This window comes from Lygodium microphyllum, chromosome 26, assembly GCF_053477565.2.
Source record: "Lygodium microphyllum isolate KBCC chromosome 26, Lygodium_microphyllum_v1.1.10, whole genome shotgun sequence".
Lineage (NCBI taxonomy): Eukaryota > Viridiplantae > Streptophyta > Polypodiopsida > Schizaeales > Lygodiaceae > Lygodium > Lygodium microphyllum.
In genome coordinates, this window is record NC_141160.1 from 8567322 (window position 1) to 8639410 (window position 72089).

Sequence of the window (72089 nt, forward strand, 5' to 3'; positions counted from 1 at the left end):
GGGATAGCCTAAGATCTAAATCATTAAGAGAGAAGGTATGGGAGTCTTTTGAGTCTTGGAAGAGCTTTAGTCAACAATAATAAAGGACAATTCAACTTGTAAGCTAAATGAGATCATTAGTAGTAGCCAATCTCATTGCCTTTTAGCAAGAATAGAAACAAAAGGGAGGTTTTAGCCAAAAAGAGTAATAAGTTTACTATGTAGAGGCTACAATGATCGGACAAAAAAGTATAAATGTTATTAAAGTGTTTGGGGACCCCCTTGTCTCTCTGAATATGGTTGAGAGTTTGAAGATGATGAAGAAGCCTTTTTGGCTATTAATGTTGATTTGACACCACTTTTCTTAAGGATTGTTCTTCAAGTTGGTTATTGTTATTTTAGGAAGAATTAGGATTTTTAACTCCATTCTAAAGCCACCCATTCAACTAATTTGAGTCTTGTGGATGTGGAGGATGATATAGATGTGGCTACTTTGATAGCATTCAATGTGGCCAAAGTTCTACAACAATAATGGGATTTTAAGACTCAGATGTAGGGAGCAACTCAAGTGCTAGATGTCCAAAAGTAGGAATGAGGGAAATATTAGAGGAAGTGGGACAACTTAACAACCATGAATTAGAACAGGGGCATTGGAGGATTCTATGAAGGAAGAGGAGCTAAAGCCAAAAGAGGAGGAGGAATGGGCCTGAAATTGAGGGTAGACCACAAGGTCAAGGTGAAAGTTAGATCATAATTCAAATGATGGTGTTGCATGACCACAACATTAATCCAAACCCAAGGTATAGATTGAGGAATATTATACAAGATCAGTTCTGAAGCTAGTGTCCCTATAAATTTGGTCACCTCTTGCATCACCCACACCTTGAAGCTTATTCTTATCAACATAATATCAATTTTTGGTAGAGTATCGTGAGCACCAATGTACTATAGGATATTAGCCTATTGAGTCTCTAACTACTAGATCCAATGAACACATCAATTACTCAAGAGTCATTCTTGTTATAATTGTTTGAATTCCAATTTGATGTTCAAATCCTAGGGAGTCCACCTTATAGAACATGTAAGATACCATGTGAACTCAAAAGAAATATTATATTTAGTAAAATTTACAGGGTTATATATACAAAAGGGATTTTTCAATTAAAATTTGAAAAAATTCTATAAGTTTAGCAAAGTAAAAGGGGTCATTTTAAGGCACTATAGTGTGTAAAGAAAGGGTATTTCTTAATATAATTTGAATGCATGTTATATAGGTAATTTCTTAGAGGCTCGTGGAAGTTACTATATATATATCCTCTACATCACGTGCATTCAAGGACTATTCATAAATATCCTTATCTATGAATTTTTTCTAAATAAAACATAACCCTTTTCTATTCAATCTGTGAGCAAATATTCCATGGCCATTGGAATTCTCCTAGAAGAAGTGGTAATGGCCTTCTTTGAACATGGACCAAATAGACCTTGAACTTGAACTCTTTTTCCTAACATCTATTTGGACTTTGACCACCCTGATTGTGATGGATGGCTTCTTTGTGAACCCTTAGAGCTTGAGTTGGGTTAGATAGAGAAGGAGGAGGAAGATCCAAAGAAGGAATCTAAATTGAGTGGAGCTTCTCATGCACTAACTTCAGAATATGCTTCAATAATAACTTGACATAAACTTCAAAATTAGCATGGTAATGAAGGGTATCCTACTACAATACTTTGATCTACTCCTTCAGCTTCACATTTTTCTATTTTATCATCCAAAGGAAAAACAATTTTAATGGGTGGTACAAGGGAAGGAATTACTGGCTACATGAAAATATTGGTCAAATGAAGGGGGGCAGAAGATGGACACACAATCGAACTGCAACCAAGTATTGGGAGATAGACTCACCTTCAAATTCAAAAATACATAAGAGCTACCAAAATCCCAAAAGGCCATGGTGAGGGAATAGATTTTTGTTAACCCTAGTAAAAGAAAGCAAAAGGAAAATTAAAAAGACGCATGCCAAGGTGAAAAAAGGTGGCCCTAATTGAAGAAATAGCAGGAAAAAAGGCCAAGCACAAGAGCAATCTTAAAAGTTTAGGGAAAGGAAAAAAGAGAAAATGCACATTTTAAATGTAAAAGTATACTCCAAATCTTTGTAAAAGAGCACCAAGCTCCCCCTTGTGCAATTTGTAAATGTAGATGGGCAGGGATGAAGGAACAATGTAAATAGAAAAGGAATAGGGAAAGAGGACCCATGCTAGTTGGTTGGTCAAGTAAAAAAGGGATGGGTTCCCAAAAGAGATTAGGGCTTGTATAAAATGAAAAAGGTGAATGAAGAAGCTCATTCTTATGGGTGCCCAAAACTAGCTCTCCTCCTCCTCCTCCTCTTCTTCCTCTTGCTTGCTTGAGCTTGTGCTTGAGAGAGGGAGTGTGAGGGAGTGAGAGTGTGAGGTTGAGAAACCGTGGTGGAGAAGCTCTCTATTCTCTCCTCATTTCTTCTTCTTCTTCTTCTTCTTCTCTTGTCTCATATGTGGTACTGGAGCATGGAGCTTGGAGCTTGAGATCAAGCTTGCTTAAGCTTACACCTTGGATTGAGGAGCTACCAGAGTGCTTAAGGGAGGAGGCAACTGGATTGAGCATGGAGGTAAGCAATCTACATGCATAGGTGTGAAATTTATATGACTATGTGAGAGATAGCCATTGCACTTGGCTTGAAACACTTGAAACAATAATGACATCTAGTGAGACACATAAAGCCACAATATCTCAACTTTTCGAAGGGTAAGACCTTGCCAATGGTACCACTTTGCATGATGGCTAGGAGCCCTACTAGCAAACAACCCCAACACCTGCCTTTCCACATTCTATCTAACAAACTCAAACTCCAGGGACCCTTGAATACTTTATGAGAGGGCTTGCAGGTAACCATGTTGCTAATCTCAAACCCTCATAGATCTCATGGATGAGCCAAAGTGGTAGTGGACTAAAGTGCACAACTTCAACTTGATGTATGATCGGACAACACTAATCATGAACGAGAAGAGGGTTGAGGCTAGAAGCCTAGGGGATGATGAAGAGTCAAAAAATAATGATTCGGATGATGAGTATAAAGACTGCTATTGTACAAATGAGGAAAGTGAGGAAAAAGCTGACTTAATAATAGAGTACGACATGATGGCCAAGTGATTGAACACATACAAGTAAACTCCAAGCCACGGAAAGCCAATATTTTTAGGTTCAAAAGAGGAGTCTTCAGAACAGAATGTGACTATACCTCGGGGAAGTTACTATATGTATGCGCTCTACATCATGTGTGTTAAAGGCCTATTTATAAATATCCTTATATATGAATTTTCATGGGTAGCTTGGAAAAGCCACCTAAGGATGATAGACTATGAGTAAAATGGATTAGTTCAACCAAGTGCCACACCACGTTTTAGAACAAAATCGGCCTCGAAGTTGCGACCACCAAGGGAAGCTCCTTTCTTCTAGCAAAGGTTACGAGTTTGACTTTGGGTCAGAAGTGAGATCTGAGAACTCGGAAATGCCTCAACCACCTAAGGCTAAATGCACCAAGGAGGGCCTCCCTATCCACCTAAGGCACACATGATTGAAGGAGGACAAGGGAAAAAAACCAAAGGGATTTGAAGCCAAAGAACAATGGAAACCCTAGGACCTACCTAAGTGCTTCATGAAGTTCAAAAAGGGTGACAAGATAGTAATCTTTCCCGCATACCCACAGGAGAAGTCGCTTATCCTTTTGAGGGCATACTCACTAGACATGGTGTAGCATGTCTAGTGGGAGAGACGTTTTGAGGGTTGATCTAATGCCTTATTGGGCTAATGACATAGTCCAAGTCCTAGAGCATGTATTGCTTGAGTAATCTATATAGAAGGCTAGGCTAAAGCACCTTATCCTTAAGATTCATCCCTATTAGTTAATTGTCGACTAGCTCTGTAGACTAGGACAAGACAGGTTATTACAAAGATACATGTGTGAGCACGAAATGCATGAGGTGCTTGTTGAAGCACATGGTGAAATTATTGGAGGACACTTCAATGGAGACACTATAGTGCACAAGGTACTACAATTACCCACCCTATTTTGTGATGGTGCTAAGTTCATGAAGCACTGCAACGAATGTCAAAGGACCAAGGTACACATTCGTAAAGACAAGATGAAGTTGACCCCAATAATAGCATGACAACCCTTTGAAAAGTGGGGGATCGACTTTATTGGGCCAATCAACCTTGAAGCGTAGTACTCATAAGAAAATTACATCATTGTAGCTACAAATTATCTCACAAGATGGGCCAAAGCTCATCCCACTAGGAAGAAAGATGCTAGGACCATAGCTAAGTTCCTTTGGGAGTAGGTGATCTTGTGATTTGGTTGTCCAATTGAGCTAGTTAGTAATCAAAGTATGCACTTCATTAATGAAGTGATTACCCATTTACTGTCTACATTCTTGATCATTCATAGAAAATCATCACCATACTACCCTTAAGCTAATGGTTATGTGGAATCCACGAACAAAATCCTAGTGAACATATTGACTAAGGTAGTCTTTGCCTCATGTAGTGACTAGGACAATAAACTCATAGTAGTAATATTGGCCTATAGAATAACCTATAAGATGGCCATATGGGAAATACCATTCAATCTCACCTACAAGACCGAAACAATCATACTTGTGGAGTTTTTTGTTCCAAGCTTAAGAGTGGTAATACAAGAAAGAGGATCGAAAGGAGGTATGGACAAAACACTTGGTAGAGCTAAAGTGCCTTTTTGAGACTTGACTCCCAGCTACCCATGTGCTAATCTATGAAAAGGAAAGATGCAAGAGCTGGTTTGACAAAGATGTCAAACAATGTGACTTTGAGCAAGGCAACCTAGTGCTACTATACTTTGTAAAGGGCCATAAGAAAAATATAAAGTTTAGAGGATTGAGACCTTTTAGGGTCTGCAATATCAGTTGAGAACTGGCAACATAGAGCTCGAGACCCTAGAAGGAGAGGGCATAGGCTTCTTTAGTGGAAATCGTCTCAGCAAGTACTACCCTCCAACACATCCACTGTACGAGCCTCCAATGCTAAAACCCCCCGTAAACATAAGAGTAGCCACCATTAGTGAGATAGAGGAGGAGGATGAGGAAATTGTAGAACCTACCTACCTATGCATATCAATGATGACTACTCAAAAAACACATGCATTTGATACCCTTATTGACAATGGAGTAGACTTTAATATTCTTACACATGATCATTGGACCCTCATTGGTTAAGCCCCAACTATAACCTACCAATGCTAAACTCAACCCATTTGGGAGACAGTCCTACTCACTGCTAGGAAAGTGTAAAATAGTGATTTCTATTGAGACTGAAATCCCACCTATAGTCTTCTATGTGATGCCAAATACTAAGGTCACCGATAAGGAATCACTGCTAGGACATGCATTTAAAAAACAAGCACACTGCAATGTCGACTATGACTCACAATGCATTCAACTTGTCATTGGCAATGTTTGGATAATGATAGCTTTCTGCAAGGGCAATGCGACTCTATCGTAGCCTGCTATGCTATCGGTAGAGGAACCAAGTGCAAAGCCTAAGGAGGGAAGTCGGGACTTGTCCTACCCTACCAAAACAAAATGGCAGTAACCCAAGGGAGCTGCACCCAACACCATTGAGCAATAACTCAAATGGGTGCCCAAATGGCCAATACAGCCACCTAGAAGCCAAACACCATGAGCCCGTAACCATGGAGCCTCACACCCTAGGCCTAGGAGGTAAAGTTAGCACTGTTGAAGTAGAGGAACGGTTAAGCCAAGATGGGTGCCCAAAGACCTTGCACACTCAAGGCTACTACAAAGGCAACAATTGGATTTGGTTACCCAAGATTATGAGTGACACACGTGCCCCTAAATCTAGGCCCTCGAGCCCATCTTCACAAAATGGTAAGCCTACTAGGAATGAGAAATCAATTCACTCCAAAGGCACCAAAACCATAGAACCTTAATGCATGTGTATGAGGAATATGAGCCGCTTGAGCTAGTCCCTCACCCCACGTTGTCAAGGTGAGTGTGTTGTGTGTTGATACCATCGCCCTCACCCATGAAACCTTGTCCCTTACACCTTTGGCACCCTTGTAAATGCTTCGATGCCATCATGCCATCATGTAATATAACTTTGGGTCCTCAAGAGAACCCCCCATTTTTTAGTCCCCCTTTCACTTTTTGTATCCTTGTGCCATTTTGAGTTATATTTTTGTGAGCTTTTGGCCATGCCGAATGGTGGGTAATACCCCATGAGGTGGGTTACATGAGGTGGGTTATCCCTCCCCCAAGACGGACCCATGGCAGGTTCATCGCATTTGGTATTAGACCCAAACCAAAACCATCTACCTCTAGACTGACTCAACTTGACACTCCTAGCATCCCAACTATTCCATGAGAAAAAGTAGTGTATCATCTGAGGAGCTGCAAGATCAATCCATCACATAAGTGGCTGACAAACACCCCACGAAATAAACTAGGAGGGAGGCATCAGTACTGGAGCTATCCAACTCAATCAAACCCCAACTTCCCACAAGCCTTAGACCCTCCTATGTGTGCAAATCTATCCTTACATTGGCCTTAGACCTAGCCACTAATAGGGGGGATGACTTAGTCACCTGCATAAGATGATTGGATGCTACCTTTACCATGCTAGCCAAGAGCTATGAATGGTTGGACTTAGGGCTTGTCAGTGAGCCATTAGTAGCAGATGTACACTCCTGGCTATGCACCCCCTAGGAAAAATCCAAATCCATGTTTGTCAAGATTCCCATGGTAGCCAAGGAATTGATCGACACCAAAATTTCTCAAGAGCGAGCTTGCACACAATGACTAATCACATCCTGTTAGCAAGAGCAAAGTCTCTCCAACAAGCCAAGAGCTAGAAGAGCTACAAGAACTAGCCAACTCTGACTCTTCTTTTCTATGCGAATGGTACACTCTCTTTGTCTCCAATGGGAAGAAAAGGGTTGCCAAATTAAGACTAGTGCAGAGTAGAGATGGTCAATCAAAACCTCCGAGCATGACCCAACCTATGTAGGCCCTACCTCTTTCAAATTACTGGCTATTGGTTGCAATCGAGTTTATGGCCCACCCCTATTTCGATTGAATCTTGACTGAGAAAGAATTGCATATCACTAGTAGGATGAAATCCCATGACTTCCTCATTGATGTCCTGATCTACATTACACATGTAGACATTAGACCTCATGAGATGGACCATCATGCCTACTTGGAGTATAACCCAAACTTCTATGATTGGCTCATGATTAAGTAAAGCATAACATGCATGCACTTCATGCCCTTAACCCTTTGTCCTCCAATCCTAGAAAGGATTTTCATCACTCCTGGGGGGGAGGGGGGTAAGGGAAAAAAAAAAGACACAACTTGAACCTTAAACCAAACTTTAAAAAGCAAAAAGGACTAATAAAATTCAATTTGTACTTTAAGGGTTCATGGAAATTTGGGTTGACTTATGTGGATTGCTTGAAGCAAAAATTTTCACTCTGTGTTTGAGCACTTCATCTTTCCATACCATATATTCATAACACTCTCATATTTTCACAAAAAGTTTTTTCATGTAAACTAATAGTGAGCTATTGCATCATGATAGGAACCAAGGCACGAAAAGGCAGCAAAGTCCCATCCACAGAAGAAGAGCATGTCAAATATAGCGTAGTAACAAAAAAAAGGGCCTTTAATCAACTTAAGTTCAGAAGCATCTAGAACTTAGAAAGCGCAGTGATGAAAGAGCAAGTTGTAAAATAGATTGTCGACCAAGGTAATCTTAGCAAATACATAGAGAAGGTTGGTCAAGCCATCGACTATAGCAAATGCATAGAGTTCCTACAAAGTTTCGATGTGAATACAAACCATGGCATTATGGCAATAAGATAAGGAGGAGAGACTCGCAAAGTAGAAGTGGAGTTGAGTCCCGAAATAGTGGAAGGAGCTCTAGGGTTGGTCAACAAGTCCAAGAGGTGGCCCATGAGAGATGTTTATAGTATGCTAGGGATGGGCGAGGCCCAAGTGTATAGGAATTATGGAATTAGCTTGGCCAACATCCCCAGCCTTGACATCACACTACAAAGCAAAGACAGCTCATGCTCTATTCTCTAGTCAGGTACAATGCCTTGATAAGCAAGATTGGAGTGCCACTATTGAAAAGCCTTGCAACCAAGTCACTAGACAAAATCAATTGGAATGCCTATGTGCACAAGACCGTGGAAACCTTAGCAAAAGTGCTAACCACATGAGCCAGAGCAATAGGAGGGGAGTCTCTAACTTCCACAGTGGAGAAAATAAGGAGAAAGGTGGTAGATAAGGCCTCCAACATAGGTTTTGGAGGTGTGCTCACCACCATTATCTAAGAGGCCATTGGGGACTTGGAAAGATAGGAAGTGGTAGAAGAAACACCCAAGTGCTCACTAGTCTATGGATTGCCTATGCAGTCTCCTGAAAGGAGGGAAGATCCACCCCAAGTCTAGTAGAAACAAGAGGCCTCGAGCAAGAGAACCATTAGTGAGGAAGGGAAGGAGGGATCAATCCCTTTGAGCGAAGGCACAAAAAGAAAAATCAAGCTAAGCATCGTAGGGAAGAGGAAGAAAACCATGGCAAAAGAAGACAAGGAAGTAGAAGCCGCACAAAAGGAATCAAGAGAATTAGAAAATGAGAAGAGAAAAAAGTATGAAGAGGAAGAGGAATGAGTAAGAAAGGTGGAAAAGGAGTCAAGAAGGGAGCAAGATGAATGAAGAAGGAAGCAAATAGAAAATGAGGAAAGACTAAAAAGACAAGAAGACAAGAAAATGGTCCTAGCCTTGTGGCTATTGGTAGAGCAAGCCTCTCGACATGAAGAACTCACAAGGAGAAGCTTAGGTGATGAGCCAAGGATCCATTGCTGCAGTAGAAGAAAGAGTTCAAGGGCCCATTGTGCCAGGCAAGGGAAAGACCCCCATGAATCCTCCACCACCGGCTTTGATTGGCATGCCAATCACCACCCAGGAGACCTCAGAAGGAGGAGTGGACCAAAGCAATGTGGATACAATACTTGCTAAACTCAATGAAGCAACTTGGCCCATCGCCCACCAGTGGTGGTGGAGCACCAATAATAGGGACCAGGATACCTATTGTTGTGGATGCAGAATCTAGAAAGGACCCGAAGAAGTCCAAGGTCAAAGCATCCTTAACATCTATGTCATTGGCCATGCCGGTAGTAGTGGCCAAATATAATGAGTATGTGCAAGAGCTCCTAGCCCAATTTGAAAAGATGAAGGAAGATAGGAAGGCTGCCAAGGTGGAGTTGGAGGTGGAAAAGGACATGTTTGTTGTCTACCAAACTAGAGAAGACAAAGCGGATAACCACATATATCAGAGGTAGGTGAATGACCTAAATAAGGAATTAGAAGCAAATAAGAAAATGGAGATAGAGAAGAAAGAAGAAAGTGAAAAATAGCTACTATTGGAAAAGATAAGAGGGAGAAATGGGACTATAAATAGACTTCTCAAGCCTCATTCATGGAAAAAGGATCTGGAGAAGCAATTCAAACAATTAGTAAACCTAGGAGAGGACCTCACCATGGAGTTGAAGAGGGTAAAGATGCAATTCCATGTAGAGTTCTAGAAGGAGAGGAGGAAAAAGGAACAAATACTAAAGGAACTACAAGAGAGTAGGGCCTAAAAGGACACAAAGTCAATAAAAAAGTTGTTGGAGGTGAAGAAAACTAACTCCTCGGGACCCTCCAAGATTAAGAATGGCTAAAAGAAGAGTTGAATTGCCACAAACATAACAAGGAAAATATGTTGTCAATATGGAAGGAACAAGAAGGGGTGGTGACAACACTGTAACAAGAGCTACAGGGTTGAGTCAAGGAAGTATGGAGGAGAAGGTTGAGGCCTAGGAAGAGAGGAACCTTGGAAAAGTCAGGGACCTAGCCGAACACCCTATAAGAAAGCAAGAGAATCATGGTAGAAGCAAGGGATGAAGTAGTGAAGGTAGGGCTAGAGGTCTAGCAATAGGCCCTGCTCAATATAGTGCTTCATGTAACTCAGGCCAAGGATGATGACCCTGTGGAAGGGCTAAAGAGAAATCTAGAGGTCTCAAGGAGAGCCATAAAATATGGGCCCTAAGAGCACACCCCAAGAAGAAGAACTAGTCCATGCCTGGCACAATGAGGCAACTTTTGTTGCAAGTGGGGCTCTTGATAGAGCAGCTTGGGATTAGAGAACAAGAGGACCAAGAGCAGCCAACTATAGCAGCCTAGGTAGAACCACCAAGGGACAAAGGGACCAATTTTAAGAACCCTACCCACACAGAGGCATAGCCTGGTGAAAAGAGCCCTCCCCCACCTTCGAAAATGGGAGCAGAAGGCCAAGAGAAGAAGATCCTACCAGGTCCACAGAAAGAATCATCCATGCCAAAAGGAAATGCAAGGAGTTGATTGACTTCACAAAGAGAAAGTTTAACACCAGACCACAAGGCATGCTCGATGTCCAAATACCGAATCAAGGAACGACTTCCTATCAATTGAGCACTAGAATTAAATGATTGGGAGCAATGGGAGAATAGATGCACACCATTTGAATTTGCATTATTTTACCATTTTTCCTTAAATCAAGTGCTATCCCCTCAAGTGGTTGAATGATCCATCCAAGTCATGAAGAGGCTAGGGAAGTGGTGGCTTGACGAGAGGGCTAGAAATCCCACGTTATGGAGAAGAGAGCATGCAAGGTACTAGGAGGATAAGGTCACAAAAGAGCTAAGAAAGGTTAAAGGCTATGAAGCCCATCCTAAATGGTGCCGAAGAATTTGGGACACCAATTTTGAGACATGGATGGGTTTTTGTAACACACTTCCATATGAAAGAGATGACCTCACCTACATCGCTTACCCAAGGCACCATGTTGTGGAATTTGACCAAGGGAAGCATGGAAAATATGACTTCCCTTTGATCTACAATGTCAATGCTGCCTCTCTTGAAGAATCCTTGACCTTTGGAGGACAAGACCTCCGACCTTCCATTACCCACTTTTTGGATGAGTTCACAGCATGCCCTGACCTGGGTTTCCTTATTACCACTTGTAACCTCTGCCTCATGAAAATTCTACTTTAAAAAAAAACTAGTAACCCAAGAAGAATGATTGCCACCCCTCTATTTTGATATCAATGTAGGGATAGATAGTTGTGCAATGACCTACCTAATGTTAAGGGCCACTCTCTTGCTAGATTTTTGCATGAGCCTTTTGGAAGATATGAGCAATAGTAGGTTCTCAAAATCTAATCATCCTTTCCTCTCTACTATTCCTCTTAATGTATGGATTAACCAAAAGTGCTACATCCAAAGAAATGCATTCATTTAGCAAATCTCTTAGGCCCCTTGAAATGTAGCTACCAAAGAGCATCAGTATGATGTCTAGTGTGCTCCCTCCCAATGTATCTTAGAAAAAAAGGAAAAAAAAGAAAAACAAGAAAAAAGAGAGAGAAAAGAAAGCAAAGAAAGAAATGCCCCACAAGAAGTAAAAAGAAAGAAACAAAGAGCTTCTCATATAACATCAGAGTGCCACAAACACTGCACCTAGGGGTTCTTAAGCTAGGTGCATCCAGTGCCCTTGGTTGACTAGCTCCATGCCTAATCCCCTAGCCCTCCCTATCTCCCTACTTCACCCTTAGGGCACATTAAGGGCAGGACACACCTAGGGAGTTTTGTGTTCACCTACTGTTAGACTTGTCTCCTTAAGTCACATCCAGAACACCTTCCCTTGTATACAAATTGGATCGTCAAGTGTGGGACAATACCATAGGCTTCCGTGAGGTTCAACCCAACTCCCAATTTCACTAGCATGAACACCCCAAAACTGCACAATGAGGGAGGCACATCCCACAAGTAGTGCACTTCCTTTTACTTTTCAAGTGCATTTGACAATCCGCGACCAACCACTAACTTCAAAGGCCCCCCACCCACCCACTTTTACCTTTTTACATCTTTTCACTATTGATCCTTTTATGTTTACTATTTTATAGTTCTATCTTAATCCTAAACTATTCATATGATTTGTACTTCTCAAATATTATTTTGATATAAACAAATCTATAATATCTACATCTAATCATACATACTTGCATAAAATTCATTTGTATTTATTTTATAAAAAATATTTAAAAATATAAAATAAATTACAAAATCTACAATGTCAAATCATTCTCTCTCTCTCTCTCTCTCTTTCTCTCTCTCTCTCTCTCTCTCTCTCTCTCATACCACTTTCATTGTAACATGATATAAAATGAGCTAAAAATATATCTGTACAACCTAAATTACCTCATTATCTTGATTTCTCCTCCTTAAGACTTTTGTCAGTTTCTCTATCCTCTAGGGTTTAACCTTATAGAACATGCACCATACCATGTGAGTTCAAAAGAAAGGGTATTTTTATTATATTGACTTATAGTTTCCCAAAAAGAGAAGGGGTTTATAAACACACCTCGTGTAATTTTTACATTAGGGACCTCCTTATTTGAAAATTTTCAAAAGCACTCTTCTTTTCTTTTTTGGGAGGGGGGCTACAGAGGGGGATATGGGATGAAATAGGGGATAGGTGGGGGAAGATGAGTCAATACTTAGACTTGGTTCACACACACACACACACACACACACACACACACACACACACACACACACACACACACACACACACACACACACACACACACACACACACACACACACACACACACACACACACACACACACACACACACACACACACACACACACACACACACACACACACACACACACACACACACACACACACACACACACACACACACACACACACACACACACACACACACACACACCCCTATATGTCATTGATTGACTAAAGCATCCGATGGTGAATTACATCCTTGTTAACATAATAAGGATTATAACATAATGTCTCCCTAAGAGAGGATAATAGAGTAGTGGTGGTAGATTACACAAACCAGTAGGGGAAATTTGAGGCCATTTTTTGGTGCTATGAGGGAGTTTGACCAAAACATTCCCTCAAAAAATGGGGGCATGGCAAATTTTTTACAAACTTCAAATTTATTTGAGATTGCATATGTAGAACCTACTCTATTGGTTCTTACAATAGGATCAACCTTCATGCTAATTCAAGTAGTTGTTTATCTCATGCAACCTCCTCAGAATCACATAAAATTTTAGATTGGTAACCATGAATTGTAGCCTCCTGATGTTCTAAAAGTTGGTAGAAAAAAGGAGTGGTGCTTCCCAAAAGCATCATCATAATGGCTAACGACCAGCCAACCCCTTAGAATGAGAGCCTCCTCCTTTACTATGCTACCTAGTCTCCATGCCAGATGACTATCTCCATGAAATTGATTAGTTTATCAACTCTATCCCTGTTCCTCTCCTCCAAAACCCCCCCTTTCCCTCCCCTCTCTATCACCCAAACAAGAAGCATCCAAAACATGTTTTTTTCTTTCCCTCTTTCTTTTCTCTCACATGCATGCATCCTCTTTACATTCCCAAAAATAGCCTCCTAAAGGCTACAATAGCCTTAGCTTACAAAGCTAAGGTTTTACTAAGTTTTTTTTGACTTGGATATAACTATCTATCTTCATCATTAACCTCCAAGAAGTTTTCTTTCATGCAAAACACGATTATTAACCCAAATAGTTGATAATGCATTATTGCTCTAAGCACTTAATAGTGCATCTACACCAAGAAGAAACAACTCACAAACTTAATAATCTTACATCTTCGTCCACAAACCTATACTACCTCAAAATGTGGCATGGTTGGAGAGTTTCCACACTAAACAATCTTTGTGATGGCCACCCCCTCCCAATCTACACATCCCCTAAATGTGCCATAGTAGTAGCCATTAGGATCAAACACCATTAGTAGCATCACCCAAAATCTCATGCTCATAACCTTCCTATCACCACCTAGATCAAAGACCTAGTTTCCAATCATCCTAATCACCACATGTGAATATAAACAAACCCTCCCAAATCATAGGGCACCACATACTTAAGAAATCCAACTCATAGAGACCCTGGTGCATCCACATCCATGAAATGTATAGATCCACCAAGATCATACACTTCAAACTTCACAGCCTCCATATACATGTATTCCAATGTTTCATGTATATACACATGAGCACATATTTGTTCTCTTTGGACCCAACTTTTCATAGCTTTCCTTGGACAATATGACACCTTATTACCTACATCCATCTCATCTACAACATCACTCCAAGCATCTAGTTTGCTAGCATCTTGAAACATTGTTTCATCTACTACATTCCCTACCAAAGCATGGGGAAAGACTAGTGCATCCTCACATATTGCATTATTTGAATTCCCAAGTTCATTAACATCACTCACCACATTATCATCAATATGCATTTCATGTGTCTCTAGTATATTAGCAAAGACAATAGGTGCATCAGAAACATCCATGGAGACTACAACAAACACTGCAAGTAGAGTTTCAATTCCCTTTCTCATAACAACATCATGCACAACATCCATGGAATTTACACCATGAAGCATGGTATCCTTAATATCTTTTGTAGTCACTAGCCATCCATGTAGATCTTGTGAACTGCAACTACTATTTCCTCTACAATCATAAGCAATACAACTTGCTTTGGCTCTATATCTTTGTTTTTTTCTACCAAAATATATATTTTCAACTCATCCACAACATCATAGCATACCCTGAAGCATCTGCATTAGTAAGTACATCAAGAAAATCCTCCATAGACAATACATCCTTTTGTACCAATGTTTCAACCATACTCTTCGAAACATCTGTACAATCTTCTATCATTGTAGTAGCATTTGCTATTACACTAGGCAAGTCATGTGCACATTTAGAATTCACAACCACATCACCACAATTCTCTAGCATGCACTTTGCCTCATGAAAGCATCTCTTCTCATCCATAAGTAGCAACTAGAGGCACCCACTTTTCTCTTTGTTTTTGTCACTCTTCAAGATTTAAAACTACATGTTTTACATCTTTCCACTTTTTTGTCAACTCTCTTTCTATATTAGCATTTTCCAAAAGATCCAAAAGACTATAATGTAGTGTGGAATCTATTGGGTGACAATTGAGCATACCTATGCTCAAAACTTGCACAATAACTTGAGACTATTAACCCTATATTGGTGTAGCAATCCAATTCAAGAAAGCTTCTTTGGTCATCTATTCATGTCAAAAAGCCATGGTGAATCCTCACCATGACCGACTTCATGTCAGCTTCACCAAAATTCTAGGAAGAGATATGTGTAGGCTCGAAAGACACTGGGTCTTGTGAAGAAGGTACCGCCAATCAAGAATGGAAGGGAGAGAAGCTAAGTTAATTATTGCCTTCAATCTCTATCCGCCAAACCTTCTCATTCAAGGAGTTTTTACTCATGAATATTTAACAAAAGTCTCATAGGCTCCACTCTCTTTACTCATGACCATAACATGGAATCATAAAGGATACACATAGAAATTAGAAGGACACTCAAGGGATACTCAAGGTAATTACAAGGACAGGATACACACTCATAGACAAGGTAAGAGAAAGTGAAATTGGCAAGTATGACATATGATTTAAAGCTATTTAGGAGAGAGACTTGGTTTGTTGCCACGTCAAAGAAAAAATGATAATGCATAAGCACAAGCACCTTTCTAGTTGTTGCATCACTTCCATCAACACTTGAGTCAAAGGAACTTGTTGATCTCCATTTCTAGCTCTAACCTCTTATACGCCTTCAAGAACAAACTTTGCTAACTTTGCACTAACTTCAAATTTAGTTTCTAACTTGAAGTCTGATGAATCAGCCTCGTTGGAAGAGGCAATAGTAGAAGAAGTCTTAGTACACTCATGTTCTTCTTTGCTTGAATGTGTGCATCAACTGTCTCCACATCAAACAACTATCTCCATGATCAGTTGATTAGTTTATCACCTCTATCTCTGTTCATCTCCTCCATAAGCTCCCCCTCCCCATTTTTCCTTTCCCTCTCTATCACTCAAACAAGAAGCACCCAAAACATGCTTTTTTCTCCCCTTTGTTTTCTCTCACATGCATACTCCTCCAAAAATAGCATTAGCTTACTCAAGTAAGGTTTTACACAGGATTTATTAACCTAGATATATCTATCTATGTTCATCATTAACCTCCAAGGAGTTTGCTTTCATGCACAACAACCATTATTAACCCTAGTTGCTAGTGCATTATTTCTCTAAGCACTTAATAGTGCATCTACACTGATAGGAAGTACCACTATAAGATATAGGCCTTATACCGATGTTAAAAGTGACAAAAATATTTTAAAAAATTTTGCTCCCGTTGTCGCAAAAATTGTTGTTATTGGTGACACCATACAATAGTTGGTATTAGCGTCGTTATCAGCGTCGCTATTTGCATCGGTATTTGCGATGCTGATACCGATGCAAATAGTGACGCTGATAATGACGCTCTGCGACGCAAGTACCAATGCAAATAACGATGCGTGCAGGTAAATTTGCGACGCTAATAGCGATGGTAACAGGGAATTTTTTTTAAATAGCGGGGCAGCCACATATAGCACGGTGTGCTTTATTTGGGCCATACAAAATAGTTTCTGCACTATGTATAATGCTCGTGTAAACAAAAAAACAAAGTGTACTGAAATCATAACACTGATACATGAAATAAATACATGATCGCATAATGAAAGTGATTGGTACAATCATGACAAGATTTCACTACTACATAGAAAATGTCTACAGAGATAGGGCGACCAAAAAAGAAGGGTGTGTGAGCTCCAGGGATCCAAGGGCAAGCTACATATTCTCTCCGTCCGAAAGCTCATCCCATTGCAAAGGAGCATCAAACGGACTTTGCAAAAAAAGAAACAACAACACATCATTCCACCATACAATAATGCATTCTAATTAAACATGGTAACTACGGACAAGAAAGATGAGTGACTTACAGGGCCGCCGCGTCTATACAATCGGTCGATCAATGCAGTGAGACCGTGCCTCTCTACATATCAAGTCTCAAGGCCAGTCGGATGGCGATTTGTAATGGAGTGCTGCAAAGAAAATAAAATACTAACTGTTAGAAACATGATTGTCAGTACAAAGGATATTGCAAAAAAAAAAGCAAGCAAAACAAAAGAAAACTTACAAAGTCCTCCAGATATGTCCTGTGGCCGCCACTCCCAAGATAATGGACCACTCCAACCTCTAGTCATGCCCTCGCCGCCTCGCGCTGCTGACTCCAACGTCCTGAAGAATCTGTAGCCTTCTCCCTTAGTCAGCGCTTGTCATCCACGTCTAGCCATTCGAAAATTACAGCCCCACTCTTGAGTGCCTTGCGTGCATCCGATCTGTGTGACATATAGGCACGCATGCAGTCCATCATCCAACTCGTAGAAAATCTATCTGCTGTGGCTAGAATCGGAAACTCCTCATGCAAGGATACTACTATGTAGTCCTTGCTCCCCTTCGGTATGTTTTTCCAATGATCTAAGACGTTGTGCCGAAAAACTTATTGGCACAACTCTCTCATGCGAGCCATCATTCATGATGATGGCTCTTGACCTATTATTGACAAGATAGGCATATCCCTCTGGCATATGCCTAAGATGGGCCCTCTCCCACTTGCGTCCACGTTCCTGGGCATATTCAGGAGACCCCGGTACATTTAGTGTATCGATCGGGGTAGTATCTATCGAAGTAGCAGCCACAGGGGTACCACCTCTTACAGACGGCTGAGAAAAAGCCGGAGTAATTGGAGTAGAAGTCCCCACAGGTGTGACAAATCCTGGAGGTGATGCAACTCCAACAGAACGACGAGATAAAGACACCGCGCCCGTGTCTCCACAACATCTACCTGAGCCACGCTCCCTGGAACCGCCACGAGAGCGAGTAGTTGCACCTGTATCCCATGCCAGCCGCGGGCTCACTGCCTTCGTATCTCTACAACATCCCCCTAACCCTGAAGCACTCCCTCCCTCTGGCCCAAGTCTAGAGTGTCGACCTCATCTGCTCAAAGCCGAAGCATCTAATCGCGCCGAAGTAGATCTAGTAGAGCGGCATGGCGGTGTCTCAGATAGCTCCTAGTCTGCCATGTCTTTGAATCTCACCATCTGATATGGATATATGCGTGCGAAGATATCCTACAACTCCTCATCGTTCATCCCTCGACTCATCCTGAAAAGGTCACCTACACAGACAAAAAATGATGTTAGCATAATCAATTTAAATCATACAAAGCACGATAATATAAATCCTAAAAAAATGATCTCACTTGAAATGCATATCTTATGTACCCTTATAAGCGATTAGTTAACGAATTGAGTAAGTGGATGCTCCAAGTATGAAGTATCCTATGGTCCCATGTCAATCTCCTGACACAACTCCGCATACACTGGAAGGTCGATAGACATGTCACCACAAAAGGATGAGTCTAGCTTGTTCTCAAAGAATTCTTGGACTCTTGTATTTCCATCATTGTTAGCTGGTGCTGGCTCCTCTATATGCTCCACATTTTTGGTGGCCTCCACCCCTTGCAATATCGACCCCTCTATTTGGATATTGTCCTCATCTATGCTCGAAACATCTCTTTGATCATATACTCTCGCACTTCGGGGAGCTAAAGGTATAACATACCACCATCAAGGTTGTCGGGGGTTTGGATAGAAGATTACCTATTCACAAACACGTACAAGAGAGATTAAACTATTGTGACATGTACCATGTCGTAATACAATTAATAAACAAATGAGTTCATGCACCTGTTCACAATGGGCCGGCAACACAAAGGTGTCGCGCAAATCCGTCCATTTTGTTTTGGAATCTATTTTGAGAAATCCAGATGGACCTCGTCAAACTGTTGCTCCAGCTCCTTCAAGTACCACTTTGAACCATTGCACATCGAATAGTATCATGGAGAAGCTACGGTAATCCACTGTAACAATACTTTGCAAGTTCCCAAAATACTCCATCTCATCTATAACCGTGTTTCGATCCGTTGCTCATCATCGGCTCTCTTGCTCGAACCTTGCCATGATACCACAATCCATTGTGGAACGCATTTTGTCAATACGCTCCATGCGAAAATGCCGTCCGCACGACCACGCTACGCTCTATATTTTGTACTGTACATTGAAACACTCAAATTAGTTGTCCCATATAAAATATAGATACGACAAATTCTAAATACGTCATCACCTTTGGAGTACATCCCCTTGAGAATTCCCACTCCTCCATTAAGACCTCCGTCCCTTTGCGAGACGCTGCGGTCAAAGCTCCATGCAACTATCGCGTTGACCTGAACCACGGCATCTCCTCCATGCCCTCGGGATATCTAATCGGTTGATGGCACGTACTATGTCAAAATTCAAATCACTCTTCCTCTTGATCTTACCTAGCTTGCTGGTATCTGGCGAGCCACGTTTCCATAGAGGCATTGTGCAATATACAAAAGCGATTCACCTTCTCCTCCATTGCAGCATCCATTCTTTTTTCTATCCCATTTCCAACCACCACATCTCCGGTCAGTCTATCATCGTCCTTCAGCGACCATAGCATATTGTTGTTTGGATCCACCGTTGGTAGCCATTGTGAAATATGCACTAGCGCCTCAGACACCAACCAACCTTCAGCCATGCTACCTTCTGGCCGGGCTCATTGTCGCACAAAGCCTTTCAGGGTTTTCATGAAGTGCTCCAAGAAGAACATCCATCGCGTATGGACATGTCCAACAATCTCCACTTCATCTACAAGATGCTCAAGAAGGTGGATTTGTATTGTGAGCATGCTGGTAGGCAGATATTTCTCAAAGAGACAGACCATCTCCACTGCTCCCCACCTCACGTATTCAATAGAGGACATCTTAATCTCCTTCTGTGAGATCCATTACACCAAAGTCGATAGCCTGTAAATGGCCCTGCGTATTTCTGGAGTAAGGCATCCTGCGATTGCGATCGGTAGTACAAACTGCCACAAATGAGAAAGCATTATGAACAATGGCTACACTCCAAATAGCAAAATGCGCATGCCAATTACAATCCATTCGTAGTACAAACCTGACATATCTTATGCCAGTCATGAAATTTTAGCACTGATAATTGATCGTCTTTAGAAAATGCAGACCTGAGAGAACTCATCATACTCGTCGGAGTGCGGATAGACTTAACTACTTGCTTCACAATGTGCTCTTCTTTAGTGGACAAAACCCAAGGAGCGCGAGGTAGGTATTGGCGACCATTAGTACTCGACTGCGACCAAAGCGCCTCCATCTTGCCTACCTCCTTCAAATCCATTCGTGCCCCTATAGTGTCTCTCTTTCCTGTGATGTGGTCCCATAGCAAGCTGCCCACGTTCTTGAAAACATGCATGGGATCCAACAAGCGGTTGATCTGTAAGTGGGTCCAATATGGCAACTCGTAGAAAATTGAGAACCGCCACATTCCGTCTGGATGTGACTCTGCGTGGACCATTTTTAGCTCGTACCAGCTTGTGGCATTCATACGTGTTGGAGGTTGTCCAAGAAAACCTTCCCTGAGTTCATGACCCTCTGGCAAGAAAGCGGTGTGTCCTTGATATACCATCTTCTTCATGGTTCCCGACCTTCGGGAGTCTAACTGTGGCCCGCACAATGGACATGCATGATAACCTGAGGTAACCAGACCTGTTCCAACACCTCTATCTAGTGAATACAAACTTGAACGAGATAAAATATAGATATTACCAATGAGAACAGAAGCCTTTTTACGTGAGCACTCTCCGAATCCCGGAAAGTCATGCATTGTCCACATGAGAATGGCTCGAATATTAGCGGACCGTCAACCATTGTGCTTGCTCATATCTTGCATCGTGACCCCCTCCTCCCACAAAATCTTAAGCTCATCGACTAATGGATGAAGGTACATGTACATATTTTTGACTTTGTAGCGGCGGGGGACGAGTAAGCTAAGGATGAGATGTCCTTTCTTTGTAGAGAGCCATGGAGGGATATTGTAGTTGACAAGGACTATAGGCCACACACTGTAAGAAGTTGAGCGCAGACCGAATGGGTTCACACCATCCATTGCAAGACCGAGCCGAAGATTCCTTGGCTCTCGGGAAAAGCCTGGGAAGGTAGAGTCAATGTGGCTCCATGCACGTGAATCCGCTAATATTCGTTGAACTCCATCTGTGGACCTATTTTGCGCATGCCACATTGTCAAGCTCGCCATGCCGAACATATGAAACATGTGGTTTATATAGGGGATAAGCGAAAATTATTTGAGAACTTTTTGAGGGACGGTTTGCCCTTGCAAGTCTTGTTGATGCCTGTGAGTACCACACTTTGGACATATCTCCGTAGTCTCGTATTCTCCTCGAAATAGTATGCAATCATTGATACATGCATGGATGCTGTTATAGTCCATGCCAAGCTTTCGTAAAACATGTCATGCATCATCACGAGACTCAGGCATGGTATTTGCAGGTGGTAATATATGATATTTCAATAACTTGAAAAAAATCATAAAACACTTTGAAAAAGCACAAATTTTTTTAATAATAGTGCCGAAAAGAAATCAACAAAGCGTACGTACAAGGTACTGAACAACTCGGTCATACTCGCATTGCTCCACTCGTATTTTGCTTGCACACTTAGGAGTGCAAGCAGTGTCTTCAGGCGAGATACTCGGCACCCATCATATAATGGTATGGATGATTCTTCTCTAAGCGGATCAGAAGTCTCGACATCTATGGGAATCAATGCATCGATCATTGCCTCCATCTCAAGCTCTAAGATTGTAGGTAGGTTTGGAAGGTTGGCTGTCTCCTCTGGTATTGACGGTATAGATTGGGTAGTGCCTTCCAAGTGGTGGATTGGCTCATGCACTTCATCCATCGCATGCCCACTAACTTTTCTAATTGGCCGCAAAGGGTGCACTCCTCCTTGGGACGAGACGTCACCTTCCTTGATAGAAAATTTGCCAGCCACACCCAATCTTTTTGTATATGGTATTCAATTAGCTTGCGAGTACAATGCATGATTGATATTAACTTTTCTTACCGTTTGCTGAAAATCCGCAATCGCCTGATCAATGATCTCAGATTGAAACTCGCCGAAGTGTCGTACGTGCTCTATAGACAATCGACGTTTTCGTCTAATTGCCAGTTTACATTGAGAGCAAGGACATGGGACATGCTGATTAACATATGCCTCGCGATCTTGAACAACAAGACCTTCATCCTTTTCCATTTTGTCTACATTACGACAAACAATTTGTTTTTGTTATCATTCTTTTTTCCTTAAATTATTCTCCTCTCCTTTCATCTCTCTCTTTTTCTCTTTCTTTATTATGATGTATGTATTTCCTCTCCCTCTCTCTTGTTCCTTCTTCTTTTTTCTCTTCCTCCCCCTCTCTCATTTTCTTTAACGATCACGACTACGACTATGATGAAGACCATGACCACAACTACGACTACGACCACGACTATGACCACGACCACGATCACGACTACGACTACAACTACGACTATGACTATGACTACGACTACGACCACGATCACGACCACGACTATGATGACCACGACCACGACTACGACTACGACTACGACTACGACTACAACTATGACTACGACTACGACTACAACTACAACTACAACCATGACCACGACTATGACCATGACCATGACCACGCCCATGACTAGGAATACGACGACCACGACCACGACCACGACCACGACTATGACTATGTCTATGACCATGACCATGACCACGACCACGACCACGACCACGATCACGACCACGACCACGACTACAACTATGACTACGACTACAACTACTTATATAGAGATAAAGAGAGAGACAAGAGTTAGGGAGAGAGTAAAGTTAGAGAAGAAGAGGAGAGAAATGAGAGAGGTAGAAATAGAAAGAGAGATAGAGAGAGAGAAGAGATAGGGGAGAGAGAAGGACTTAGGGAGAGTATAGGAAGAGAGAAAGAGGGAAGATTGAGGGAGAGAGAATGGTTGAGAGAAGATCAGAGAGGAAAATGGTTGAGAGAAGAGAGAGGAGAAAGAGAGAGAGATCCGACTAGAGCATGGTTGAAAGAAGGGAGAGAGAATGGTTGAAAGAAGGGAGAGAGAATGATTGAGAGAAGAGAGAGGAGAAAGAGAGAGAGATCCGACTAGATCATTTCACACCCATAGCCAATACACCGTGGAGAACACAAGCAAAAATTGACTACAACTACGATTATGACTACGACTATGACTATGACTACGACTACGACTATGACTACGACCACTACTACGACTACGACTACCACGACCACGACTACGACTACGACTACGATGACCACGACCACGACTATGACTACGACCATGACTACGACCACAACCACGACCACGACCATGACCACGACTACGACTACGACTAAAACGACCATGGCCACGACTACGACCATGACCACGACCACGACCACGACCACGACTACGACTACTTATATAGAGATGAAGACAGAGACAAGAGTTAGGAAGAGAGTAAAGTTAGAGAAGAAGAGGAGAGAAGTGAGAGAGGTAGAAATAGAAAGAGAGATAGAGAGAGAAAAGAGATAGGGGGAGAGAGAAGGATTTAGGGAGAGTATAGGAAGAGAGAAAGAGGGAAGATTGAGGGAGAGAGAATGGTTGAGAGAAGAGAGAGGAGAAAGAGAGAGATATCCGACTAGAGCATTTGACACCCATAGCCAACACACCGTGGAGAACACAAGCACAAATTGACTATGACTACGACTACGACCACAACCACAAATTCCCCTTTACCATTTACAACTCACCCACCTTCTCTCCACACTATTGCACACTACAATCTCTATGAGGGCATGAGATTGGGATTTTCACAGATACCAAAGCATGACCTATAGCTTGATGGCTGCATATATACTAGTACTACTCATGGAAAAAACCTTAAAATAATTATTATGCTCAAATATATGCTTGTTAGAGCAGAAATTTATTCCTAAGACTATTCTAAGGATGAAAGAGGGTTAATGATAAAAGAGTATCCTTCCTTGCAAGTGATTTTATATTAATTTTTTAATTAAAATTGATAGTTGAAGATGAGTTTCCTAAGAGATATTGTGGTGATGCTGTTTTAGTTTTTGTGAAGAATTAGAATGATACTGTTTTAGTTTTTTGTATTTGTCTTTTTAAGAAGATATTGATTTTTATGGAATATCCAAAGTTATTTTTGGATTTATGTTATGAAAAATGAATGCTTTTCTAACTGATAGGCTGATTTCCTTCGTTGTATACTTCTACAAAAGTTCTTGTGCCCTCATAGCTGGATATTTGGTTACACACTAAACCTCCCCCAAGGTTAGTGGCTAGATCCCTTCACCAAGGGGATAGTTTGAGCATGGTGGAGGCTAGGACAAGCCCCATGTATGAGAGATCTCTTTGTAGGAATAACATTATGCTAGGAGGCGCAAGTGTGCTAGGGTTCTCTAGCCATATATCCCTTAGGTTTGTTGAGGATCGGCCTAACCCCTATAAGCTTAGGATGAGCTTATTATAAGGTCTTATTTCCTTTTCTCTCTTTCTCTCCCTCTCTCATTTCCTCTCTCTCCCTCACCCTCACCCTCTCTTTCTCTCTTTCCCTATTAGGTTTAATGATTTTTCTCTCTCTTCTCCCTCTCTCATTTTTTTTCTCTCTCCTCTCCCTCTCTCATTTCCTTTTCTCTCTTTTTCTCCCTCTCTCATTTCCTCTCCCTCCCTCACCCTCACTCTCTCTTTCTCTCTTTTCCTATTAGGTTTAATGATTTTTTTTCTCTCCTCTCCCTCTCTCATTTCCTTTTCTCTCTTCCTCTCCCTCTCTCATTTCCTCTCCCTCCCTCACCCTCACCCTGTCTTTCTCTCTTTCCCTATTAGGTTTAATGATTTTTCTCTCTTTTTCTCTCTCCTCTCCTTCTCTCATTTTTTTCTCTCTCCTCTCCCTCTCTCATTTCCTTTTTTCTCTCTTCCTCTCCCTCTCTCATTTCTTCTCCCTCCCTCACCCTCTCTCTCTCTTTCTCTCTTTCCCTATTATGTTTAATGTTTTTCTCCCTCCTTTCCCTCTCATTTCTTTTTCTCTCTCCCCTCCCTCTCTCATTTCCTTTTTCTGTCTCCCTCTCTCATTTCCCTATTATGTTTAATGTATCCCTCTCCCTCTCTTATTTCCTCTCCGTCCCTCTCCCTCCCCCTCTCTTTCTCTCTCCCTCCCTCTCCCTCTCCCTCCCTCTTCCTTTCCCATTTTCTCCCTCTCTCATTTCCTCTCCCTCTCTTAATACACACGAATTATACCAAAAACAAGTAAAAGAGAGAGAGAACTCTCTCTCCCTCTCTCATTTTCTCTCCCTCCCCCTTCCTCTCTCCCTCTCTTTCTCTCTCCATCCCTCTCCCTCTCCCTCTCTCATTTCCTCTCCCTCCCTCTCCCTCTCCCTCTCCCTCTCTTTCTCTCTCATTTCCTCTCCCTCTCTCAATACACACGAATTATACCTCATTTCCTCTCCCTCCCTCTCCCTTTCCCTCTCTTTCTCTCTCATTTCCTCTCCCTCCCTCTCTTTCTCTCTCCCTCCCTCTCCCATTTTCTCCCTCTCCCTCTCCATCTCTCATTTTCTCTCCCTCCCTCTCCCTCCCCCTCTCTTTCTCTCTCATTTTCCCTCTCTTCCTCAATATACACAAATTATACAAAAAACAAGTAAAAGAGAGAGAGAAAACACAAAAGCAAAGAAAGAATGGACAATGCACTCATCGTAAAGACTCGAAGAAGGGTTTGGCGACTCCTATTCGCAACAGTGGCTCCTCTTCGCCCTCTATACACCTCCTCCTCTTCTTCGCGAACGACGATGGCGGCGGCGATGGTGGCGATGGCGGAGAGAAACTTTCTTTCCCTCTTTCTCTCCCTCTCATTAAGATGGTCGCTCTCCCTCTCACTCTCCCTCTCGCTCTCTGTTTCGTGAATGCATAAAAAATCACGGGCTCGGGTTTCGACTCGCATTTTTTTGCTTTGGGTACCATCACTATTTGCGTCGCATTTGCGATGCTAATAGCGACGCCGCTATTTATCATCGCTAACGCTCATCGCTATGCCTCATATCCTTGTATTGTACCTCACAAAATTAATAATCTTGCCTCTTTGTCCACAAACCTATAATACCTAAAAATGTGCCATGGTTGGAGAGTTTCCATACTAGACAAAAATCCTCACGACATCGGGATTCGTAGTTGACTTGGCACATGTTGTCATGGTGGATTGTATGAGGAATAGTAACACATTGATAGCTAGTTGTTGAGCTCATGGACCACCCTTGTTCCCCCATCTATACTCATGGCCAAGATCAAGCGCTTTAGGTATTTCTTTACATTTCAAATACCAAAGCAAGTACTCTATGCATGACAAGAGAGTGGATTTGGAAACCAAATCCCTTTAATTCTTTTAATGACGCTCTATACTCATCAATATATCCATATGAAATATGATTTACACACATCAATATTTGCACTACTATATAAATCGGTATACATATTTGTATGTGCTAGTATATGCATTGGTATATATGTTGATATAAGTGAAGGTATTTGTGGCCGTAATTTTAACAGTCATATCCACACACAAATATCAAAGCAGTTATTGGCATGTATTCTAATGGTAAGCTTGAAGTTTTAAAATAAATTTATTGTATTTATGTCTAAGTACTTTTCATGATTGATATTTCCCTCATCCCTTGACATAGTGTATATTGACACTAGATCCATAATTTTCTCCATAACTTTCAGCGTCCTTATGCATCGATCGGTAACTTTGTGACTTGAATATCTAGCCATGAAAATCTATGGTACATGTCAAATCTAGCATTGCGAGTATGAAGTTTGTTGTGTAGACTACTCTTTAACATTATACATTCCTTGAGTATGGATTTAGCATACTAAACAATGTTACTTGCACATCATAAATAGTAGACCAACCTTAAATGCAATGAGTTTAATTTTCCGATTCCATTTCGTTGGGATGTGCAACTCTAGCCTAGTTACCACCATAAAGAAAAAATTTGGAAACCTCATGTTCCATTGATGTGACCCAACAATGTAATTAATTTATATTTCACCCTACATTCACTTTAAAATATAGGTGGCCATGAAATTCTATTGTGCATAGTTTTTGCATTAATGTATACATTACATATTCATGTACGAGAAAAAACAATGAACTCAATGACTCTTGATTTAAGTACACATGAAAACACAGGGAAAGGAAGTGCTAGTAATGAAAGTCCAACGATTAAGGAGAGTTGTGAAATATTCCAATTCACATAAGCCATAGGAAAAATGTACATAAAACACAATAAATCAAGGATAAAATTAGTTCAAAAGTGGTTAAAAGGAGTTTCTTTAAAGTTTCAAAGTGACCGCCTTGGGATGCACCATAGGATGTAGCCGATGCGATCATCAAAGATGTTGTAGGTGGGCAACACCGAACATAGTTGTGTCTAGATTATTTGCTCTTGATCGAGCCCTCCAATATGTCATCATTGAGGTCTACTTGTCTCGACCTATAACATGATTGAACAAGTCTAGACATCTTCTCTAAGATGTCATCATTAAGGTCTACTTGTCTCCAATATGTCATCATTGAGGTCTACTTGCCACAGCTTCTCCCGCACAAGTCTTTTCTAATCGATTGAAATCTTATAACATGACCGCCCCTTGCAGCAAAATTTTCCAACTCGAATCTTACATGACTTCAGAAGTGCAGGCGTGAACAAGTTATGGCCGGTCCTTTCAGCTAACAATACACTAAGACGTTGCAATATGTGACCCATGGTACGTCGACTTGATTAAGTAAAAGTAAATGGATAATATGGGTGGAGCAAGTGGGTGAAATTCTATATCAAAAGAGTCGGGTAGGTACATCTGTTTGACAAGCAATGGAAGGGTGAAGGATTAGTTTATCAGCTTTTCAGTACTGTAGGCAGTCGAGATCGAAGTTCGATATGACATATCTTAGTGAATCATGCAGCCGGCCTCTCAAATTCCAGAGCTTCGACAGTTACTGCAGATTCTTTGGGACGAGAAACACGTAATGATCCTGTTTCCACTAACGTAGCTTTCGACCAAGGGAAAGCCCAGGGATCACGTAAAAAGAAAACGTACGCAAAATATTGGGGCGGTTCCTAATGCAGCTACCATGACGTGCATGGTACGCAACCGCAGAAGCTATAAGAAGGAGCTGCGCCATGTGAGGATAATCACAATCCACGATATCTGCAGTCGCTCAGCATCATAATTATAAGTAGTTATAAGATCTCTGCTAGGTTGTGGGCAGCTTAATTGGCTCGGCGGCAAGAGAAGGATAGCTGAGGTTGCAGGAAGAGTACGTGCTGCTGTGCGATAAACAGAGTAGATAGAATTAGAGGTTACGTATATTAATTCTAATGGCGGGCGAGAAATACAGTGAGGTGCTGGACTGCAAGGTGTCTGACGACAGGATGTGGTGTGGGGCCTTCTTGGACGCGCACAACTGCCTGCTCAAGGCCTTGCCCCTGAACATCGCAGCAGTGGAATATGGCCCCGGCCTCCATGGCCCCGAGATCGGAGGTTTCCGAACCATCAAATTCCACAAAGGTACGTTCACCCGAGCTCACGACTTCCATTTTGTAACACCCATCTCACATACCCAGAACAATCCTTGACCTTCCTCTTTCCATATGGCTAACTATATTTAGGAGGGGTTTAGTGGCTAACACACCAGTTCTTCGTATATTAATAATCCTTGACCTTCCATCTTCATGGCTAACCAATAGTAGGAGTTCCATGGCCAACATATAATTCTCTACATATTGATGATCCTTGACCATCCAACACATAATTCTTCACATATTGATAATCCTTGACCATCAAGTTTCACATCTTACTGCCTCATCAATCCAACTACTATCTAGCAAATATAAACTAATGATTTTCTCCTTGAGGCCAATTCATAAATGACTCCTAGGCAATGCACAACCTACTCCATCATATAGTCTAGTTTCCTCTTGGGATGCATCTACACTCACCAATTTATACAAATATAAGGCTAGGCCTAGAAACAAGGTGTAATTACATGTAGAATATTACATCTTAAAACACTTGTAGAAGACTAAGCCTAGAAACAATTAGGGAAGACGCCTTGCCTCAAGGCCAATTCATAAATATTATGTTGCATACATACCAATTGCTAACCCATACCATATTGTGGCATGTCTTGGTATGAATCTTTGCTATAAGTAGAAGACTAGGCTTTAAAATGAATGTCACTTTGCCAATTATACATAAAAAGTAGGAGAATAGTAGCTAATTATGATCCAACATGTGGAAGGATCTAAAAGTCATACTACATTTTATATTATACTTTTAATCTAATTTTACATATTTCTTCTCTTTGTTTTTTTGAGTGAATTCAACTTCTTTGTACATTGACTCTCAATATATGCTTCCTTTCCAACACACACACACACACACACACACACACACACACACACACACACACACACACACACACACACACACACACACACACACACACACACACACACACACACACACACACACACACACACACACACACACACACACACACACACACACACACACACACACACACACTCTCTCTCTCTCTCTCTCTCTCTCTCTCTCCACCCTTTTGTCTTGGGGTTTGAACTTAAAATATGTAAGTATAGCATGTAAGTTCATTATTAAGAAGGTTTTTTTAAATAATTTTGGGAAAACATATAGGTTTCATTTATAGAAGTGTTTCTATGGTACTTTTGAAAAAGCCATGTAAGTTTATAAAGAAAATAGGTCAATTTATTTATGCACATTTGTTAGTGCAAAGGATTTTGAAATTATGCATTGAATTCATGTCATACAAATGACATCTTAATCATAAATCTTCATGTGTGTGTTCTATTATTTCTCCATGCTAGCATATCAAACACTTGAAATTTAGTCTATTAACTTGCTTCTCTATTTTGAGCTAGGCCACTCTTTTTTCGATCATGTGGAGGAAGTAATAAAAAAGCCTTTTACTGAAGCAAAGGAGAAGGAGAAAGAGTTAGAGAAACATTTACTTCTTGAAGAGAAGAAAGTAAAGGAGCAACTTGCTCATGAAGAAGAAAAAGCAAAGCATCTTTTGGAAGAAGAGAAGAAGAAAATAAAGGAGTTCCTGATTGATGAAGAGGAGAAAGAAAAGAAAGTTTTGGATCATGTTCAGGAGAAAGAAAAAGAAGTCTTAGCTCATGCAAAGGAGGGAGAAGAATTTGCTTATCATGAGGTGATCCATATAAAGGAAAAGATAGAGGAAATAGATCATGCAGCAAAGAAGTTTGTAGCAATTGTCATTGAAGGAGGCCTACTAGGTATCTTGTTTAAACACTATAAATATTGCTTTGAACTCAAGAAAAAGGAAAGTGGTATAGGATGTTTGGTGCATTGGTTTGCTGAATATGAAGTATGCACAAGTAAGCATGCCCACCCAGAGGAGGAGATAAAAAAACATGTCACATCCATTTTCAAATCAGTGGAGGATTATCTACTCAAACATGAAGATTACACTCATTAAATCTCCCCTTTACATATCCACTATTTCAATACCTATCCAATAAGAAATGCTCCTCTATGACCGCTTATTTGTGAATGCAATATATTCTAAATAAGCTTCCTAGAACCTTTAGGAATATTATGAAGCATTGTATTTCGATACACTTTGTATTGTATAGTCACTTAGGCTCTTTTGAGAGCTTATGGATATGAGAACCTTAAATATACTTTATAAATTTAGAAAATCCAATTCATCTTCAATAGTTTAATTATCATACTTTTTTGTGTGGTTAAATTACAAGAAAGTAATGACACATGAATAAACTATTATAATGTTAAGTTATTTGTTATGATTTCTCATTAGTCATTAATTGAGTGACAAAAGTGGCTTATATGAGCCACATGGCTTTAAGTCTTAATGAAACTTATGAAGTCTAAGATACGAAATTTGGTATATATTTCAACCTTTAATATAGTCTAGCAAAAGTGAATTTCTAAACTAACTTGCTAAACAACACCTAAGGAACTATTTGATTGTAGGTGCTTAGTTGTTATGAAAACCACTTATACATCTTTATATTAATTTACAATTGTCTAATATTAACAAATATTACCTAAAGCTATCATTTTATGTGTGTGAAGACTAAGATAAGAAATTCGGTGTATATTGCAATATTTAAGATAGTCTAGAAAAAGTGAATTCCTAAACTAACTGGCTAGAAAACACCTAAGTAATTATTTGATTGTAGGTGCTTAATTGTTATGAAAACCACTTATACATCTCTTTATTAATTTGAGGAGGAAATTTTTTAAGATTAACAAGTATACCCTAAAGCTATTAACTTGATAGGTTATATGAAATGGTTTTGAGATACTTATCGACACATCATTTAGACCACTTTTTAAAAGGAAAAAATGGGAATTTAGACATTTTGAAAATTGTGAATATGTAGTTCACTACAACAACAAAGCCATTGAGCTAATTCTTCTCTATCATAATTCAGCATAACCAACTCAAAAATAGGGCAATTTTCAAGGAATGTCTAGTTTTAACTGAGCTTAAGAGCCCTATAAGGGGTACCTCCCAAGGTTGGGACTAGTTCCATGTCATTTTACCCTTTATAGAGTGTGCTAGGAAGAGATTGATATGAAGGAAATGATTCTTGGACACCAGTGCCAAGAGCATGTAAAGTTGGGCCTAAAAATGCAATTGTAGGCATAACTAGGAGAATATAATGTTGTAGAGGACACTAATTGGTAACATGAGTTTATAAGCCTATATTAGACATAGAGATAGGATATATCAGCCAATGAATTGGCGTGCATGAAGACCATCCCCAAGACCACTATATCATTAAGGGTGGTGTCAATGACCACTTGATATTGGCCCAAAAGCCATGCCATGTATTGAAGTTTTTTAGTATGGACTATGACTTTGACTGAGACCAATGTAAACCCACTCGAGTCTATTCAAGTCCCATGAAATAAAAATTCACCATGAGGCATCAGTCATTGTTTTATCTCTCATAAAGGTTAACACCAAGAATTCATCTACTTAAAGCCATGGCTATGAGAATATTACTAGGCTGGATTCTCTTGCTCTAAGATTTCAAATTCAAGATCATTCCACACCCAAGCAATGATAATGTGGTATTAGTTTTTTTCACATAGCTTGAAAAATGGAAAACTTAGAAAATAAGCCTTGGATGATGTTTCTCATACCAAGCCACATGTGCCCAGTCACCAACCATTACCACATTGTAAGTGTAGACATACATTCTAGCTCCTCAAAAAAGAAAAAGTCACCTAGAAAATGAGTAAGAAGAAAATAAGAGATTAACATTTTACAATAGAATACTCTAACCATTTATTTCTAGTTGTAAACTTTGGATGAGAAATACTAAGCACATGTATTGGCTAATTGTCTTCAACAATATGTTTATGATGTCTATCATTGTCTAGACAAAGCTAATAATAAATCACTCTTTTGCATCATTCAATGGTCCACCACATCTTTGTAAAGCTTATGTAACTCTAAAGTCTAAAATTAATTCTTGTCTTTCCAATATCTAGTTTAATAAGTGATGGTTTTATACCATCTAAGTTTTATGTTGGACCACCAAAAATTGGTTTTGCACCACAAAAAAAGTGGTTTAGAGTCATTGAAAGTTACTCTTGTACCATTGAAAAGTGCTCAAAGTGGTACAATGATACAACTTTTTTGTGATGCATCACCATTTACAATTCATGTTGCACCACTAAAAAGGGGTTGTATCACTTCAAAGTGGTGAAAATTACTAATTGTTTTTTAATTGTCATCATGCCACTCAAAAGTGGTGCAGGGCCACCCAAAAGCGGTTCTAGACATTTAGAATTCAAAGAAGTAGGGGTAGTAAAGAAACACAAAAGAGTTTAAATGTATATATATTTATAGAGACATATATTATAGGCTATCCACATGTCATAATACATTTTAGGATATCCAGAGGTCATAGTAGATTTCGAGCTATCTAGATAGCATAGTCTAGCTCATTCACTATCTTGTGATAGTACAACAAAGTTGTAATCTAGAGTAGATAAATGATCCTTGGGGTTTTTGAGGGGGTTATCTTTGTATATTTTAAGGAGTTTGGGTCGACTACCCATATTTACAACCCTGGTAAGAGCATGCATGTGAGGTAGTATGGTTCTTGCTCCACATCCATGGGTCAAAGGTGGAAGAGGTTATGCAGTTGTCCCAATCATTGTAGAGATTTCTATACCTATAGTCATCAACTACTAGCATACGAGTAGCTTTTTGTTGAGGGTATTGGCTCCAAACTTGACAAAGTGACTTTAAAAACACATGCTTATCTCAAATCTCGTTCGGAGCATCAATCATCATCTCACAAAAGTTCACTTCTCACTGTGTTACTCTGAGAAAATATCTAGAAAATAATAAGTCCTATAAGTAAAAAGCTATGGCTAGCATGACTACACAATGAAGTTAATGTTGTACACAAAGTAGGAGCTCCATATCATCATGTTAGTGATTTGCCTTAGATCCCCTAGAAATTACTAAGCATCTTGCCTATAATAAACCTAGAGCTGCTTTGTCATTCTTTCAAATCCAATGCACTTTGAGATAGGAGGTTTAGGATGTGTAGTTGCCCCTACATGTTCCTCTTTTCTTGAAAAAACTCTATTGATTAGCAGCCAATTTAGATCAAGAAAAAAAAAATCTTAACCTTGCAAAAGTATCAAACCACATATTGCCATCCTAGCTGATCTTATGAAATTTTATTGATCATAGGATGGACAACATCTAGATCTTTATTTGCTTGATCTGGCCACATTTTGGATGTGTTTGACTATCATCTATCGATCCATCCACCTTGTCTTAAGGTTCTTCAATCTTTACTATCCAATCTATCTTTGCCAACTACAAATTATATTTGTACAAAGTCTTGAGAAACACTAAAATAAACTTACATTATAAACTTAACCATTGAATTGAATTATTAACTGAAATGAACTACATTTGTGATGCAAACATATTGTAAAAATCTTTTGCACTTATATTTTTTATACAATTGCTATTTAAGGCATTTATTTCATGCTCTTCAATGTGAATGACTATCCACCTAGTTGTACATTTCCCTTTTACGCTTCAGATACTAGAGGGAGAAAAAACACTAAAGTTGAAATGTATACCTTGACCACAAAAATAGTACTAGCATAATAATAAATGAATTTAAGCTTCAAAGGGAGCTACAAGCTACATAAGTCTTTTTGGAGACTTTGCTATGGGGGGATTATTGTTAAGATCTTTGAAGTTAGTAGTACTTTTCTAAAGAGGTGAACTGTCGGTGGTCCTTTTACCTCAAATTCAGTGCAAATCTTTGGGATTGTTTTCACCCCGTCATTAGACAACTCCACTATTTCTCCTCTAGCTATCTTTTCCTCATCTACCTTTTTCTCATCTAGCCTTTGAGTTTCATGTAGACACTATGTCACTTCAAGCACTATCTTCTCATACTCTTGGCCTCAACGAAGTTGCTATATGTATATCCTCTACATCGCATGCATTCAAGGCCTATTTATGAATATTCTTATCTTTGAATTTTTTCTGAATAAAAGATAACCCTTTTCTATTCAATCTGTAAATAACCCCTTTATATTACACACTTCTATATGTAAAAAATGGTATTTTAAAAATACCTTATTTTGAACCCACATGATGCACACATATATTCATGAGTAACTTACTTGAGCTCTTGGCTAGGCTCCTCCAAAAAAACGTATCCTCTCCACCTCCCACCATATATGTGGGTATTGGCACCCCTTTCTCTACCATATAGTGTCATGTGGCTATATATTAAATGAAGGAAAAGCAAGAAAAATACATTTATATAAGTAATTTAGATATATACTTATGTGATACTTATGATCATGATAGGTTTTTCTAGGATCAAGATTGGTCTAGAAAAATAGTCTAAGTTTTCATTATTAAGTGCTACAAACTAAATGATAACTTTGGGTATATTAAAATACATGCAAGGACTTATCTTGAGTGCTACAAGTCACTCAAGTCAAATATAAATAATTGATGTGTTTTACAAAAAGTGGTGTTTTTGGCTATTGTAAAATCATTTTCACAAATATGCATGTGTTATCTTGAGCTGATCAATTTTCCAAGCAATGGCTCATTTGATCATTCACTCTTGTTCCTGATACTAATACCAAGGCTTAGCTTCACACTCATTTCGTGTATGATCTATTTCTTATTTCTCTCTTTTTCTACTCTTCAACCATCACTCTATTTTTCACCCTTATTTTGGAGGCCCCACAAGTTTTGGCTTTCATCCTTTTATCCCGTGAACTTGATGTGAAGGCCATAGGGAGGGTGCAAGATAGGTGATGCATCACATTTGGGTTCTTCTACAAGAGTAGGTGGTGATGAGATAAAGTACTTGATTTAGAATTTTAATAGGTATTTTCCCCACAATAGAGTTGTGACTAAGGATGAGGGTTTGAATATGGAGTTATACTTAGATGTAGTTGGGATGTAGATATATCAAGAAATCATGTAAAACAAAGTGGAAATAAAGGCACTTTAGGAAGTTGTTGGTGAGTTGGGTCAATTTGACAAGCAAGAAATCTCTAAGTATCTCAAAACCTATTACATGTGAATTGATTTTTATGGTATTCTAGGAAAATATATAATGAAATACTTTGATTGGATAATAGTGAGTGAAATCAAGGAGCATGTTCAAGATATACAATAGCCATATGGTGCAACCTAGGAGAGCTTTTAGCATGCTCTTAAACATGAGTCTTTTGTGGAGGATCCAATACAAAATGATGAGCTAAATTGAGCCTCTGAAAGGTCTCATAAATCAGAGTTTGTAGCACTATTACAAGAAATACGAGTTGCAGTTGAAGATTAAATCTTAAGAAAAGGGACAAACAAAAATTGTGCAGGATGAAGCTAAGGAACTCTTGCATGGGATGCATGAGTTACAGTGGATGCTTATACAACTCAAAGAATATCTTCAATATGTAGATAATACACATGCCTTATTTGATTGCTATAATGTGTTACTAATAGTTTCTTTGATAGAGGATACTACAAATATAGTACCAGAGGCCATTGATGATGTAGAGATCTTGACTAGGGATGCTTCTATGTTATATGGTATGTATATTAGTGCTAATAATATAGATTCATTGATGGTGGATATAGATATAGTATTAAAAGAGGGTGCACATGATATATAAGTTGTATTTGATGGTGTAGATCCACTGGCCATTGATGTTATTATGAAAGTATCTACTGATGTTTCCTTCCTTGAGAAGGAAGATGCTAAAAAAATAGTGCATGCAAATAATACATTAGGTGAGGATGAGACAGTGCTTGGAAATGCAAATTCTACATTAGTAGTGCATGCATGATATAGAGACTCAAGATGAAGTAGAACTAGATGATTTCTATGTTGTTGATGAGATAGATATAGATGTTATCGAGAGGACATCACCACTTCTACTTGTTCTAGTTGTAGAGATGCCAAAGTTTGTGCACGTGAAAGAATATGTTAGCCAAGAGATATCTATCATGGAGGATGCATATTTATAGAGGTTTCAAACTGGGAGCATATGTTTACCTATACATGATGACAAGGTACATGTGGATGTATGCTTTTCTATGTATGATGTTGGAACAAAAGTGGGTATTTCAATAGACCAAAACCAAGTGAGTTGCTACGAGTCAAAGGTGTGTGGGATATTGCAATAATGCCACAAGATCCCATAATCCATGAGGATTTGCATGTTCTATAATGCTACAAAGGTTTGATGTGCTATCACTACTATTTGATCTTGGAGGGTCTATTGGTTTCATGGAATTGGATACCAAGGGTTACATACAAATGTATAAGCTTTCGATGCCTTATGATCCAAGTGAGAGTGCTTGGGATACCTATGCATTTCTAAGGATGACCATGATTTGGGTTTATGGACTTGGCAATAGTATAATTATGGGCATGATACTTTGGGTGAAGACAAGATGGCCTTTTGACCTAGGAGGGATGCATACATTGGCACATATCAAAGAATGTGTAAGTTTGGAGGGGGTGGATTTTTTGTGGCTACATGTTCAATGAAGAAAAAGTAAGGAGAAAGAATCTACATATTTATTTTAGATATTTGCTTATGGGATACTTACTCATGATCGTAACAAGTTCTTTTCTAAGATCAAAACTAGTCTACAAAAGTAGACTAAGTCTTCATTTTTAAGTTCTATAAACTTAACGTCAACTTTAAGTGGATTAAAATATATGCAAGGAATTATCTTTAGTGCTATAAGTCATCCAAGTCCATAAATATACAAAAGTGATGTATCTTATGAAAAGCAATGCTCTCAACTATTGTAAGAGAATTTTGGCAAATCTGCTTGCATAGCTTATGGCTAGATTTATTCCATTCAATTTGAGTAGTTGGATGAACATATTGAGAGTTAAAATGGGAAATTTATAGAGAAAATAAGTTGCATCCAAGTTTAGGACATGATTGTTGTCCTTAGGATTTTTAATCATATTCCATTTTTCTAATAGGATTTCCTTAAACTTTGATCATTTTTACTAATTGGTATTACTTCCCAATGAGTGGATTGGCATTCTTCGACCAAAATTCACACATTTTTATTGAGATTTAATGGTTTTTTCTATTGCATAGATTTATATATAACAAGATTCTAATTTTTTCTCATTCATGGTCAAGATATATATTGGGTAATTGATTTTGAGGTAATCAATTGTCCCAACAAGGGTTGGTTTGATCAATCCCTATTATTCTTGAGAGTAATACAAAGGGTTAGCTTTAGACTCATTTGGTATATGTGATTTATTTCTTCTTCCTCTTTTCTTCTACTCTTCAACTACCACTATTTTCACCCTTATTTCTAATACCCTCATGGTTTTGACTTTTATCCTGTTATCCCCTAATATTTGGTGAACCCAATGTTGTCATAAGACTACAAATTCCGTAAAGAAAAAGTAAGGAAATGACATCCATACAAGTATTTGAATATGTGCTTATCGTTTACTTTGACAATATCTTCATAAGATTTTCAGGTAGCAAAACTGGTCAACCAAAATAGTGATAATTTTCAATATTAAGTTCTAATGAATTATTGAGAGCTCTAAATGGATTCAAATACATACAAGGATCTATTTTGAATAGTACAAGTCATACAAGACCAAAACTATTAAAAAATAATAAGTTTTACGAAAAGCACTATTTTTTGGATAATTTGGAGAAGATTTTTGTGATTCTATTCACATTGCCTTGTAGAGCAAGCCAATCATTTTGACTAGTTGGATGACTATATTCGAAGTTTGTATGACAAAGTTATGGTCAACTCAAGGCCTGTAGAAAAATGAAAATAGGGAAAACAAAAAGTAAAGGCAAGAAAGGAAAAAGCAAGCTTTTGTGTTTGGAAAGCAAGATGTTGAGTTTGTAAACAAGGGATACTATTATGTAGATAGAAGCATGGATGAAGAAGAAGGCCAGGGCTATTTCTAAAATGAATTGACTTATGCCTTTGGCATCAAGGCCACACTAATTGAGTTCCTTAGCCCCAAAAGGCCACTCAAAAGAAGAGTTTTTTAGTTCTTAACAATGTATATTTTAAATTTCAACTCATTGTATTAGTTTTTCTTATAAAAAATACAAAGATCTTTGGTATCTATTATCATTGTCACTTGATTCTCATCTTGTTGATCAAGGTCCCCTATGGATTGCAGCTAAACACACTACCCCCCAACATCTTTGGTGAGCTTAATGTCAAAGGCTATAGAAAATCCACAATACGGGTGATAGTGAAAATGAAGCAAAACTTATCAGGAGTAGAGAAAAAATTTTTAATACCATAGATATCCATATGACACATGAAATCCACAAATTTATGCAAACCTATGGAACCATAAAGCATGAAGAAGCTATATCGAGGGTGCTTCAAGAAATTATTTCCGAAATCAAGAGGTTTGATGGAAAAGATATCTCAAAATTTCTTCAATTCTATTAGGAAAAGTTAGAATTTGCAAATGTAGTAGTAAATGAGATATCACAACATTCTAGCAAAGTAGTTACTTATGAGCTATAGATTCAAATTCAAACTTTATATGTAGCCCATGGTAGGACATGGGCAAGTTTCAAGAAAGCCTTAAAATATGAATTCTTTCAGAAGATTCTGATCACATAGCAAAGTGCTCATTCCTGGAATGGGTTATGAAGAGCAAAAAGGGTTTATCTATTATCGAGATACAAAGAGAATTTGAGCAAAAATATGATCAGCTTAGTACAATCGAGCAGATGCTTCTACTTCCTAAGAAAGTTCTACTCTTCTTACAAGTTGCAAATCCTCCACTCCAGTAAGAGCTCAACAATCTCTTAGAAGATAATTCAATGGAAAATGGATTGAAGGATGGTTGGGCTAATGTTCAAGAAGATGCTTTGGAGCTTGTAAAGAGGCAACATAGACATGAGCAGTTGATGACTCCACAACCTCTTATTGCGCCTATGTGATCAACTCCTCCACCAAGATCATAGCCCATCATACCTACTTCTACTTCAGGTCAAAAATATCCTTATGAAGAATTGATTAATTAAATGAGGGATTTAAAAAATTAAAATTTCTTTAAAAGAAGATTTAGAGAAAGTTATCTTTTCTCGACCTCCATCTAGAAGGGAATATGTTTCAAGATGCATTTGGTGTGATAGTCTTGAGGATTAGTATAAGGATTGTGAGTCATTTAGAAATTATAAGAGAAATAAATTGGATTTTTAGGGATAGAATGGAAAAATATCATTGACTGAGACATGTATATTGATTACTCTAAACTTTGGCAAGGGTGGTATGAAGAAGATTCATGAGGACATGACCATGCAAACATCTTATTTAACCATTGGAGATGCTTCATCTTATGGAATAAGCCCGAGAGGAAAATAGAGCTATGGTAATATATTTGTAAGAAGGAGAAATAGTTGAGAAGACAAAGTTATTTGTAGGATAAAGAGAGTATTGAGGAAGTATATAGGCTGTCATGTATAGAACATGTGGTGCGCAGATCGGTCGCTATATGCTCACGTAGTGAATCCCGAAAGGTCCCCAAGAACAATGAACTCTACCTTTTTGCACAAAAAACAATGTAAAAGCATGAACGACAAGAAGCAAGAGACCAATTGGGTTCAATCTCCCCCCATGCCTTGTGTGAGCGCTTCACAAAGCATGTATTTTATGTATATTTCCATCTTCATGCTCAATAATAGCCCAATTTACAAAAATATGACAAGCTTTTAGCTTTTGAGTTTGCTTTCTACAAAAATAGGAAATAAAGCTAATGGAAGGTGCCCATAGAGTCTAGCACACCCAATCTCAATGTCCAAATAGAAATAACATATCTGTGCGCATAGGCGCATACAAAATAATAATCAATAATCAATGCCTCAATAGACATGACAAAATATAGGCGTGGCACCTATCAAAATATAATCCAAAGGTCGAATAATCGCTAGACTCCAATGCTTTCCTCCGCCACTGCTGCTATCTCTACACATCAACTGAAGCATTCACAATTGTTAGTAAAATAATACAATTAAACCGACAAAAGTGAATACCTAGCAGTCTTCAGCTACATAAATAAATCAACTGGTTAGAAATAAATCCTAACCTTAATTTATTACGATGCGCACTCTAAACTCATAAACGTTTATTAATTTAATATGTATTTTGTGGAATCACCCGCTATGGAATCACCCATGTACACACTAAATTAATGAAACGCCCAAAAAGGACAGGCGTCCCCATCAACTTCTCGCACAAAGAATCCACTTTGTGTATGAGCCCCGGTCATCTAAGTTTACGGAATCCACCGTAAAACCTCACGAAATCCACCGTGGAATATGCCTCCTGGCATCATACCCCCGGGGTGGGATAGCAATTGACCTGAATTGCTATTAGCTCAATGTGGAGCTAACAGAGTGGGGAAAGCATTTAAGTCTCTAGCGTGCATCCATTGTGCTTCCTCTATAGGATGGTTTTTAAATTTTACTAGATATCTAGAATACCTCCGACCAGTTCTAGTGGTCATAAAGTCAGTGTCTATGATAGCTTCTGGTTCAAGTATTTCAGTCTCTTCCTCTAATAGAGGTGGGTTTTCATAAACGGGGTGGATAGGTAATTGGCCTCTAAATGGTCTCAATAAAATAATGTGAAATGTATTGTGAATTTTCCAATGAGATGGTAATTCTAACTTGAATGCATTATCATTAATTTTATGAATGATTCTAAATGGTCCATAGAATCTAGGAGCTAGTTTGACAACTGGATGTCTATCTACACTTTGCAGTCTACGTTTTTCTATTCTTAGCCAAACATAATGATCAACTTTGAAGTTCATGGCTTGTCTTTTCTTGTTGCCTTGTTCGGTATATGATTGCTGGGCTTTAGCAATCATATCCTTAACCTCATCAAAAATACTATTATGCTTACTAGCAATATCATCAGCACTCTGAATTCTATTAGATAAAGATGCAACAAGTGTAGATAATCTATATCCATAAATGACTTCAAAAGGTGCTTTCTTTGTAGATGTGTGCGATGTATTGTTATATGCAAACTGTAATAAATGCAAATGAGTATCCCATGTCTGAGGTTTAGAGATAGTATATGCACGTAAAAGATCTAGAATAGTGTTGTTTGTGGCTTCTGTTTGTCCATTTGTTTCTGGATGAAATGCAAATGAGAAATCAATCTTTGTGCCTAGATTAGCAAACAGTGTAATCCAAAAATTGTTACAAAATCTAGAATCACGATCTGAAATGATAACTTTGGGCAATCCATGGTTAGTAAAAACAGTTTTCAAAAATAACTGTGCGGCTTGTGATGCTGTTAAAGTTTTCTTACATGGAATGAAATATGCTTGCTTACTAAATCTATCTACAACTGTCCAAATCATATCATGGTTAGATTTAGTATTTGGTAAACCAGTAATGAAATCCATAGAAATTTGTTCCCAAGGTTTAGATGGAATAGACAAAGGCATTAGTAGTCCATACTGTTTACCATGATGTCTCTTAACTCTTTGACAAATCAAACATTCAGAAACGAAATTAGATACATCTGCATCCATATGCGACCAATAAAAATCTTTAGTTAACATACGTAATGTAGATATGATACCTCTATGACCTTGATATGGGGGACAATGAATTTCATTCAAAACAAAAGATCGAAATGGAATAGTAACACACAGTCTCTTTTCATAAAACATAAATCCATCATTATATGAAAATGAATCAACAGGAATGAAATTATTTTGAACTAATTTATTCCAATCAGAATGAAAAGTAATATCTTGGTGATATGTATCTTTCATAGCAATCAAAGAATCAAAAGATATGACAGAAATATTATGAATTGTAGGTCTTCTACTCAATGCATCAGCAACTACATTTTCTTTTCCAGGTTGGTATTGAATGATAGGATGAAAACTTTGAATAAAGGAAGCCCATTTGATATGACAGTCAGAAATTTGGGGTTGGCTAAGTAAATGTCTAATACTTTGCTGATCGGTCTTTATCATGAATTCTGAACCCATTAAGTAGTGTTTCCACTGTCTTAATGCTTGTACAGCTGCTAATAGTTCTTTGTCATAGGTGGAATATTTCAGCTCAGAGGGTTTCAGCTTACAACTAGAATATGCTATAGGATGATTGTCTTGCATTAGTACGGCTCCTATTCCTGATCCGCTAGCATCAGTTACAACTAGAAAGAATGGTCTATTAAAGTCAGGCAACTGTAGAACAGGGGCATTGGTTAATGCACGTTTTAGTAAGTCAAAGGATTTCTGTTGATTTTCAGTCCATTGATAAACAATTCCTTTCTTGAGAAGTTTGGTTAATGGTAAAGCAAGTAATGAAAAATTACGTACAAACTTCCTATAGAAACTTGCAAGACCAAGGAATGAGCGTAACTCATGCACGTTTTTAGGAACAGGCCAATGCAATATTGCATCAATTTTCTTAGGATCAACTTTAATTCCTTCAGATGATACAATATGACCTAAATACTCAATTTCTGTCTTAAAGAATTCACTCTTTTCAAGATTTGCAAACAATTGATTTTCTTTCAATAATTGAAAAACTAATGACAAACGCTCATAATGCTCTTTCTCATTTTGACTAAACACCAAAATATCATCAAAGAAAACAATCACACAATACTCATATTTTAAAAAGATACGGTTCATCATTCTACTAAAGGTAGCAGGTGCATTAGTCAATCCGAATGGCATGACTAAGAATTTGTAATGGCCAAACTGTGTTCTGAATGCAGTCTTAAATATGTCAGATTTATCTAGCCTCACCTGATGATATCCAGACTTAAGGTCAATTTTACTAAATATAGAAGATCCTTGCAGTTTGTCCATAAGGTCATCAACTCTAGGTATAGGATACCTATTCTTTACAGTTATCTTATTTAAAGCTCGGTAGTCAATACACATACGATAGGTATTATTCTTTTTCTTGACTAAGAGTACAGGTGCACCGAATGGAGAACTGCTAGGTCTAATCAAACCTCTATTTAGTAATTCTTCAACTTGACTCTAGATTTCTTTTTGCTCTATCTGATTGTGCCTATATGGTGCTTTGCAAGGTGGTTGTGTGCCAGGGATTAAATCAATCTTATGGTCTTCTGGACGTGAAGGAGGTAAACCTGGTGGTAGGTCTTCTGCAAAATAGTCCTTAAAATATGCAAGAAATTCCTTATGCCTAGGGTGCATATGATTTTCCTTTACTTGCAATTCATTCACCCAAATGAGATATGATTTACTACTCTTGCGTAATGCATGTTTTGCTTGAGTATGCCAAAGTAGTGGAAAAACATTAGATGCATGCATACCATATAATGTAATAGATCTTCCTTGAAAATTAATATTCATTGTGTGTGTGGAATAATCTATATCTGGATTATGCTGGTGTCGCCAAGGCATTCCTAAAATAATGTCACTTGACTGTAATGGAACAACTAAGAAATTTCTTCTTTCAGTGTATGAACCAATTTGAATCTCTAAATCTTGGACTTCCTGTGTACCATTATACCTAGTGCCTAAAAATGCAGTTTTATGCGATAATGCGTAGGTACAGTCTGTAATTTCAATTTCTTTACCAATTTTGCTGAAATAAAATCATGAGTACTATCGTCATCATGCAAGATAGTCTTTTCCTTTCCATGCACCAAACATTTCATAGTCAATAATGAATGTGGAGTAGGCATACCTGGGGTAAAGTGTCGGAAGTAGTAGTAGTGTCATCCTCATCTTCAGTGAAATCAGGCATATCCTCATGTTCGTCTTCGTCCATGGCTCCAAGATAGTTGATATGTGCTGGTGGCTTCCTTGAATGACAATTTGCTGCGAGATGTCCCGGCTGGTGACATTTATAGCATACTATTGGTTTGGCTTTGGTTACATTATTTGCAATGGCTGGAAGTCTGGGTACATTTGGATTTGCTTGTGGAATATGCTTAGGATTTGGATTGACATTGGATGGTAATGCAGGTAGTTTAGCCCAATTCTTGCGGAAAGATGGTGAAGAGATCTGACCTGGATTAAACCTTCTAAAATTGGAATTGAATTGTTTAGTTCCATAATTACCATTGGCTTGGAATTGTTGTGGTCGTCTGTCTCTACGGCGTAACTTATCTTCAGTGTCATGAGCTAGTGAGATGGCATCTTCAAGGGTAGCAGGCTTGAACATGTTCACTTCAGCGTAGTAATGTCCAAGAAGTCCAGATATATACTTCCGCTTATGTATCGTCTCTGGTACGTCTTCAAGCATGCGTAGCTGTAGAAGTGCATTCCAAAAACGCTATGTATACTGAGGTATGGGCTCACGATCCTGTTGTTGCAGTAGATCCCATTGCTTGATAGCCTTCTCATGAAATTGCGGTGGAAGGAAATTCTGCATGAACTTCTTTTTGAAATCTTCCCAAGTAGCAGGACATTCTATGCTCTTGCGTACTACAGTCCACCAAAGTGATGCTCTGTCTACCAAATGATTAGTAACACACTTGATTTTATCTTTTTTTGGATAGGTTTCCTCATGGAAATAGTCATCAAACTAGCTAATGAATGATAAAACAGTCTTTCCTTCTCGTATGCCATTGAAAATGCGAAATTTGAAACTTCGTTTACTTATCTTTGATTCCTTGCGAATGGTTTGAGCTTCAAGAGTGGCGTCGATGGTACGTCGAATCAAATCTTCAGCTTGAGGTTCTTCTTTGTCGGTAGATGCTCTTTGTAATTTTTCCAATTGCGCTTGCAATGCTTGTCTAGCCCTTCGTTCTTCTTCCAATTGCAGCATGATTAGATCCAGCTTTTGTTCCATGGTAGGCTCAGGTAGGTCGTCTTCAGCCATAGGATCATCCATATGTGGTTCCGTCATCTTGTAAAACTCAAAAGACCTTTCTCACTCAAAATCAAGTTAGCGGGATGAGCGTAGCTCAAATTCGGGGTTACAAGGCTATGTGTTTTTGGGTATTTCTTTCTCAATTTTCAGAAAATCTACGGTATTTCCTTCTTCGTATGCTGAAAATACTTCAGCGGACTTGCGTATTGGTAGAATACCTTGCCACGAACAACTTTGCAGTTTAGAGTTTCTGCGCAGGAACAGCTCTTCTAGGAGTTTTGAGCACTAGTCAGTTCTGACTCAAGTTGACTAGTCTGACTTGCAGAGTTGCAGACTTAGCCGACTTGCAGAGTTGCAGACTTGCAGAACTTAGTGAACTTGCAGAACTTGATTACAATCGACTTGCAGGACTTGACTTCAGAAGTGCAGGACCCGGAGTTTGTTAACTTGATTGTCTTGTTTGACTTGCAAAAAGCTTAGTGTCTTAAGCTTAATAGCTTAAGCTTAAGAAAGAAGCTTAATAGGATCAGCACGGCGCAAATCGTGGGGGGGGGTGTTTTTCTTCACGGTGAAAAACACGGACACCTCCTCTTATACCACGGCGAAAAATTGAAGCTTTGAAGCTTCTTTAAAGCTTCTAAGCTTAGTCTTAAGCCTTTTTGAAGTAATTAACTATGATATTAAGAAAGCTTATCTCTCTGGTTTGATGACTTGATGATGGAGAAGAATGCGTGGTCCTCCACCTATACAGCCTGGTCCTTCGCGATCTGAGAGTAGAAATAGGGGTTCTTGATCGCCAGAAGTCTGCCTATATCGACGGTTCGCGACGAGATTGACTATAGAGCCCGATCGTTCCAGGAGCTCTGCCTTCGCACGAGATGGGTAGTGATTGGAAGCTCTTGATCTCAGCTCCGCTTTGATACCACTGGTGCGCAGATTGGTCGCTATATGCTCACGTAGTGAATCTCGAAAGGTCCCCAAGAACAATGAACTCTACCTTTTTGCACAAAAAACAATGTAAAAGCATGAACGACAAGAAGCAAGAGACCAATTGGGTTCAATCTCCCCCCATGCCTTGTGTGAGTGCTTCACAAAGCATGTATTTTATGTATATTTCCATCTTCATGCTCAATAATAGTCCAATTTACAAAAAATATGACAAGCTTTTAGCTTTTGAGTTTGCTTTCTACAAAAATAGGAAATAAAGCTAATGGACGGTGCCCATAGAGTCTAGCACACCCAATCTCAATGTCCAAATAGAAATAACATATCCGTGCGCATAGGCGCATACAAAATAATAATCAATAATCAATGCCTCAATAGACATGACAAAATATAGGCGTGGCGCCTATCAAAATATAATCCAAAGGTCGAATACTCGCTAGACTCCAATGCTTTCCTCTGCCACTGCTGCTATCTCTACACATCAACTGAAGCATTCACAATCGTTAGTAAAATAATACAATTAAACTAACAAAAGTGAATACCTAGCAGTCTTCAGCTACATAAATAAATCAACTGGTTAGAAATAAATCCTAACCTTAATTTATTACGAGTGCGCACTCTAAACTCATAAACGTTTATTAATTTAATATGTATTTTGCGGAATCACCCGCTATGGAATCACCCATGTACACACTAAATTAATGAAACGCCCAAAAAGGACAGGCGTCCCCATCAACTTCTCGCACAAAGAATCCACTTTGTGTATGAGCCCCGGTCATCTAAGTTTACGGAATCCACCGTAAAACCTTACGGAATCCACCGTGGAATATGCCTCCTGGCATCAACCTGCTACAAATATTTTAGATATATCGAAAAGAGAAGTTCAAAGCAGATCAAGACTTATGTAGAAAAATACCTTGGATATATTGGATGTTAAGTTTTCTCAATGGAGAAGAGTTATCTTTTGATTTATTTCAACAAACAATTGATAAGGCAAGGTCCGATGTAGAGGGATTTATTGCTAAGAGATGTAGAAGACAAAAATATAGAGGAGAATCAAGATAAGCAGTTTGGCAATGAAGATGAAAATAAGGAATATGAATTGACATATAAGCTTGAGCCTAAGATACCATATTATCTTGGTGGATTTATAGAGCTTGACTTGCAATAAAGGTTGGATGAGCTATCATTAGATCCAGTTGTAAAACAACTCTTGGACCAGTGTAGTCTATAGAAGTATGTAGAGAAGGTTGGGCAGGATATCAATTATAGCAAGTGTGCAGAATTTTTGAGGAGCTTCAATGCCAAAATAAGGTGTGGCATAGTGACAGTAAGAAGGGGAGAAGAAGCTTATCAAATAGAGGTGGAGTTGAGCCCTGCGATGGTGGAGAAGGCCCTAGGTTTATTAGCTAGCAGCAGGATTGAGAAACACCCAAGGAAGGATGTGTATAATATGTTGGGGGTGAGCCATCACCAATCCAAGAACAAGAGGGAGATAAAGTCCACAAGGAACAATAGGACAACATTGAGAGAGTTACTAATAAAAAGGTAGAGGGATACATACATGATAAGAAGATCGAGCTCTTGATACCTTATAATCCGAGCGGGAGTGATTGGAGTTGTAATGTGATGAAGATAGATATTAGAATTTATGATCCTGGAGGCAAAATGATCTAGAGTATAATACCTTGGAAAATACATATATGATTTTTTAATCTAGGTGGACTACACTATTGGCCCATCTGGAGGAAATGCAGGTTTAGAAGGGGGTGGATTTCATAAGACTATAGATTCATTAAAGAAAAAGTAAGGAAAATGCAACCATACAAGTATTTTGAATATGTGCTTATGGTGTAGTAGTGAATATCATTATTACATCAGCCAAATACTTGAACAAGATCTTTATAAGATTTTTAGGTACCAAAACTAGTCTAGCAAAATAGCCTAAATTTTCAATATTAAGTTCTAATGATTTAGTGAGAACTTTGGATGGATTCAAATACATACAATGATCAATTTTGAATAGTACAAGTAGTCCAAGACTAAAACTATCAAAAAGTAATATGTTTGATAAAAATTGCTATTTTTGGATACTCAAAGAAGATTTTTGCAATTCTATCTACCATGATTTGTAGATCAAGGTCATTATGATGGTTTTGATTTCATGGATGACTATATTCAAAGTTTATATGACAAGGTTATGGCCAAAACAAGTCATAGATTGTTGACTCAAGGCCTATAGAAAAACAAAAATAGGAAAAGTAAACAGTAAAGGCAAGAAAGGAAAAAGCAAGATTATGTTTACAAAGCAAGATTTTATGTTTAGAAAGCAAGATGTTGAGTTTGTAAAAAAGGAATAGTGTTGTACAAATATAAGCATGGATAAAGGAGAAGGTCATGGTAATTTTTGAATTGAATTCACTTGTGTCTTTGGCATAAAGGATATAATAATCCAATCACTTATCCCAAAAAGCCACTCAAAAGAAGAGTTTCTTAGTTCTTAACCACAAATATTTTAAATATTTTTCAACTCCTTGTATCAATTTTTCTTATAAAAAATACAAAGATCTTTGGTGTCTATTATCATTATTGTTTAATGCTCATCTTGTTGATCAAGATCCCCTAAGGATTGCAACTAAACACACTACCCTTGACAATGTGAAGGCCGTCATAATGGTGCAAGATGGGTGATACATTGGGTTTGGATTCTTCTATAGGAGCAGGTGATGAGAAGAAGTGGTTGATTAAAACTTTTAAGATGTATTTGTAATCATAGTAGAGCTGCATTTAGGGGTGAGGATTTGAATATGGAGTTCTACTCATATGTAGATGGGATCTATGTATATCAAGAAATCACAAAAAACAAAGTGGTAGCAAAGGTGCTTCAAGAAATTGTTAGTGAATTGGGTCAATTTTATGGGCAAGAAATCTCTATCTATCTCAAAAATTATTACATGTAGATAGATTTTTATGGTATTCAGGAAAGCATATGATGAAATACTTTGATCAAATTACAGTGTGTAAATCAAGGATCATGTTCAAGGTGAAACATACCTGACCTAATTTTATTGAGGGAGGGTAGTTTGAGTTAGTAGTCATCTACCAACCTAGTCACTACCATCCGTTCTAACTTTGAGCATGTGGACTTCGATGACTAGGTATTTCCTAGGTCTATCTCGCATGTGAAGCATCTAGCCTCATCCCACAAGGATCGACCTATACATTTCTAAAGACACAACTATGGTTTCTAGCAACAATTTAACATTGGACTTAAAACAAATACATTTAATGAATCGTCCAAGATCAAGGTACGTAAGCATTGCACTTAGTTCAATGAGTGTAAGAAATAAGAGGGAAGTTGAGCATCAACCTCTCTGTCCATAAGACATAGTCTCACATTAGCCCTCTAAAATGGTGCTTAATCAATTCTAAGAATCACTCAGAGGAATGTCACTCTTGTTGATATTTATTCTACTTGAAAAAATCAACCTAGGTAATTGAGTCCACCTAATCACAGGGAACAATTCCATTGAAAGATCATCAACCCACTTCCCATGGTATTGAGACATATTTTAGTATTTTAAACTAGTATGCTACCACGTTATGATGACATATACAAACAACTTCCTTAATTATTGTTTACAGAGGTTTCATTAGCATGCCCCTAGGATATGGATATAAAGCAATCTATTTTAAAAACAAATATTTTTTTATTTTGATTCTCATATATAAAACGAATTTAAAAGGCGAACCAATCCAAAATTGAATTACCATCCTTTCCATGTTCATCCCAAGCCTTCCAATGCTACCTCCATTGGGGTCATACAGGTTTTCAACCCTATTTTTTATTTGGGATTGAGATTACAAATCAAACCAGAGCCTCACAGGTTCTCACCCACACCATAAGGGTAAATCTTCTTAAACAGAAGACCAAACATACCTAAGCGATGGTCAGACACCTTAGGTAGTATACATATACTCCCTCAGTGAGGACAAGAGGAACCGCAATAGCCCCAAGGATGGCATCATGCCTCATTTCCATCTAGGTGCTCAAGCCATGAATGTAATTAATATAATTCTTTTCATACCTTAAAGCAACAATAATCAATTTCTAAATTATTTACCAATCATTCCTTTCAAAATATCTTTTAGTAGATCAAAAACAATTAATAGAACTTTTCTATGATTTCTCAATCAAGGGTTCATGTTCGTGTATTTGCAAGTATTTTATGTGCATGTGAAAGTACCTTATGTCCTAATTTTTCATTCACAAAAGTGTACAAAGTATTTCAATACATGTGAAAATACTATAATGATATAATGAGAAACTAAATTAATTTTCTTTTGTAAGAAGAATATCAATTTACAACTATTTCAGCATTAACCCTAATTTATTTTAAGAACTTTAATAATATTTTAAAAAGTCGTTAACTAAATGATACAATTTTTATCAACTTCAATTTCTAATTTATGAGAATAAATTAAATATAAGATCTGATAATTTGATACCTCGACTATCTTAGATGCTAAATCAGATTTTTTAATGATTTTACATAAACTCAAAGTAATTATAATATTTTTTTGCTACTTGCTTAATTTCAAACTTTTAAACCAATATTTCTAGTTATACATAATTAGTTTTCAATTTTTAATCTCATTCATTTTTACATAATTAGTTTTCAATTTTTAATCTCATTCATTTTTTATTTTTACTTCTAATAAAAAAATTCAAAAATTTTGGATATTTGTTGTATTATATTTCTAATATTTAAATATAAAAATATAAAAGAAAATACATATTGTTTTATTATTTGAAAAATACTTTTTAATTATTAAATTTAATAAAAATTATATAAAAATAAAATATTTTTTAAGTCACATTATTTTTTAGAAATTTGGGATAATTTTGATGATTTATTTGATAATAAAATAATTTAAGAAATAAAATATTATACATTGACCATATTAATGGCTAAAGTTTTGGCATCATGGTACTTTAGCGTCTTGCTATGTTGATACATTTGTGAGGGGCTATCATAGATGGAAAGGATGAGAAAAGAAATGATTCTAAGGTAGGGAGATGGTGCACGAACTCCTGATAACTCCTTGCAGAATTTCATCACCTCTAACTAGTAATTTTCACTCCCTCTCTCAGTAGAGTTAACTCGTTGTCATTTTGTGTTGAAAATGAGAAGAGGGACCTTCCTTTAAATAGTTTCAAGGGGGAGGGGGATTCATCTTTGAGTGAGGTTTTGGTAAGGGAGAACTATTTTTGTTTTATTATCTAAGAGATTTTTCTTGGTTTTTTATAGGAAAGAAAATGTTTTAATGAATTTAGTCCATAATTTTTAACTTAAATTTTTATATTATATAGAAAAAGGGGGAGGGATTTTTTCTTTCCTTAATTTCTATTAAGGGAAGAGGGAAGATTTTCTTTGTTTTTAATTTTTAAAAGAGGGGGCTCATTAATTCATCTATTTTAAAGGGAAAAATGGAGGTTTTGTTTTTTTTAAAGGGGGACACTCATTTTTTAATCTATTTTTAAGGGGGCAAATATAATGTGCTTGCTCTCAATCACTCACTTAGCATGGCATAGAAAGGTGACAATATATATGAAATCAAGGTATACTCCTGTATTATTCAATGAAAGAAACAATACAACATAGACATACCATAGGACTACAGCCTCATGATGCCATAGAATTTCATCACTAGGTATAGGAAATCATGTGTAAAGTGGAAACCAAGCAGGGCTCAAAGTCATTACTACTCCCTATATAGGTGTTTATGTAGGCAATGCCAAGCTATACCTACAAAGACCTTATAATTATTCCCATACAATGGATAGCTCTTCTTACCAATCTAAGGGTGGTTTTCATTTATGCTCCCGAGGTCTTAACACCGCTCATTCTATCGAGCTGGTCAGTGTTGCCAGTCTAGACTCATTAGCATGTCTTAACACAACCTTTTCTATCAAGCTGTTTAGTATCTACCACACTATGACTTGGGGGTTTAGTACATCTTTTTCTATCAAGTTGGCAAGTGTCTACCCATTAGACTCTTTGCTTTTATTCGTTTTGTTCCCGTCCATCCTCGACTCGATTACATGTGCGAATGAAGGTTTCAAAGTCCTACAATAATCTAAATAATGGCTCAAGGTAAATTTGAAGTATTGTTGAGGTTCTCCTTGAGCTAGGTAGCAAAGGCCTCTTTACTGCATTCAAAACTTGGGTGATGTGGTATGGTCCATAGTACCAATGGTTGAACTTGGAGCTCATATTCTTTAGTAAGGACATATGCTTGGAGCTAACAAGGACCATATCTTCCTTAGTTAAGAGCACCACTTTTCACTTCTTGTTGTCTTGCTCAATCATGGTGATTTTGCTATTTTCCAAACTCTGCTTGGCTATTGCATTTCTCTCTCTCCATTTCCTTAAGAAGTTTTGTATCCTAATCTTCTACTTTGGTGGCTCCTAAGGCTAAGGCCAATGGCGTGATGACTCCTTCCCCTATATATGACTCAAAGGGAGTGTAACCTGTTGTTGCTGAATGAATTGAACAGTTGTAGTGGAACTTGAGCACATCAAGGTATAAGTCCCTATCTTGTTGGTTTGCCTGAGCATAGCTTCTCAGATAGTCCTCAATTCCTTAGTTCACTCATTAGTTTGCCCATTTGTCTTTGGATGGAAGGATGAAGAAAATATGAGTTGGGTTTTGAGTATTGGAGAGTTTTCTACACATGTCGCTCGTGAAGTGACCATCTCAATGTGATACAATGGCTAAGGATGGAAGGATGAAGAAAATATGAGTTGGGTTTTGAGAGTATTGGAGAGTTTTCTACACATGTCACTCGTGAAGCGACCATCTCAATGTGATACAATGGCTAAGGATAGCCCATGTAGATTGAAGATATGAGAAAAGAAGAGGCAGCCCTCAAGGAAGTTACTATTTGTATATCCTCTACATCACGTGCATTCAAGACCTATTTATAAATATCCTTATTTGTGAATTTTTCTAAATAAAACATAACCCTTAAATTCTATTCAATCTATAAATAACCCCTTTATATTACACCATTTTGTATGTAAAAAATGTATAAAAAATGTATTTTTTAAATACCTTATTTTGAACCCATGTGATGCACACATATATTCATGAGTAACTTACCTAAGAGGTGGCCTACCTCCTTGGCTTTTAATGGTGGCTTGCCACGTAGTATAAAGTGTGCTTTCTTGGAAAAATAGTCCATCACTACAAAGATGATGGTGTAGCCATGGGATTCTGGGCATTCTACAATGAAATCCATGCTAATGACGTCCCATGGGTGGCTTGGCATTCACATTGGTTGAAGTAAGCCAGTTGGCTTGGTGCAAGGAGCTTTCACTAGCTGTTAAGTGGGACATGTCTTGACATAGCATATAACCTCTTCCTTCATGTTTGGGTAGAAAAACTATTTCCTTAAGGCCTCTAGGGTCTTGCTCTGACCTTTGTGTTCCCCTAGTTTCCCATCATGTGCTTCACATGAGATAATCTTCCTTAGCTCCACACTATTGGGGATGTATACTCTCTTTCCCACAAAAAGGATCCCTTCTTCTAGTGTATACATGCCATGTCACATTTTATCAACTTTCATTTCTTCTATTAGGTTATGTATCTATTGGGGATGTATAGTCTCTTTCCCACAAAAAGGATCCCGCCTTCCAGTGTATACATGCCATGTCCCATTTTCTCATTTATTGGGGATGCATAGTCTCTTTCCCACAAAAAGGATCCTTTCTTCCGATGTATACATGCCATGTCACATTTTCTTAACTTTCATTTCTTCTATTAGGTTATGCATCTATTGGGGATGTATAGTCTCTTTCCCACAAAAAGGATCCCTCCTCCCAGTGTATACATACCATACCCAATAGCTCCACACTATTGGGGATGTATAGTCTCTTTCCCACAAAAAGGATCCCTCCTTCTATTGTATACTTTGCATGTCACATTTTCTCAACCTTCATTTCTTCTATTAGGGTATGCATTTGCTAGTCTTGCTCTAGGGCCTCCTTCACTAACTCTAGGAAGTTGTTTGCTACACTCAATAATTGCAAATTTTCTTTTTGGCTTAGTGTATTTGCTACCTTGTTTATGGAATCTTGATCTCTATGTCGAATTTTGCCAAGAATTCTAGCCATCTGGCTTGTTTGGTGGACAACTTGGGTTGGGACTTGAAGTATTTGAGAGAGATGTCCACGAAGATGACAACATGTTTGTCTTGTATATAGTTCTTCCACTTTCTAAGGCAATGGATTATTGCTAGCATCTCCTTCGCATGAGTACTCTATTTCTATATCTATAAATTTTTTAGATTCATGGGCTACAAGGTGACCATCTTGCATCAATGCTCCTCCAATGCCATAATCAAATGTGTCTATTAAGATCTCAAAGGGCTTGATGAATTTTGGCACTTTGAGGACAAGATTCTGGCTGATACACTCCATCAAGGCAAAGGTTGCATGTTGATCACTCCCCCATGTAAAATTTCCTTCTCCTTTGGTCATTTGGGATAGTGGGTTCATGAGCATACTGTAATCCTTTAAAAACCTTCTATAAAATACAATGAAGCCTAGGAATTCTCTAACTTCTTGGACTGTTTTCAGGATTGGCTACTTCTTCATAGCTTTGACCTTCTTAGGGTCTACTTTGATTTGTTCCTCTCCTACAATAAACCCTAGGAGTTCTAGCTCTTCACTATGAACTCACATTTTTTTGGCTTTTCATATACTTTGTGTTTCCTTAGCTTCTTAAATACTAACTTTAAATGTTCCTTGTTCTCCTCTAAAGTTTTGCTATAGGTTAAGAGGTCATCTATATATATAATGATAATACACAAGGACAAATTCATTGAGGTACAATCTAAAAATGTCATGAATTAATGTGTTGAAAGTAGATGGAGCATTAATAAACCCAAAGGACATTACAATAAATTCAAAATGGCCATACCTCATGTTAAAAGCAATTTTTGGAAAATCCTCATTCTTAATCTGAATTTGATAGTAGCCTGACCTTAGGTCAATTTTTGAAAACAACATTTTCCCTTGAAGTTTTTCAAGCAACTCATCAATCTGTGGGATGGGATTTTTTTTCAATGGTTACTTGATTCAACCCATGATAATTGATGTAAAGCCTTAAAGCTCCATCCTTTTTCTTTTGAAAAAGTATAAGGGCACCCCACGGTGATTTGCTAGGTAGAATAAATCCTTGCTCTAATAGTTGTTTGAGTTGCTCCTAAAATTCAATGTCTAAGAGGTAGTTCTATTGAATCTTCAAGGAATACGTCTACATACTCACTAAGCCATAAGGGTTCATTGCCACAAGCGAGAGATAGATAAATATATGGCTAGTAGATGGAGAGAGAGAGAGAGAGAGAGAGAGAGAGAGAGAGAGAGAGAGAGAGAGAGAGAGAGAGAGAGAGAGAGAGAGAGAGAGAGAGAGAGAGAGAGAGGGATATATATGTGAGATAAGAGAGTAGTTTGCCATGAGAGAGAGAGAATTCCAGCTCACAGACAGAGAGACAGAGAGACAAAGAGACAGACAGATAGACAGACAGATAGATAGATAGATAGATAGAGAGAGAGAGAGAGAGAGAGAGAGAGGGATATATATGTGAGATAAGAGAGTAGTTTGCCATGAGAGAGAGAGAATTCCAGCTCACAGACAGACAGACAGAGAGACAAAGAGACAGACAGACAGACAGACAGATAGATAGATAGATAGATAGATAGATAGAGAGAGAGAGAGAGAGAGAGAGAGAGAGAGAGAGAGAGAGAGAGAGAGAGAGAGAGAGAGAGAGAGGGATATATATGTGAGATAAGAGAGTAGTTTGCCATGAGAGAGAGAGAATTCCAGCTCACAGACAGACAGACAGAGAGATAAAGAGACAGACAGATAGATAGATAGATAGATAGAGAGAGAGAGAGAGAGAGAGAGAGAGAGAGAGAGATGTTAGATATGATCAATGCCCCACCCTCATTAGGTGCTACCAATGATCCATGGTGCTCAAAGTTGTAAGGCCCCCATTATGAGGAGAAGCCAAATGTGAGCCCGGACATTGGTTGAGTCCTGACTTGTATATCAGATGAGGTCTATGTGACCGGATGGCAAAAAGGTGACTGTTGTGGGTCTAATATTTGGGTTAGACGGAGTGGTTAAGCTGGTAGCAACTCGAGGCACATTGCATTGAGTTGCGTGGTAAGGGAGTTAAAAGGGGCCCCTATTGTGGGGTCCGGGGGCCGCGGAAGCGGCCCCTGGCTGGGGGGTCCCAGGGGGGCCAGCGGCCCCCCTGGCGGGGGTCCGGGGGCAGCGCCCCCGGCCCGATGGTAAAGGGAATATTCCCTGGAATATTCCCTGGCCGACTAGTGGAGGCTCATATGGTAGGTCGGTCAGCAGGCCGACCTAACGACCTTCGCGAGCTATAAAAGCTAAACCCCTTCGCAGCCATCTGACACTCATCTTTCACCCAGTCAGAGTTGTTGTTCCAGCTAGCCTTAAGCTCTTCACCTATCTTCTGTCTAGATCGCCATCTAAGCTTCACATAGTGGAAGCGCACGGGTGGACAGAGCCATCTTTGTATCAGTTGTTTGGAGTTAAAGAATTTTACTGATTCTCCTCTTATCTGTTGTGTACTCTCTATCTCTTTCTCAGATTCTGTTCGCTGCGCCGTGTAATATTTTACATGGTATCAGAGCCCAGGGGGCTCTAGAGATCGGAGAGAGTGCAAGAGGCAAAGGCTTCAACAGCAAAGAGAAACGATGTCGACTCCGGGAAGCAGTTCTGGCGCATCAGGAAGCGGTGCAGGAGGTGGTGCTGTTGTACCGGCTATTCAAACACTGAGGATTCGTCCACCAACCTTCAGCGAAGGCAAGTTAGATGGTACAAACTACACCTTGTGGAAGTTCAAAATTACTACTATCCTTGATTCTTATGAGCTTCTGGAGACTGTGCTGGGGACTGACGCAGAACCACAGCCTACCCCCGACCCATCAAATCCTAGTGTGATGATTCCTCCGAATGCAGATCTTCTACGAGCTTGGAAACGAAGGAATGCAGATGCATTGTGTGCCTTAGTTACAAGCTGTTCTGACAGTGTTTTGACTCTGATTCAGCATACAACCAAAGCGTCAGAGGCTTGGAATGTACTAAGGAGTCAGTATGAAACACGAAACCAAACAAGGATTCAAAACTTGGAGAATCAACTAGCAGCGGAGAAGTTTGCTGAAGGAGAGACGGTTGAAGCATTCATCACTCGGATTAAGAATCTGCGCGACCAGATGGCTGGCGCTGGGATACAAAAGACTAGCGAAGAGCTAGCTCGGAGGTGTCTTCGGATTTGTCCACAAAAGTTTGATGGACTAGTAACTGCCCTTAATACTCAGGTGAGACCTCAAGCTTTGACTTTTGAGGAGTTTTGTGCATTATTAATGGAGGAGGAGTTGAGGCTGAAAGCCCGAGAAGGAAGCAACAATGGAGATGCTGCATTCTCTGCCAATGCAAAAGGCAAAGGTGTTTCCTCCACCAAAAATGATGGTGACAAAAAGAGAAAGGGCGGCAAGAAGAAGTTTCAAGGAGAGTGCTTCTACTGTAAGAAGAAAGGACATGCAATTGCAGATTGTCGTGTCAAGAAGGCAGATGAAAAGAATGGTACCCTTAAAACTAAAGGGAAAGAGACAGCCAATACGGCTGAAGCAGAGTTGGAATTATTCATGGCGACCATTGAGGAAGTGTGCTCCTCGGCGCAAGAAGAATCTACCACTGACTCTTGGGTGTTGGATAGTGGGGCCTCCCGTCACATGACCAACAAGAAAGGTCTATACAGTTCTATGCAGCCTCTACAAGAATCCATCACTGTGACGGTTGGAAATGATGCTAAATGCCCTGCTGCGGGCACAGGTACTATTTCTTTTGTTGCTGCAAATGGTGAAGTCAAAAAGCTTTCAAATGTGTTGTATGTTCCCGAAATCAGAAGAAATCTCTTATCAGTTGCTGCCATAACTGATCTTGGTCATGAAGTAAGGTTCAAGAAGACAGGTGCAGAAATTATTGATAGTGCTGGCACAATTGTTGGCAAAGGAGAAAGGAGGAACAACCTGTATGAGCTAAGTGCTCTTACAGCCACCGCTGGAGTGGGCACAAGTAAGCTTTGGCATGAAAGGTTTGGACACATCGGATTTGCAGTATTGAAGGAGATGCAAAAGCAAGGTATGGTTGCTCACCTACCTACAATAACTGAATTGAAGGAACCATGTGAAGCTTGTATGATGGGCAAGCAACAGAGAAAGGCATTTCCACAAGAAAGCAAGAATAGAGCACATGCTCCTCTAGAGTTGGTGCATGCTGACTTGTGTGGTAAGATGCCTACACAGGCCTTGGGGGGATCTTCTTATTTTATGTTGATTGTCGACGACTACAGTAGGAAGATGTGGGTGTACTTCCTTCGTGATAAGGCTCAAGCTTTTGGTAAGTTTAAAGAATGGCTAATACTTGTTGAGAATGAAACAGGGAAAAGTGTGAAGAAATTTAGAACAGATGGTGGTGGTGAGTTCAACTCAAAGGAGTTTGAAGGCTTTTGCAAGAGCAAAGGGATCAAGCGTCAATTGACGACGCCTCACACACCTCAGCAGAATGGTGTTGTGGAACGCAGGAATCGTACCATTGTGGAGATGGCAAGATGCATGCTAAAGGGCAAGGGATTGCCTAACCATTTTTGGGCTGAAGCTGTTAATACTGCAGTCTACATTCTAAATCGGAGCTACACAAAGGCTCTCAAGGGAAAAACACCTCATGAGGCTTACACTGGTAAGAAACCATCTGTTTCACATTTCAGAATTTTTGGATGTGAATGTTATGCACATGTTCCAGATGAGAAGAGAAACAAGTTACAACCAAAAAGCAGAAAATGTATCTTCTTGGGTTATAGTGATGAGCAAAAGGCTTACAAGTTATATGACCAAGAGGCAAAGAAGATCATCGCGAGCCGTGATGTGGTGTTCAAGGAGGAGCCGCATACAGTGGAGGAGGAGAAGGCAAGGTCTTCCACTTTATCATCAAGCGAAGAAGTAGTCCACTATGAACCTGTCCCGAGAGCTATCCCTATCCTTAAGGAGGAGGAAGCATCATCTTCAGATGATGAGGAAAAAGTTCACCAACCTGACATCACCCCACCGGAAAAGCCATTGCCGCGCTGGGTGAAGCAGCTCTATGACCACAATAATCCTATGCCTGCATCTGTTGAGGAGAAGGCAGACGGACCAAGGAGGTCTCAGAGAATAGAGGAGCAAAGGAGGGCTTCTGCTCACATAGTCAACATGGCCTTGATGGTTGAGATTATGAGAGAAGTAAAGGAGCCAACTGACTTAGAAGAAGCACTTGCAGATCCATCATGGAAGGCTGCTATGCAGGCGGAGTATGACAGCATAATGAAGAATGACACTTGGGAGCTAGTGGATCGGCCAGCAAAGCGGAAGATTATTGGCACCAAGTGGATCTGGAAGGTAAAGTACAAGGCTGATGGTACCTTAGAAAAGTACAAAGCTAGACTGGTTGCCCAAGGATTTTCACAAGTTGAAGGGTTTGATTTTCAAGAGTCATTTGCCCCAACTGCCAGAATGACCACTATTCGCACGGTACTTGCAGTGGCTGCCCACAAGAAGTGGCCAGTGTACCAAATGGATGTTAAGTCAGCGTTCTTAAATGGTGACCTCAAGGAGGAGGTGTACGTGGCTCAGCCACCAGGGTTTGAGGCCCCCCATTCTGAGAACAAAGTGTGTAAACTGAAGAAGGCATTGTATGGGCTGAAACAAGCCCCCAGAGCATGGTACCAGCGGATAGATAGGTTCTTTTTAAACCTAAACTTCAAAAGATGTGCCTCAGATGCTAACTTGTATGTTTACAGGGATGGTAAAAAGTCTGTAGTGATTGTCCTATATGTGGACGACCTTCTTATTACAGGTGACTATGAAGATATGATCAACCAAACTCGAAAGGCTTTGAGTTTTGAGTTTGAAATGACAGACTTGGGCTTGCTGCACTATTGTTTGGGGATTGAAGTCTGGCAAGAGCCAGGAAAGATCTTCATCTCTCAGAAGAAGTATGCATGGGAGATCTTGAAGGCATTTGGCATGACCGAGTGCAAGGAGATAGCTACACCTATGGAGGTGAATGTAAAGTTATCCGTTGAGGATACATCAGCACTAGCAGACATTGGGAGGTATAGGAGGTTGGTCGGCAGTCTAATCTACTTGTGTAACACCAGACCAGATATCAGTTTTGCTGTTGGTGTTTTGAGCAGGTTCTCAAACAAACCTCATGAGAGTCATTGGAAGGCTGGGATGCGGGTGCTCAGATACTTGAAGAAAACTCTTGACTATGGTATCACATACAGTTTCGGAACTTCTCTTGTGGGGAACTGTGACTCAGATTGGGCAGGAGACATTGATTCCAGGAAGTTAGTTTCTGGTTATTGTTTCTCTTTGGGTTCAGGAATTTTCTCTTGGATTAGTAAGAAGCAACCAACAGTGGCATTGTCTTCTACCGAAGCAGAGTACAAGGCAGCTTGTTTTGCTGCATGTGAGGCCGTATGGTTGAGAAGGATTCTATGGCATATGGGAGTGCAGGATGAAGAACCAACTGTGCTGAGATGTGACAATCAGAGTTGCATCGCCATTGCCAAAAATCCAGTGTTTCATGCACGCACCAAACATATAGAGATCCAGTATCACTATGTGCGTGATTTGATGGAGGATGGGATAGTGGAATTGGTCTACTGTCCAACAGAGGAGAATGGAGCAGATATCTTCACCAAAGCACTTACGAAGGATCTGCTTCAAGTTCATCTTCAGAGACTCGGCATTGGGCCGAGGAGATAGTTCACCTATAGGTGGACATTGAGGGGGGGTGTTAGATATGATCAATGCCCCACCCTCATTAGGTGCTACCAATGATCCATGGTGCTCAAAGTTGTAAGGCCCCCATTATGAGGAGAAGCCAAATGTGAGCCCGGACATTGGTTGAGTCCTGACTTGTATATCAGATGAGGTCTATGTGACCGGATGGCAAAAAGGTGACTGTTGTGGGTCTAATATTTGGGTTAGACGGAGTGGTTAAGCTGGTAGCAACTCGAGGCACATTGCATTGAGTTGCGTGGTAAGGGAGTTAAAAGGGGCCCCTATTGTGGGGTCCGGGGGCCGCGGAAGCGGCCCCTGGCTGGGGGGTCCCAGGGGGGCCAGCGGCCCCCCTGGCGGGGGTCCGGGGGCAGCGCCCCCGGCCCGATGGTAAAGGGAATATTCCCTGGAATATTCCCTGGCCGACTAGTGGAGGCTCATATGGTAGGTCGGTCAGCAGGCCGACCTAACGACCTTCGCGAGCTATAAAAGCTAAACCCCTTCGCAGCCATCTGACACTCATCTTTCACCCAGTCAGAGTTGTTGTTCCAGCTAGCCTTAAGCTCTTCACCTATCTTCTGTCTAGATCGCCATCTAAGCTTCACATAGTGGAAGCGCACGGGTGGACAGAGCCATCTTTGTATCAGTTGTTTGGAGTTAAAGAATTTTACTGATTCTCCTCTTATCTGTTGTGTACTCTCTATCTCTTTCTCAGATTCTGTTCGCTGCGCCGTGTAATATTTTACAAGAGAGAGAGAGAGAGAGAGAGAGAGAGAGAGAGAGAGAGAGAGAGATAGAGATAGAGATAGAGATAGAGATAGAGAGATAGAGAGATAGAGAGATAGAGAGATAGAGAGATAGATAGATAGATAGATAGATAGATAGATAGATAGATAGATAGATAGATAGATAGATAGATAGATAGATAGATAGATAGATAGATAGATAGATAGATAGATAGATAGATAGATAGATAGATAGATAGATAGATAGATAGATAGATAGATAGATAGATAGATAGATAGATAGATAGATAGATAGATAGATAGATAGATAGATAGATAGATAGATAGATAGATAGATAGATAGATAGATAGATAGATAGATAGATAGATAGATAGATAGATAGATAGATAGATAGATAGATAGATAGATAGATAGATAGATAGATAGATAGATAGATAGATAGATAGATAGATAGATAGATAGATAGATAGATAGATAGATAGATAGATAGATAGATAGATAGATAGATAGATAGATAGATAGATAGATAGATAGATAGATAGATAGATAGATAGATAGATAGATAGATAGATAGATAGATAGATAGATAGATAGATAGATAGATAGATAGATAGATAGATAGATAGATAGATAGATAGATAGATAGATAGATAGATAGATAGATAGATAGATAGATAGATAGATAGATAGATAGATAGATAGATAGATAGATAGATAGATAGATAGATAGATAGATAGATAGATAGATAGATAGATAGATAGATAGATAGATAGATAGATAGATAGATAGATAGATAGATAGATAGATAGATAGATAGATAGATAGATAGATAGATAGATAGATAGATAGATAGATAGATAGATAGATAGATAGATAGATAGATAGATAGAGAGAGAGAGAGAGAGAGAGAGAGAGAGAGAGAGATGAGAATTCTAAAATCTTGCATGAGAGATCAGGGTGAGAAGAGAGAGAATAAAAGAGAAATCAAGGGTGGAAAGTAGAGGGAGAGAGAGAGAGAGAGAGAGAGAGAGAGAGAGAGAGAGAGAGAGAGCTATCGGTGAATATATGTACTTATTCTCGCACTAGTACTTGATGTGTATTAAACATAGTAGCCTTTCTCTTCATATGGTTTAAGATATAAGAATTTTTAATAAATAACCTTGTATTTTGAATGAATACAATTATAATATGTCAAAAAGTTGAAGTACCCACTTTTTAAACCCCAAAAACTATCTACTTTAAAGTACCAAAAGCATGCCACCTTTATATGCTTATACTCTTACAAGATTGAAATCCATGTGCCATCAACTTTCTGATGTCCATTTATGGAAGAGAAAAACAAGAGCATATTGAATCTCATATTAGCTACAAATATAAGGGCTAATGTAGCACTAGCTATATTAAAAGAAGAAGAGAAGTGGAAAGAGATAAGGCTGAAACTTGTAAAGCTAGGGGAAGATAGAGAGAGAAGGTGAAGGAAAATACAAGGGTACAAAAAGAAAAAACAAAGATGGATGAAAAATAGAATGAGACTAAATTTAAGATTTTAAGAAGGCATTACCAAGCAAGGGATATTCTAACTAGGGCAACAAGAAGAGGACCATAACATGCCAAAGGATTTGCTAGGAAGGAAGATCATTCGCCTAGGTCATGGAGCTATGTTCAAAGATAAGAGAGTGGAAGATGTTGGTGGACCCTAAGGCTAAGGAAAAGAATAGTAGGATCGTGAGAATTCTTATTGTAGATGAAGTGCCTTACCAATTTCTAATTGTGAATGCTTGCTACAAGGACAAGGATATTGGAGAGGCCTATATAGTTGGAGGAGCGCAAGTATGTGTGTTTACACATGTGTATAAATTTGGTATCCAAATGAGTCAAGGATCAAGTTTTTAATTAAGGTTAGGTTATCATTCTCAAATAAAATGTCTAGGGATCATACGAGATCTATATGTCAAGGTTTATGATGTTCTAATGAAGATAAATTGCCATGTAATGTCAATTGGGCTAACAACATTCTCTTTAAACTTAAGAAGACCACGGATTAGAAAATTTGGAGAAATATAAGAGCGGGGGGAGGGGACCAGAACTACCTATAATTGACGAGGCCTTTTGTGGAGACAATTGGCATGACTCTAAGGAAGCCAATAGAAAAGATGATGATGGTGGGGAAGATGGGAGTGAAGAATTGGTGACTAATAGTTTTGGAGATGAGGAAGAGGAAGATGATGAATCTAAGACTGAATTAGATTCTAGCCAAGAAATCTCTTACCTTACATTCTTAATGGAAGGAGAGAAATAAAGTGATAATGAAATATCATGCCTCCTACTTGAAATGAGAAGTAATGGATAAATCCTATGAAAGTTCTTGTGTATAACCAAAGGTAATGGGTTGCTCAAAGACCCTTGTGGGTTGACTCTTATGGCTGAGTTTCATGTTTTTGAAGTTAAATACTTAGAGGAAATGGTTGTGTTGTTAAGATGAGTAGGAATTTCTCAACACATCTCACTAATTGTTTTGATGAGTTTGATATTAACCTTTGCAAGGAGGGGTAAAGGACCTCGTTGGGAAAATGTATAACTTCTTCAACTCCATATAGAGATGATGGTTTGAAGAGTGAGTTTCAACAAGATGATTTTAAAATGAAGATTGACAAAATTTTCTAAAAGGAAACTAGCTTTCTTATTGAGTAAGAAGAAGAGTTGGAAAGCTTGATCTTAAAGGCAATTTTGTTTGACCTATGGACAAAACAGACCTTTGGACTCAATTGATGAGTGGTTGGTTGATATGGAATCTATTTATTATAACAAATGCTCATAAGGACGAATGCTTGAAAATTGGGAGTGGACTGAATATGTGATACAGTTTTGTAAAACAATATAAAACACCTAGAGTTTGTATTAGGAAACTAGTTTTTTTAACTTTGTATATATGTGTGGTGGTTATTGCATGTTTTGATAATAAAATAGATCCTAAGCTACTGATAGAGTAGGACTTCGGATCTCTATTTTTTCTTTGACTTTCCCAATGCATATAACCTCTTTTATTGAGATTTGATGTTGCGTATAGGTTAGAAGGAGCAAGTGAATCCAAGGTTGAACAACAATAACTCGAGGTAAGATATTTTGAATCCTAGCTTTTATACATCACATGAGATTAAGGTCAGAATCACTTTACTACGCATCATTTCCAAGCACTACATTGGGGCCTCTTATATTGCAATTTATCAACTACTTCCATGCGATTAGGATGATCCACTAAATTACACCTTTCTCTTGCACTATATGACACAAGGCCTACTAGGGCTATACTTCACCTAGATGCACATGCATGAGAGTTTGTGCCTTCCCCTAAGCACGTACTTCTTGGCACATTACATTGGGAAAATTTATTACTCAACAGGGACCCTAGATAGAGAAAGAAAGGGGTTAGGTGATTTGAGGGTCATGAAGGTCTTCCACAATTGAGAGAAGGGTTCTATATGATCTTCGACTACATTAGAGTGATTCTGAGGTTATACAAAGATATGCTCTTCAACTACATTAGAGTGCTTGTGAGGCTCTTGAAAAAGTAGAGTTATATTGACTTAAGGGTTTACCCTTGTGACAGTGTTTGCACGACCTAGTCATGCATATTAGACTCATAGAACAAAACATGTGGAGTTATATTTTTGCTTCAATGAGGGGTGAGGTTCTATAGTGTAAGGGACTTATATATAATCATGAAACCTATGTGTACATTTTGCATAGTGCATGGATACCAACGATTGAATAGGTATGTAATTACTCAAAATTTAATGTAAACAAGCTATATGATTACCATGGTAACATATTTATGTTGATTACTATTTACTCTCAGGAGGTTGAAGCTAACTTGATAATCGAAAAAAGTCCACTAGCTTTTTAAGTTCCTCGGTTGGCCCATCAGGCATAATTAGAACCTTGGAAGGCTTTTGAGAAGCCTATATAATAGCCATGTGGGACTGACTAAATATCATTGTTTCTCTTTTATGTGTACCTTCTCTCTCTCTCTCTCTCTCTCTCTCTCTCTCTCTCTCTCTCTCTCTCTCTCTCTCTCTCTCTCTCTCTCTCTCTCTCTCTCTCTCTCTCTCTCTCTCTCTCTCTCTCTCTCTCTCTCTCTCTCTCTCTCTCTCTCTCTCTCTCTCTCTCTCTCTCTCATGTTATGTGGTGTGTGTGGAAGTGGAGGAATATCAATTGGCATGTGTCATGAATTTGGTGGTAGCATGCCATGAGTGGTAATATTATCCTACCACTTAGTATGCACACATGAGTGTATATGTCTAACATGACTCCTTCATAATCCTGATAAATCACATAGCCAATTAAGTTGAATAAAGATACATATGGAAAAAATAGAGAAGAAGAGAAATCGATATAATATCTAATCAAATCTATCGAGAAGGAACAATGGAACTTCACAACATGTACTCCAATATGGAGCTCAAACCTCTAGACTACCCTCGAGCTTATATCATGTACACAATAAGGGATCCCAATCTCACTCTCACTCTCAATCTCATTCACAATCACAATCACAATCTCGAATTGTTGGATAAAGAAAAAGAAAAATAATTGCCTTAATCAATAGTCTTCTATATGAATCTATGAATAGCATATCTTTTTAAATAATGTATTTCTCAAGAAAAGCCCATTTCAACCTGTGCGATATACGAAGTTAGATATGTATACATGACTCTTAATCCTACTTTCAATCTTAATTCTCACAATCAAACTCAACAACCTAAGAAAACATAATTGTACATAACTCAAAAAGGAAAGAAGTAAGGATAGGGACTCCTTGTATCTATGTAGTCTGAACTCTTCTGAAGTAATTTGTAACTTATTTTCATTGTAATTTTATCCAACAAACTCAAAATATGGACATATGGGTACTTAAATTGATCCGAATAGACCTAAACAGCAACATTGGTAGAATTGTAAAATTAGGCTTTTTGTACGAGAAAAGGATGCTTTTAGATGAAGTGTTATTAAAAATGTATTTTTATTTTTCACAACTCATACGTACTATTTTAAACTCTCTAATGTATCTTGTTCTTAAAAAATATGATAATCTCTATTAAAAATATCAAAATATCATTTATAACCAATATGACTATATTTAATCTCTGTAGACTATATAGTTTGAACAATACTACCTATTAACCAGTTTATGGATATGTATTTTGATTAAAGTATTATTTATTTATTATATTTAAATTGATTAGATAATAAAATACACATGATTTATCACACAAAAGGATCACAAAATCAATATAATTGATAATTTTATGAAAAATATCGTTATATTTGACCTCTCTTCAAAAGCTTTATTCTCAAAGCTAAGCTACCTAAAATGTATTAGGGTAGATAAATGACATCCGATTCCTCTTCAAAAACTTTTTTTCTAAACATTATTTATTATTACCAAATAAAATTTAGACTCGTTAAGCTTAAATATCAAAGAAAAAGAAGTTTTAAAAACTTATCTTTTGCATTGCCTCCATACTTATTATGGTATATTGAATGTAGTTGTAGATATTAAGCATTACTTGCAAGGATATTTATATTCAAATCCATATATATCTTCATAAGAGTAGAGTATTCAAATAAAAAGTCTTTGTTATAAAATATTCATAAAGAGTCTTTCCAATAGCTTATATCATATTCATAAAGTCTTCATAAAGAGTTTTCTAGGTAGCTAAACATCTTTTTCATGGTCCTTCACATTTATTCTTCATAAAGTGATTATCAAAATCTTCAAATGAATCCTTTTTAAAAAGAAAATATTCACACTAACTATGATTGATTTAAATTAATCCCACTTTCACTTAGAGATTATATCTAGGCATATCTAGTCAGAAATAACCATTCCCATATTTTTTCTCATTTTCATTCTCATTCAGAGTTGCATATTTTCCAAGATACTTATATGATCTCCCCTTCAAAAAGAGGATCAATCATCTTAATATCTCTCAAAAGAAGTATTAATTATTATTGATAATATAACATCACAAAAAATGTTTGGTATAATAAGATTGAAGCTTTCCATTTCTATGCTTCCATAGTATCCATCATGATGCTTATATATAAGATGATACCATAGAATATGAATAAGCACATTCAAAAGACTAATTCTCTACATATCTCTATCATAATATGTATTATATCTGCATCTATATAATGAAATATCCTTGATATTTCATAATAAGAGAATAGAAATGTTTGTATAATATATAATTTGTAAACTGAAAATCAAACCGAGTTTTCCTCTCTTTTTCTCTATCTATCATAGTTACACGTAGATTGATCCCTCATTGAATCCATACTCAATAACAACCCATTATTTACCAATAAGATTACTCTAGTTTTTTCAATGTACGTAGTAATATGTATTTTGTTAAAAATGATCAATAGATAATTTAAATTTTTTTAACACAAATAACTAAATACACCATCTTTTAATACAAATTTCATTCTATCTCGTTACAAAATAAAGATTATGAAGCAATCAGTTTACTCAAAGCATTTAATTGTAATATCTAACATCTATCAATAATAACTCTATTGAATTTAACATGCTCTACTACATATAATTCATTTATTTAATCTTCTATATGATTCATGTTTCTAAAAGAATGAAAATAGAAATATGTTGAAATTTACAGTATAAGTAAGAGAAGTGAGAACTTATCTATTAAGTGACATATAGCTTGAATATTCCTAAGAACTCATCATATACTGCTCAAAGTTGTCTAAATAGTATGGTTGTATATGGTTCTTACTCTTCTTCTGCAAATAAGTTTTGAGATTTAATACTCCATGAGATGCAATATAAGAATAACCATATAATAAATAATCCTCATAAAGTGAGTTATTATTCATCACTTCTCTCATCCAAAGAAAAGATGTAAATCTAAAGGTTTTACTATCCAAGTTCCACATGAGATGTAAATATATCAATTTTATTATATCCACAATATTAAAAAGATAAATCCATGAGTTACAACAAAAGAGATTAGATATCTCCCTTTCTCCCTCATGCTACTTCCATAATTAATGTGATTAGGGGATGCATTCTATGCAAAAACTAATCCTATGAAATAAAACAATTTCTTAATGACAAAACTCCATTCACTTTAGAGAAACTAAAAAATAATTATCACATCACTATCAAATAAAATATTTACTACATTTAAAAAATAATTATCTTAACCTTGGACCTCATAACAAGAGATTTTAAAAGAAATATTTGTCATTAAAAAACAAATATTCTTATCAAATTTCTCTCTTAAGATTTTTTAAAATAAGAACTTAATTAATCAAGAAATATTACCTCCTTTAAAAAACTATTTCTTACGAGTTAGAATAAAAAATAAAAATAAAAATATATTTTCATAAAAATAAACTATAAATCATAATATCTAACCAATGTAAAAATATGTGTGATAATATTTAGAAAATAAAATAAATAAAAGAGAGAAATATACTTATCTATTTTAATTATCGTGAAGACTTATAGGAAAAATATCAAATCCAAAGACCGCATAATCTCAAATAATCCTTGTATCACTATTGTGTTTCATATAGATACTCTTTTATTGTTTACTTCCTTATTGGTTGTCTATCTTCACTCTCCTAAACATCAACTTCATAGTTAAATCTTCCTTTTATCTTCAAGCCAATTAGAAAATCATTTTTCTTACTAGTAGATTCTCCAACATCATCTTTAAAAGATATTTCTCTTCTCTTTGCTTGTTGTTGTGACCTAGATTGTTGAGGCAGCTTTTCAATCGACTCACCCATATAACTCATATTTGATTCACCTCCTAGATCCACAATGATCTTTGGTATCTTTATAGCTTTCTCACCAACTTATTCTCTTCTCATATCACTAAGAAGATGTTGAATAAATTCTTCTTGCTTCTTGATTCTTTGCTCTAAGCTTTCTATCTTCACATATGAAAATTGCTCTGATACCACTTCTAACATGACTTCTTGATAATCATGATAAGTCACATAGGTAATCAAATTGAATAAACATACATATAGAGAAAATAGAGAAAAAGAGAAACTGATATAATATCTGATCAAGTCTATTGAGTAGAAACAATGAAATATAACAACATGCACTCCAATATGGAGCTCGAATGTTCGGTCCACCCTGCGAGTTTGTATCATGTACATGATAATGGATCCCAATCTCACTCGCGCTCCCAATCTCATTTATAATCACAATCACAATCTCAAATTGTTGGATAAAGATGAATAATATAAATTGCCTCAATCAATTGTCTTCTATATGAATCCATGAATTGCATATCCTCTCAAATAATGTATTTCTCAAGAAAAGCCCATTCCAACTTGTGTGATATACCAAGTTAGATATGTATGCAAGACTCTTAATCCTACTGTCAATCTCAGTTCTCATCAGTAAACTCAACAACATAAAACAAAATAATCATGCATAACTCAAAAAGAAAAGAAGTAAGGACAAAAACTCCATGTAGTTATAATAGTCCGAATAGTTTCGAAGTAGTTTGCAAATTGTTTTTACTATAACTTTGTCCCACGAACTCAAAATATGGACATATGGATACTCAAATTGACCAAAATAGACTTAGATAATAAGATGTAGTAAGTAGAATTGTGAAATTAGGGCTTTTGTAAGAGAAAAATATAATTTTAGATGGAGCATAATAAAAAAGTATAATTTTTATTTTTCATGACTCATACATATTATTTTAGTCTCTCTTATGTATTTTATTTTTAAAAAAATAATATATCTATTAAAAATACCAAAAATATAATTTATAACTAATATGACTATATTTAACCTTTGTGGATTATCTAGTTTCAACAATATTACCCATTAACAAGTTTATAGATATGTAATTTGATTATATTATTATTTATTTATTATATTACAATCAATTAGATCATATAATACACATATTTTTTAACATGAAAGGATCATAAAATTAATATATTTGATAGTTCTACGAAGAGGATCATTAGCCATAAACAATGGATACTAAGCGCTATGTTGCCACCACTACAAGATATAGGCCTTATACTGACGTTAAAAGCGACGAAAATGTAAATAAAGAAATTTACCCTCGTCATCGCAAAAAGCGTCGTTATTGGCGATGCCATAAAACAGTCGTTATCAGCGTCGCTATTTGCATCGGTATCAGCGTCGCGCTGATACCGACGCAAATAACGATGCTTTGCGATGCTAATAACAACACAACAAACTCTAGACCACTTACTATATAGAAAGTTCACACTATAACTAGGAAGAATAGCAATCAAACTAGGAAGAATGTAGAATTTTCTAGTTATAACTAGATAATTTTGTCATCACGAATCTCTTCTAACTAGTAAATCCCTTTTTCTAGATAGTATCTAGAAAGTTGAAGCCTTATCTAGTAACATTATCTAGTAAGTTATTGTATATCTAGTAACAATATCAACATAACTAGGAAATTTTTTTTTCACTAGTCATAACTAGCAAGTACTATCATCTATCTAGGAAATTATGGATAGTCTTTCAAGTTAACGTAGACTCACGATTTTGCTAGGTAAAACTAGTAAATGAATATTAATTTATTTGAAATTTACATTTGTATATTACTCACTTATGAGCTAAGCTTTCGATTTCACACTTATAACTATACTCACTAGTTTGTATAGCCTATGCTTAGTCTAGCCTATCCATAGCTTATATATAGCCTAGCTTATACATTAGGCATAGGATAAGCACATGCTAGGTTAGGCATTGGCTCGATAATATAAAGTAGGAACATTATATGCTATGCATAAGAATACAACTTATATCTGGCATTTTCTAGGCACAAGGTAA

At 38.0% G+C, this 72089-nt stretch overlaps 1 protein-coding gene across 1 annotated transcript; it reads left to right on the top strand.

Annotated features, from left to right (window-relative positions):
- The first annotated feature begins 28303 nt into the window (after nucleotides 1–28303).
- Nucleotides 28304–30904, top strand: LOC148012985 (uncharacterized). The gene is made up of 2 exons (XM_087668271.1): nucleotides 28304–28690; nucleotides 30085–30904. Exons 1-2 carry the CDS (start codon nucleotides 28501–28503, stop codon nucleotides 30663–30665), a joined length of 771 nt encoding a protein of 256 aa, XP_087524397.1. The 5' UTR covers nucleotides 28304–28500; the 3' UTR covers nucleotides 30666–30904.
- Nucleotides 30905–72089: the final 41185 nt, after the last annotated feature.

Excerpts from the sequence above, each read along its gene's own strand:
- LOC148012985 (XM_087668271.1), top strand. The coding sequence starts at position 28,501 with ATGGCGGGCGAGAAATACAGTGAGGTGCTGGACTGCAAGGTGTCTGAC. Across the intron at positions 28,691-30,084 it reads AACCATCAAATTCCACAAAG|GCCACTCTTTTTTCGATCAT; the intron begins GTACGTTCACCC and ends ATTTTGAGCTAG.